This window comes from Eschscholzia californica, unplaced genomic scaffold (assembly GCF_041429995.1).
Source record: "Eschscholzia californica isolate CP2 unplaced genomic scaffold, dmEscCali1.0.p SCAF_7, whole genome shotgun sequence".
Taxonomy (NCBI): Eukaryota; Viridiplantae; Streptophyta; class Magnoliopsida; order Ranunculales; family Papaveraceae; genus Eschscholzia; species Eschscholzia californica.
In genome coordinates this window covers 389,673-451,136 of record NW_028238494.1, presented here as the reverse complement: position 1 = coordinate 451,136, position 61,464 = coordinate 389,673, and the positions used below count along the sequence as shown (strand labels likewise).

At 37.7% G+C, this 61,464-nt stretch overlaps 3 protein-coding genes, 2 long non-coding RNA genes and 1 pseudogene across 8 annotated transcripts; 2 read left to right on the top strand and 4 right to left on the bottom strand.

Annotated features, from left to right (window-relative positions):
* Positions 1-2,985: 2,985 nt before the first annotated feature.
* On the bottom strand, positions 2,986-7,106 carry LOC147530388 (uncharacterized). The gene is made up of 2 exons (XM_086651390.1): positions 6,667-7,106; positions 2,986-5,788 (listed from the first exon to the last, which is right to left on the bottom strand). Exon 2 carries the CDS (start codon positions 5,494-5,496, stop codon positions 4,174-4,176), a length of 1,323 nt encoding a protein of 440 aa, XP_086507516.1. The 5' UTR covers positions 5,497-5,788; positions 6,667-7,106; the 3' UTR covers positions 2,986-4,173.
* A 5,267-nt stretch (positions 7,107-12,373) lies between these two features.
* On the bottom strand, positions 12,374-20,619 carry LOC147530387 (derlin-2.2-like; annotated as a pseudogene).
* A 3,638-nt stretch (positions 20,620-24,257) lies between these two features.
* LOC147530386 (uncharacterized) lies at positions 24,258-27,707 on the bottom strand. Of its 4 annotated transcripts, XR_015229275.1 has the most exons (6): positions 27,142-27,707; positions 27,008-27,052; positions 26,703-26,771; positions 26,215-26,250; positions 25,345-25,826; positions 24,258-24,504 (listed from the first exon to the last, which is right to left on the bottom strand). It is a non-coding gene; the product is annotated as an uncharacterized LOC147530386 (long non-coding RNA). The 4 variants fall into 4 exon arrangements; XR_015229277.1 differs by lacking the exon at positions 26,703-26,771; XR_015229276.1 differs by lacking the exon at positions 27,008-27,052.
* A 13,648-nt stretch (positions 27,708-41,355) lies between these two features.
* On the top strand, positions 41,356-45,749 carry LOC147530385 (uncharacterized). Its single transcript, XM_086651381.1, has 2 exons — positions 41,356-41,835; positions 43,074-45,749. Exon 2 carries the CDS (start codon positions 43,385-43,387, stop codon positions 44,759-44,761), a length of 1,377 nt encoding a protein of 458 aa, XP_086507507.1. The 5' UTR covers positions 41,356-41,835; positions 43,074-43,384; the 3' UTR covers positions 44,762-45,749.
* Positions 45,750-47,268: 1,519 nt separating this feature from the next.
* LOC147530384 (uncharacterized) lies at positions 47,269-48,444 on the top strand. The gene is made up of 2 exons (XR_015229246.1): positions 47,269-47,874; positions 47,969-48,444. It is a non-coding gene; the product is annotated as an uncharacterized LOC147530384 (long non-coding RNA).
* A 673-nt stretch (positions 48,445-49,117) lies between these two features.
* On the bottom strand, positions 49,118-52,249 carry LOC147530383 (protein FAR1-RELATED SEQUENCE 5-like). Its single transcript, XM_086651389.1, has 4 exons — positions 51,874-52,249; positions 49,625-51,755; positions 49,470-49,532; positions 49,118-49,380 (listed from the first exon to the last, which is right to left on the bottom strand). The coding sequence occupies exons 1-2, from the start codon at positions 52,049-52,051 to the stop codon at positions 49,645-49,647; spliced, it is 2,289 nt and encodes a 762-aa protein (XP_086507515.1). The 5' UTR covers positions 52,052-52,249; the 3' UTR covers positions 49,118-49,380; positions 49,470-49,532; positions 49,625-49,644.
* Between the last annotated feature and the right edge of the window lie 9,215 nt (positions 52,250-61,464).

Below are 61,464 nucleotides of genomic sequence, written 5' to 3'. Positions count from 1 at the left end.
TTGATAGGCCTAAAAATAGGTCTAATCCCGCAAGTATACGGGGTCAAGTTATAGTATTGAAAATAAGATCGAGTATCATCCCAAGAGATAGGTAGGTAACTTCGGATATTGAATGCGGGTTTAACCCAATAATCAAGATGTCAATATCTAACTTAGACTAAAACACACACACACCCCTCATAAAATTGGTGATTGATATATAAGCAATAAGAAAACAAATGAAACTATCTAAACTATCTAAGAGAGGGGAGAAGATATCTAAGGTTATAAAATCCACCACATAATTTCACTTTATAAAACAAGCACTTAATTACTTAAATCTCTTTTGTATTTACTCGGGATCCAATATAATGAACTATTTGGATTCCGGATGATATTCTAGATAAAACAATTTTATAATTAAGAATGTATGATTGACTACCATATAAAACTAATTTCCTACACTATCATTCAAGATCTAAAAGGCATATCTCATCTAATAAATCAATAAAAGCATGAAATATCTAATTATAATACATGAATGATAATAAGGTTATAGAATCAACATGAAATGACAATCAATAGGCATTGAAGCACATCAAAGGATTTAATTAATCAAGAACAAGTATTATAAAGATCCAAAATGGGTTTCATTCACAACCTTAGATTGCTAAATTAACTATACATGGAATCTAGAATAACATTCACTGACATTGTAAAATAAATGAAAATACTAAGAAATTAATGGAAAGAAATCACCAAGAATGCTCAAATTCCACATCCCCATATATCTCCAATTTGTCCAAGATTTGCTCCATTTATGCTCAAGAATGTTACTCCAAGAAATCCAAGTAATAGCTATTTTATTGCCACCCAAATAAGAAAAAGAAGGAAAAGAAGGAAGAAATTAGATGTAGAAAGAAGTTAGAAAGAAGAGATGAAAGGGGATAAAGATGATGGAAGAATATGGAAGAAAGAAGGAGATGACAATTAAAGGTAGAAAGAATAGTGGTAGAGAAGAAAGTAGTAGTATTAGTAGAGAAGATAGAAAAAGAATGGGAAAGATAGATTTAGTAGTAGAAATGAGAAAGAAATAGGTGAGAAGAGGTATGAGAATGGAGAAGAGGGATCTAGAGAAGAGGGCTAAGGTAAGAAGAGGTATTAGAGAAGAAGGAGTATGAGAGGGTTTGCAAGTCTAGGTTCTAATGGAGGAGAAAGGGATTTATTTATAGGGTTAGGGTTTTGGTTGGGTTAAAGTGGTAAAAAAGATAAAAGGAAGGGTTAAAATTGGAAAAATGGGGGTTTAAAGGACAAAAGCTGGCGGCTAGGGTTTAAAGTTGGGAATTCGGTTTGATTTGGTGTGACCGGATGTAAGATAATAGAGTGAATCGAAGCAGCAGCCGTCGGATCTCACACGCACGGATCTGGAGTGATGATACAAGGCCACGTGTCCTGGAGTACCCGATTAAGCTGCTACGGGCAACACGGAAACACTAATAAAACACGGGATGCACAGGAGCCACACGATCGTGTAAACGCGGGAACGACCGGCTGATATTAAAACGTTAGATCCGGGAGTACGGAACTAAGTTGCAACGGGCTACACGGGAATGGAATCAAGGACGGACGCACATCAGCCGTAGATCTTGAAAACGCGGGAAGGTGCGGCTGCGATTAAAACGTTGGAGCGGGACTATGGAACTAAATTGCTACGCGCTACACTGGATCATGCGCTTAGGATGCACTTGGATGCTCAGCGTGAATACGGTAATTGGATGCACCAAGCTTCGTACCAAGACACGTGTCTAGAGCAATACCGTATGCCAGAACCGTGCCCGATAGTGTCCCACCAGTCAACATACTTTGACTCAACTTTGACCTTGATTTATTCCTTCGTCCGGACTCCGATTTGACTTCCGTTTTCTCCTACGGACTCGTCTCGACCTCTACTTTTCAACCAAGCACTGACCTTGGCCAAATTATGAGAATTTCCTTCACTCCAAATGACCAAAATATCCTTCATGCACCTTTTCCTCGTTTTTAACCGTTTTTCACACCTAACTCTCCAAAAGACACCTAATCAAGAAAACCAACCATTTTATTATAATAAAGACTCGAAACGAACTAACTCAACTAAATTAAACGACTCAGCTGGGACATTTTCATGACCCATCAAACATCCCCAAACTTAGATTTTGCTAGTCCTCGAGCAAAACAAAATAAAAGAAAAACCTAACCCACTTTCGGAGGAATCCCGGTTGCATTTAGCATATGCAACAAGCCGTTAAACCCCTAGGTTACCCTAGTGGACGAGTGTGGTCTCGTGAGGGTTTCCATAGATGACACCCACAAACATCATGGTTTCAAATACACAAGGGTCCAACATCCAAATCGTAGATAAGCATGTTCATATAGTGAAGGGTTTAAGCATGTCAAAACATAATGAATCAAGTAAACAAGTTCATGTGAAAGCTAAAGGCCCCTTCACTAATGATCTTACCCTAAAATGCAAGTGTCATACCATAATAAGCACATCTATGTTCCGAAGTCACAAAACCTTGATTCCCAAGTTAGTACATTTCGCCTCGACTTCGGCCTCACGGACATACACTCCAAAAATGAAATCACTCAAGAATGATTCGCTCGTATGTGTGAGTGTGATCACTTAACAAGGACTCAACACATAAAAAGGGGTGAGGACAACATTTTGGCACGAATGATCTTCGAAAAGGAATTAGCCACTAATAGAGTGGGGAAGCTCACTCACCCTTCTCAACCATTCTACCCTCTAAAAATGCCTTCTAAAGTTTAGCGGATACTAGAGATGGATGATGATGGTGGATTCCCGAGAATTTCGACCTCTTCATGATGGTAGAACCTCTTAAGCATCTCAACATTTGTTTCTTGCTTCGAATACTTATTCATGAACAAAAACACCAACACATATATACAATCACATCACTCACACAAAAGAGCTAACACATGCTCAAACATACACAAAAAATCACTTTTTCTTTCTTTTTTTTCATATCACTTTTTTTCATTTTTCATTCTTTTTTTTCTCTCTTTTTTTTTTTTTTTTTTTTTCTTTTCATAACACAAATAACAATCAACCAAAACAAAATACAACACACATAACTCTATTCTTGCAATCAACTTTTCATTTCAATACTTGCTTTTGACATTCTTCATTCTTTTATCTCATGTCTTCATTCTCGGGATATAAGATGATGGATGGTGATGGAGTATCCGCTTTCCTCTAGTTGGCATTCTCATTGGGTTTCATGGACTACAAGGGTAAGGTTAATTCGCTATCCTAATGTCACTCCTAGTGGCTAAGGAAATTGAGCACACGAGATCAAATGAGCTCTTTTATAAGTTACGAGGTTGAGTAGCTCTTCATTCTACTCGGAGTTAGCGCGGAAGAGTACACTCGAATGGCAATTTAGGCTTCGAGCTCTCACATGGGTTAAGTCTCCACTAATGACTACTTTAGGTCTCTTAGAAATGTTTCTTCTTCACTAAGATGTCACTCACATGGCACAACACAAACACTAAAAGACTCGACTTTCATGCAAAGGCCATTAGCAATCACAAAACTCATCAACTCGACACATATGCATCAAAATTCTTAAAACTATCACTAGAATCACATGCAAATCTACTTAAAATGTTCAAAATTTTCAAATTTTGGCTAATTTGAACCCTTTTGTCTTTGAAACCCATGGTCATGCATCGGTTATGGTCACATCCCGCATCCCCAAACTTAAAACTAACATTGTCCTCAATCTTCTAAGCATATACTTACCAAAAGATAAAGAGGCTCGTCAATCTAAAGAGAAGAGTGGAGAGATATTACCATAACCGAAGGAGATAAAAGATGATACTACCAAGGCTCATGTATAAAGAGGTTCCAAGTTGATGCCAAGCTCGCGCCATCCCCAACTTGGAACAAACCACGCCTTAGAAGTAAAACATATAAGAATTGCTCTTAAAATATCAACAAATATCATGAGAATGAATCACATAAAAGACATTACCACATATAAATCTACCACTAACGTGGGTATACACGATTGCATTGAGCTATGCAATTAGCCTTTAGTTCTCTTGATTTCACACAAGAACACGAGTTATGTCTCGTGGAGGGTTTCCAGAGATGATACCCACAAACATCAAGACCCATCAATCGGCCTAACGATCATAAAGCAAAAGACGAAAAATTTGGGGGTCAACCCAAAGAAAACTATATGCAGGTGCTAATCGTCTCAAAAAAAGATAAAGAATACGAAGTGCACATGAGACGATAAAAGAAAACAAGCCATCCCCAAACTTAGTGGGTGCACAGTCCACTAAGTAGGTATAAATAGAAGGAACGACAACAAAGAAATCATCAAAAGGATCGACATACATGTGAAGAGTCAAAATATCAGTCGAAGGCAAAAAATCATCTGGAAGCTTAGTGGACAGAATATCCACTATGTCCATAGACGTCTTTGGAAAGACGTCTGAAATGTCCAAAAATGGATCAACAACCGAGTTTGAGATCATGTGGAAAGTCGAACTAGACTCTAAGGGTAAGGCAGTATGCTCGGGGACCAAGTCAAGGTCCATGGTTTCCTTAGGTAAATAGTCTGACAAACTATCCAACATGTCTTTAACTACTACGTCATCAATATCCTCAAAGACATCTGGGGCCTCGCAGTCAGTTATAATATCAGGCCTTCCTAGCATTGCATCTAAGACTGACTCCTTACAAGTGTCAAAAATTGGATAGTTCGGAATCGTGTCATCCTCAAACTTGCTCGTAGAGCCATCACCCTGAACATCAACGTCTAATGTAGTCCTATCATGGTGAGACGACAAATGGTGAGGAAACGAGACAACAAGGTTATCAGTTTGTTCAAGCTCTTGGGTCCTCTCAGTTGATTCGTCGACATTTAACTTACTACTAGGGTTAGACGTATTACCCTCGCCATCAGACCTAGTACCCTCTTGAGTTTGGGGTGGTAAAACCCCTTCCTCGTCGGCCAATAACTGTGACATCATCATCTCTAATGGATGATTTAGAGACTCTAATTGATGATTTAGAGACTCAAACCTCTGATGTAACTCTTGTTGCATTTGAATCTGCGTCTGTTCAAATCGATTTTGTGTCTCTTCAAGTTGTAACATCATTTCAGTCAGACGACTAACAGACTCTAATTGAGATTTATCTTCAAGAGTCTCTTCATAATAAGGCTCACAAGCGTAACGAGATGAAGACTCTTGATAATAACTCCCACCGTATATACTAGGATCATACCTGCCTCTAAAATCATTGGTCTCAGAATAGTGTGGACTATAAGGTCTCTCATACATATTTACTGTCGGACCATATCCATCACTAATTTGACCATCTCTATATATATGTCGGTATTCTCCTAGGGTCATACGAGATCGGTCAGACTCAAATGGTCTATTCCCCTCACTAATCGAAACATCCCTACACATCCGTTGGTATTCACCTAAGGTCATATTAGGTCGGTTAGTGCGGGGAATCCTCGAAATAAGCTCATCATCATCATCAAATGGCCAACCGTTATAAGAACGGGCAATGATCTCACAATGCTCAAGGAACTAACAAACAAGCTATCAATGCAAATCAAAACTTATCCAACCAATCACACACAAGTAAGAAAGAAATAGATAGAATACGGTACTAGCGGATGCTCCTCTCGTTTCGTTCTTCCTTCCGATTCCTTTCTGATTCTTTTGTTCCCCTTCGCTCCTATGTTCCTGTTTTTTGGCTTTTCTCTTAAAGTGGTACCTGAAAAAAAAAAGATAAGAAACTACGAAAAATAAAGAAAGAAAACGTCTAAGTTAACAAATAACACTAAACTAATGAACAAAACAAGCAAACAATATCCTAACTACTAAACCTATCCCCGGCAGCGGCGCCAAAAACTTGATAATCCTAAAAATAGGTCTAATCCCGCAAGTATACGGGGTCAAGTTATAGTATTGAAAATAAGATCGAGTATCATCCCAAGAGATAGGTAGGTAACTTCGGATATTGAATGCGGGTTTAACCCAATAATCAAGATGTCAATATCTAACTTAGACTAAAACACACACACACACCCCTCATAAAATTGATGATTGATATATAAGCAATAAGAAAACAAATGAAACTATCTAAACTATCTAAGAGAGGGGAGAAGATATCTAAGGTTATAAAATCCACCACATAATTTCACTTTATAAAACAAGCACTGAATTACTTAAATCTCTTTTGTATTTACTCGGGATCCAATATAATGAACTATTTGGATTCCGGATGATATTCTAGATAAAACAATTTTATAATTAAGAATGTATGATTGACTACCATATAAAACTAATTTCCTACACTATCATTCAAGATCTAAAAGGCATATCTCATCTAATAAATCAATAAAAGCATGAAATATCTAATTATAATACATGAATGATAATAAGGTTATAGAATCAACATGAAATGACAATCAATAGGCATTGAAGCACATCAAAGGATTTAATTAATCAAGAACAAGTATTATAAAGATCCAAAATGGGTTTCATTCACAACCTTAGATTGCTAAATTAACTATACATGGAATCTAGAATAACATTCATTGACATTGTAAAATAAATGAAAATACTAAGAAATTAATGGAAAGAAATCACCAAGAATGCTCAAATTCCATATCCCCATATATCTCTAATTTGTCCAAGATTTGCTCCATTTATGCTCAAGAATGTTACTCCAAGAAATCCAAGTAATAGCTATTTTATTGCCCCCCAAATAAGAAAAAGAAGGAAAAGAAGGAAGAAATTAGATGTAGAAAGAAGTTAGAAAGAAGAGATGAAAGGGGATAAAGATGATGGAAGAATATGGAAGAAAGAAGGAGATGACTATTAATGGTAGAAAGAATAGTGGTAGAGAAGAAAGTAGTAGTATTAGTAGAGAAGATAGAAAAAGAATGGGAAAGATAGATTTAGTAGTAGAAAAGAGAGAAAGAAATAGGTGAGAAGAGGTATGAGAATGGAGAAGAGGGATCTAGAGAAGAGGGATAAGGTAGGAAGAGGTATTAGAGAAGAAGGAGTATGAGAGGGTTTGCAAGTCTAGGTTCTAATGGAGGAGAAAAGGATTTATTTATAGGGTTAGGGTTTTGGTTGGGTTAAAGTGGTAAAAAAGATAAAAGGAAGGGTTAAAATTGGAAAAATGGGGGTTTAAAGGACAAAAGCTGACGGCTAGGGTTTAAAGTTGGGAATTCGGTTTGATTTGGTGTGACCGGATGTAAGATAATAGAGTGAATCGAAGCAGCAGCCGTCGGATCTCACACGCACGGATCTGGAGTGATGATACAAGGCCACGTGTCCTGGAGTACCCGATTAAGCTGCTACGGGCAACACGGAAACACTAATAAAACACGGGATGCACAGGAGCCACACGATCGTGTAAACGCGGGAACGACCGGCTGATATTAAAACGTTAGATCCGGGAGTACGGAACTAAGTTGCAATGGGCTACACGGGAATGGAATCAAGGACGGACGCACATCAGCCGTAGATCTTGAAAACGCGGGAAGGTGCGGCTGCGATTAAAACGTTGGAGCGGGACTATGGAACTAAATTGCTACGCGCTACACTGGATCATGCGCTTAGGATGCACTTGGATGCTCAGCGTGAATACGGTAATTGGATGCACCAAGCTTCGTACCAAGACACGTGTCTAGAGCAATACCGTATGCCAGAACCGTGCCCGATAGTGTCCCACCAGTCAACATACTTTGACTCAACTTTGACCTTGATTTATTCCTTCGTCCGGACTCCGATTTGACTTCCGTTTTCTCCTACGGACTCGTCTCGACCTCTACTTTTCAACCAAGCACTGACCTTTGCCAAATTACCAGAATTTCCTTCACTCCAAATGACCAAAATATCCTTCATGCACCTTTTCCTCGTTTTTAACCGTTTTTCACACCTAACTCTCCAAAAGACACCTAATCAAGAAAACCAACCATTTTATTATAATAAAGACTCGAAACGAACTAACTCAACTAAATTAAACGACTCAGATGGGACATTTTCATGACCCATCAATCCTCCCTCAGTACACGCCGACTTTCGAACAACTCGCAGACATCTCTACGAAGCCACTTGGAGTTTAAGCCCTCCAGCGATTAACTGTCTAGTTGGGCCTCATTGCCATTCCTGCTCCAACTTGAGGGGGAGTATTAGGATAGGCGGGTTGCATATCCGACCCGACTGGGTCCACCGACCCGGTCGGTTAGAGTCCATGCTTTATGGTTATCATTATTAGGATAACCATCAAGCTAGTGTTTGTATTTATCAAAATAGTAATAGTGTGTGTATTAGGATTAGTCTCCCATTACTATAAATAGGGATGTAACCTCATTGTTAATGTGCAAGAAAATAATTTACCAAGTTCTCTCTCTCTGCCATCTCTCTCTCTCTCTCTCTCTCTCTCTCTCTCGACTGATTCTCTCTCTCGTCCATCTCTCTCTCACGGTATTTACTACGTCAGTGAGAATTTCACAGGAAGGCCAGGCCAATGTCTTGGTTTTTCCTAGCACATCTCACAAATCTGAACCTTTCGACAGTTATGTTCTATTACCAGACTGAGTTCCTGCACGTGTTGTCGGGTGGTTAGGTCTAATGTTCGGAACCTTCACATACAATCGTTATTTCAAGCAAATGAAGTTAAAAAGAATTCTCATGTAAGTAATCTACAAGCCTTTGCATTTTTCTATCTTGCCAATTGTAGTGGTTTTTGTTTCTCTTATTTGGCCTGCCTGAGTCTGACTTGCCTTGTCTGAGTCTGAATTGCCTTGGTCAAGGGGGCAACGATCATTTCAGAGTATTTTAGACAAGTGGCCCTTGGGTCCGACTTATTTTATGTTTGATTCGAATGGACGCAAAATTAGCCTGGAAAAGTCATTCGACGAGTCAAACAAAACATAATTAATGTGGAACCTGACTTGAGTAGTTTAGATCTTGTACCAGATTTCAGATCTGAATTTGAAAAAAATAACCATCTATATGTACTTCAAAGTCTGAATAATCTACCATGAGAGGTGCTGAAAACTATATTCTTGACTTCGGAAAACCAAAATGTAGGTGTGCACAAATTGGCCTTGCTAGTTCGACCCTCTTGGACATAATCTTGGTATCTCGAATGAATGTGGCATTCGGTATATCGGATAAACTTATGGTTCTTTCTGGATCTGCACTTACTGATGCCATTAATCAACTCAAGTAAGTTCATCGTGTTTCATTTGTATCCCTTCTCTATCTTTCCGTTTATATTGCTCCAACGGATCAAGAGTAACTTGACAACTGCAACATCTTCAGACCCATAATTGCCGTTTCTATTATGCAGGTTCATGCCATTCCCGATCCTTTCAGGGCAGCTCTGCCCACCTGGGATCGAAGGCACATTATTTGCTCTTTTCATGTCGATAAACAACCTCGGATCTGTTGTTCTCTGGTTATCAATCGAGAAGTCGATTTCTCTCTGTCTTGGCTTGATTTAGACAGAGTTTCCTTTCTCTAACTTATAGAGAGATAAACTAGTAAGGAATAATGATTAATCAATATTCCTTCTTTCGGGCTAACCGAGATAGGTGTTAATGTAGTCGAGGCAAGAATAAATTCTCTTTCCTTAAGACATTTTACACCCCCGTAACAGTACCAAACGTTAGGGTGAATGCCTTCGGGATACAACGACTAACCTTTCAGAATTTTAAGATGGTACTTCTATATTCTGAAAGCGGACGAACCTTTGTCAGTATTATGAGCTCTTTGACTAATGAGGATGATCTTCTAGATGCTTCGGAAATTCAGATTTCACTCGAGACTTCTTTCTTCCTTTTTTCCAGATATTCTAGTCTAACCAGAACCTCTAGAAAATACTTCTTTAATTAGATATTCTAGGCTAACCAGAACCTCTAACTGTTAGAAGGGAAGAGAAGAAGAGAATGAATTGAATTGATATTCTAGACGACCTAAGAAAAACTTCTTTCTTCCTTTTCTAGATATTCTAGTCTAACCAGAACTTCTAGAATTACTCCCTTAATTAGATATTCTAGGCAAACCAGAACTTCTAATTGTTAGGAGAGAAGAGAAGATAATGAATTGATGAAAAATGAAGTGGGTTTGGTTGGTTTATATAAGAGTTGAATGGGTGCATAGTGTCTGTTGGGTTAAAAGATGTATCCATTCGAAAGGAGGGACTAAACAGAAAGAATAACTGAATATTGGAGTCGGTTGGACCCTGGGACGTCGGATCTGGGTGAAAATCTCGGGTGGAACGCCCACCGTCAGATCAATACCGAAATGTGCCCACAGATTTGGATGCGCGTGGTATTCGCTCAAACGACCCCTGATCTAACTTGTCCCGTTTGACGTTTCAGACCCTGACTTAACCGTTTTTTCACCCAAACTTCAAACTCGAATTTCTCATTCATCCGGAATCGGATTCGAGTAATTCTTTGCTCTAAATTTAAGAGCTCGACGAGACGAACGCAATGGCGTGCTCGGTTTCTGAATTTGACGAGTCGGGTCGAGCCAAAATTGGCTCCGATTCCAACAGGATCCACATTGGGATCGTTCGTAGGTGCGGGTCTGGCTTCGGTGCTAAATATATCGTCAGGCTCATTCGATAATCTTCTATTGGGGATTACAATTCAAGTTATCTGCACTTTCATCCCAATTGGGTTCCTATTTTTGATACAAGGAAGTTACAGGAATAGCAACCTAGTTTATAAAAAATTTCTTCTCACACGACAAAATTAAGAACTATACTTATTTTTGAATCTTGAGAAGTCATTTTTCTGTATCAAACTTTCTGAAGTATCTCTTGGAGTATAAAATTTGAAATTTGAGTTACATCTCTTTAGTGGAAAGGTTCGTGAAAATCTATTATGTTTGAGATTTAATTTAAAGATATGAATTGACTCGATATTTGCTTTTGTTTAAGTTGTGATGTCTGACTCGTCTAAATGACTTATTTGAGTTGATCTTGACAACAATCTTTGTGACGTACCTTTAGTGAATGAATTTTATGTGAGAACTCCTGAACTAACCCATGAAACTTTAGTACTTGGAGAGATGAAGAACTATGTTATCTGATTGAGTAGATAAAAAAGAAGTCAGATGTTTGAACTTATGAGAAATAGAGTCGAAATCCAAATGAAAAAGAATTTAAAAATTAATACAAATCTTTTATCAGAAGCAGGTTTCGATCCTGCGACCTGTGGGTTATGGGCCCAACACGCTTCTGCTATGCCACTCTGATTCTTGTTGTTAAACAGTTAGACTCGAACCATATCATACAAATGAACCTGTGTTTTCTTCTGGATCGGCGGCTTGCACATGTCTAGATGTTTACAATGTTTTTGGTCGTATTATGTTAGTTTGATTGTTTCTTCAGATTTTTAAGGAGTGTTGTCTTGATTTTATAACTTATGAAGAAAGTAACTCGGTTCGTCGATTTTCATGGAGAACAAATTGTTTCTATGGATAGTTTGGTATCCAGTATTATCCAAACCGCTTATTGACGGTTTGATTCGTCATTGAACCCAACCATGAGCGGTTTGATAACGGTTCGAGAAATCACTAACCAAACTATGAGTGGTTTGGTGACGGATGACACTAAAATACGGATACCGAGCCAACGAACACAGAACACCCCTATTGAGAGGTCATGGTATAAAATAACTTCTAAACAGCTATTGTACTCCTGACAAAAACAAGTCAGATTCATACGACCAAGGTTCAAACAAGCTAGACTTAAGCGAGTCGGATTCAAACAATTAGAAAACAAGCGTCACACTCATCAGGTGGCATCGTGTGAGTCGAGCAGTCGGATCTACCGGGTTCATCCTCTCCGCTTTAACCTAATGATATATTCCATAGTTCTAACTTAGTGTTTCCCTCTTGCCTGTTGTTCTTTGATATTGCTCACTGGAGCTTGAATGGATTTGATTTTGAGTTATTTGAGCAGAACACGATAAATGAATCATTTCAACCATGAACTTCGAAACAGAGAAATAAAAGTAGAGATGATCTAAGAACTTCGAAATACATGATCAAGAAGTCAACCTTTGGACAAAAAATGCTTGTTCCATCAACGAAAGAAGTGTAATAAGAGTGTATATATAAAAGCATTTATTGTAACAAGTAGACTTAAGTTTTTAATTCAAACTTTTCTATTCACAAGATTATATAGATTGTTATCTATATTAAAACATTCACAAGACTAAATAGTGACATCTCATTGTCAGAAGGCTACTACTTTCTATACCGGCAGCAAAGATCAGCAACGAATATATCTCATATCCCATATTGTCGATCTAGATTCATGTTCTTAGTCTTGGTGGGCTTCTTCTACAGGTGGGGCGGCAAACCTCACATTCGCGGGAGTTGCAACCACAACTGGATCATCAGCAAAGAAAGACTTGATTAATGCAGGAGTTTTCAGTGGCGTCGGCCAGTCATCCTAGGATAGACATCTTCGAGGAAGAAATATGCATGACCTGCTAGGGGTGAACATTCTGTATCCAAACCGACCAATCCAAACCGATCCAAACGGTTTTGCCCGGTTCGGGCACCGATCTAAAAGTATTATGGATTGGCTCGGCTACTTAAAGCCCAAAACCGAAGGCTTCGGACGGTGTATGGATGAGGCCCCTGGACAACCGAGAGACTGAACCGACCCGTTACCAAGCAAATAAACAACCCAAAACCTAACCTACCTCCCAAATTTCATCCCAAACAGGCAAACACTCGAAGTTCCACCACCATCTCTCGAAATAGACTACCATCTCTTGAAATCAACCGCCAGACATCCGATCAAGCACTCGAAATCCACCACCGAACTCAAGCTACCATATCTCTTCCATTTGAAACAACCATCTCTAGTACTCTCTCTCTTTAGCTAAGGTAAATGACTAATGAACCAAAATTTTTTCTTAGGGTTTGTTTTTTCTTAGGGTTTGTTTAATCTTAGGGTTTGTTTTGTCTTAGGGTTTGTTTTTTCTTTTTTGAAGTTCTTAGATGATGATTGGTTGTAGTTGATTACTAAATCTAGGATTCATTTAAGTGTTTATTAGGGTTTTTTTCTTCTATTTCAGGTGATTAAACCTCTCTCTCTCTCTCCAAAATCAGAAGGTAACACAACTCTCTCTCTCTCTAGATGATGATTAGTTGATTACTAAATCTAGGGTTAATTTAAATTCAGTTCAAGTTCAAGCTTATTCTCAAAATTGAGTAATGACTACATTGAAAAGTTTATTTACTTAAATTGATTACCAAAATTTTCAGGATCACCAAACTTAAATTCAGTTCAAGGTTATTCTCACATGGGTTTCATCTAAAAACATCAACTAAAGCTATAACAAGGTTTGCTTTCTTCTCCTATTGTTTCTTTTTGTTTGAATTGATGATTTGGTATGAAGTATGATTCTCTGGGGTTTGATTCTTTTGTACATAGTGGCGTTTATAAGTAAATGATATAACAGCGAACAAGTTTCGGTACAACTTTAGTAAATGATATAGTGGGGTTTGTTTTCTTTTACACTAAAATTTTAATATCTTCATAACCCTTGGTAAAGAACATAGTCCAAGAGAGAAAAGAAAGTGAGTTTATAGAGAAAGATGAGAGGAAGTAATACTTTGATTGGTGTGATAAACTTTGTGACTTTCTTATTATCAATCCCAATATTATTATTAGGAGGTGGAATAGGTTAAGTAACCAAGCAAATAACATAGATTGTATGAAATTTTTACAGTGGCCATTAATCATATTTGCTTTTGCTGTCACTGCTAAAGGTTCATTTAGAACTGTCATGAACAAAGCTTATCTTGTTAAATTAAATTGATTTAGAATGTTTAGTTTCATTGATACTTAATACTTTGATTAGTTTTGATCCATGTAGCTTAATGAATGTGGAATGGAGATAACGTTCTTAGTACGAGGAACGGAAGAAGGAAAGGATTTGGAGGGATTTAGCAATCTACATTTTGAAGTTTGAACCTATGTTTATCATTTACTTTATCGCTTAATGAGTTAATGTTGAGAACCTATGTGACTTGATGATTGTGATTTAATGCTGAAAACTTTACGTTTGGAACTTGTAATTGCAGCAGGTTTATGTAGGTAGAAATTAGAAATTGCAGCAGGTTTATGTCGGAAAATGAAAATTTGGTGTATTAAAATTGCAGCAGGTGTATGCCAGAAAATGGAAATTAGGGTTTTTAAATTACATCAGGTGGTTCGGTTATCCAACCGAACCAAACCGCTCATATAGTGTTCGGTTGGATAACCGAACCGAACCACAACTGGATTGGCTCGGCCATCATTTTTCAGAAACCGCTACTTCCGGTTCGGTCTTTGGATGGCCTGAAAATTTTAGTTATCCAACCGATGAACAGCCCTATGACCTGCTATCATCCCCTGAACATTGAAATTATTGAGAGCTTAAAACGGAAGTAGAAATGGTTCGATTTTCTAACAGGAGGTGAAGTATGTGTTTCAATTGGAGAAAGTTTTTTAGTGTTTGATTCTTTCCTGTTTTAGCAGTTAAAAGCATATCTAAATTACCATCGCGATAATTTTGTCAGACTACGACAAAAGAGTTTCCGCTAACTGCGAGAAAAACTTACCAGTAGATCCCCCCAAGCACTGGTACCAACAAGTACAGAAAAACCAAGAAGCACCTGAAACAAAAGAAAATGACAACCAAGCCTCAGTTTTACGAGTCACAAACTCTAAAATCGATAAAAACTCATAGGGATGAATTTGTTTTGCTTGCTAATTACTTACCCATGGTAAATAAGCTGATGTGAAAGTAAAAAGACCCAAGAAACTCATAGGGATAAACGGGTTCTGCTTGCTCCACACGTAAACCTGTACAAAAACGTTGAATAATGGGACTTACCCGATTAAGAGATAACCAATTAAAAGGGTTAATTCCGTTTTGGCCCCCGATTTGTGACCAACTGGCCGTTTTGGCCCCTAATTGTGTCCGGCAGTTCGTTTTGGCCCCAAAGAATTCCTAAATGGTCCCAAATTTTTTCAACCTCCCAATTCTACCCCCATGGCATTTCTGTAATTATTTTTTTTTTCTTTTTCTTTGTCCACCTCATCTAACAATTGACACATCACTCTGTCCACCTCACCCTTCTTCTCCGGCGAAAGGTTGCCGGCCGGAATAAAAAATTCCGGCCGGCCACCTTTACCAAAATAAATTTTTTTTTTTTCATTTCTCTTCTTCTTCATCTCCTTCTTTCTCTCTCTTCTTCTTCTTTCTTTCTTCTTCTTTCTTGACCTCTCTCTCTCTAACCCCTCTCTCTCTCTATAACTCCGGCGAAGGGGCGGATCCCCTTCGCCGGAGAACCAGACCTTCAAGGTCTGGTGCGAAACCAGATTCGGTCTGGTTTCAAACCAGACCGAGATCTGGTTTCTACAACCAGATCCCGGTCTGGTTTGAAACCAGATCGGAATCTGGTTTCAACTAACCAGAACGGAATCTGGTTAGTTGAAACCAGATTCCGATCTGGTTTCAAACCAGACCGGGATCTGGTTGTAGAAACCAGATCTCGGTCTAGTTTGAAACCAGACCGGGATCTGGTTGTAGAAACCAGATCTCGGTCTGGTTTGAAACCAGATCTCGGTCTGGTTTGAAACCAGACCGAATCTGGTTTCCAACCAGACCTTCAAGGTCTGGTTCTCCGGCGAAGGGGCGGAGCCCCTTCGCCGGAGTTATAGAAAGAGAGAGAGAGAGAGAGAGAGGGGTTAGAGAGAGAGAGGTAAAGAAAGAAGAAGAGAGAAAGAAGGAGATGAAGAAGAGAGAGAAAAAAGGAGATGAAGAAGAAGAGAAATGAAAAAAAAAAAAAATTTATTTTGGTAAAGGTGGCCGGCCGGAATTTTTTATTCCGGCCGGCAACCTTTCGCCGGAGAAGAAGGGTGAGGTGGACAGAGTGATGTGTCAATTGTTAGATGAGGTGGACAAAGAAAAAGAAAAAAATATAATTACAGAAATGCCATGGGGGTAGAATTGGGAGGTTGAAAAAATTTGGGGCTATTTAGGAATTTTTTGGGGAAAACGAACTGCCGGACACAATTAGGGGCCAAAACGAACTGCCGGACACAATTAAGGGCCAAAACGGCCAGTTGGTCACAAATCGGGGGCCAAAACGGAATTAACCCCAATTAAAACCAAGCCGTGGGAATAAAATTACTAGTAATATACCATCATGAATGTTAACGAATTGCTGAGGAAGAAAATGTTTGCAAAAGATTCTGAAACATAAGGTTTTATTCCGCCAACAAGAACAGTCACGGTTTAAAACGGTAGCACCAAATAAGAGCATATAAAGAAAAGGGTTATTTCCCTAATGGCCCCCTACTTTGTGACCAGCTTCCCGCTTGGCCCCCTACTTTACAAGAAATACCCATATGGCCCCCTTCCGTTATAACACCGTTACTCTCTCTCTTCACAATCTTTTCTCTCTCCTCCAGCATGTTTTCTCTCTCTGCCACCTCGCTAAAACAAGCCACATCATCGTCTTCACCGACGGGTCGCCGGCCGGCCAAATTCCGGCCGGCGACCTTCAAACTTTTTTTTTTCTCTCTCTCTTCTCTCTCTCTCTAAAAAAAAAAAAAAAAAAAAAATTTTCTCTCTCTACTCTCTCTCTCTAAACTCCGGCGAAGGGGGTTTCCCTTCGCCGGAGTCGACCTTGAACAGATTGTTCAAGGTCGAACTGACCTTGAACAGATCTGTTCAAGGTCAGTTCGTGACCTTGAACAGATCTGTTCAAGGTCGCGAAATGACCTTGAACAGAGCTGTTCAAGGTCACGAACTGACCTTGAACAGATCTGTTCAAGGTCAGCTCGACCTTGAACAGCTCTGTTCAAGGTCAGTTCGACCTTGAACAGATCTGTTCAAGGTCAGCTCGACCTTGAACAGCTCTGTTCAAGGTCAGCTCGACCTTGAACAGCTCTGTTCAAGGTCGACTTCGACCTTGAACAGATCTGTTCAAGGTCGACTTCGACCTTGAACAGATCTGTTCAAGGTCAGTTGGACCTTGAACAGATCTGTTCAAGGTCGATTTCGACCTACTCCGGCGAAGGGAAACCCCCTTCGCCGGAGTTTAGAGAGAGAAAAAAAAAAAATTTTTTTTTTTTTTAGAGAGAGAAGAGAGAGAAAAAAAAAAAAAGTTTGAAGGTCGCCGGCCGGAATTTGGCCGGCCGGCGACCCGTCGGTGAAGACGATGATGTGGCTTGTTTTAGCGAGGTGGCAGAGAGAGAAAACATGCTGGAGGAGAGAGAAAAGATTGTGAAGAGAGAGAGTAACGGTGTTATAACGGAAGGGGGCCATATGGGTATTTCTCGTAAAGTAGGGGGCCAGGCGGGAAGCTGGTCACAAAGTAGGGGGCCAGGCGGGAAGCTGGTCACAAAGTAAGGGGCCATTAGGATAACCCTAAAGAAAATAAGCCGTTCTTCCTCTGAATGAGTTCTCTTCAAGAAGCTTGCAGTAACGACCAAGGAAGAACATGTGAAATAAGAAGTCCAAGTCTGTCAACATCCAAAATATACAAATTAAAGTTACACTTTTCTTGAGCATCCTGAGATAGTGAGATATAACCTTAAAAAACACCTAAAAGATGACAAACTAACAAGCACACGATAAAAAAAGTAGGGATCAATAAAGAGTGACTTCATAAGGTTTGCGCCTAAGGAGTAAGATAACAAACTGGAATTTGGTATATCAAGGAGACAAGGACGGTGGGGGTATTTCATAACTTTAAACTTACCATCCTTAATTACTTTGTCTGCCTCGTTTAAATATAAAATCCAAGATAACTATCGACAACGAGCCTTTGTTATTTTGCAAGGAACCGGAATGTTGGAAGCTAATTATAGCCTGGGTAAGCCGATATTTGGTTCCACCAATCGGGTATTGCCAGATACAAAGTTTTCTTGGGTTGGTCGAAACCCTTATAATCAAGTATAACAAAACCTTTCTATGGTAATGCAAACTAAAAATTTAGAGTGGTTAAAAGCAAGGAATCAAATGTCGACATATTTCGGTCGAAAAGACCGAAATTTTTCATTTTTTTAAGATACCGAAACGAAATCCCACTTACAAATGTTTTGTGTAAGATTTCGACATATTGCCCTCTAACTTATCTATTTTATTGCATATTAGGCCCCTAAGATATTAACCTTTCATACTAAACAAAAGAAAATAAAGATACTAATTTTTGACAGATTTGTAAGATATCCACACAACCGAAACGTTTCCACGAAACGTTTCCACTTTTGGACCGACCGAAATTTCCACCGAAACCGAAATTTCATTCCTTGGTTAAAAGTAAATCAGATGACTTCACTTTTTTACATGGAATAACATCTACAAGCGTGGGATGATCAGAGGTCTATCTGTCTATATTCTTCAATTCGTACTTCAGTACTTGTAACGTGCATTATCAGACTCGGACGTAAAGGGCCACTAAAGCATATTCGACAGAAATATTTCGCTTAGCGGCTTAGCTAAAAGACTGCTATATACTATGAATCTTTTAATCTCCTGAACACTGTATCTTTGGATCACCATAACGATTTTTCAGAACTAGGTTTTTAGTTTTGTTTTAGAAAACATTATGTTCCCTCGAAAGGAAACTAGCCCACATGAAACCGAAAATTGAAGAAGTACTGACACTAATATTCATATGTGATTCTTAAAATTCAACATAATATATAATTACCCATTTTACGAAAGTACAAGAAATTGGTGACGAGACGCCACAACTCATAATGTAGAATGATCGATCTAGGATTCAAATACAAATGATAAGGCGGGATTATCTGCAACAACGAAACGTTAAATCAGATAAACAGAAGAAATCATCGTAAACACCACTAAACCAAAAGGCAAAACGTCTAAGGTAGGTGCTGTTTGTTTTTTATTTATTTTCAGATCTGAAATCTGAATTGGGACCAATTCAGATTTCAGATGTTTGTTTTCTTATTTAGGAAAATCTGAAATATTAGCTGAATTCACTTAATGTCTGAATTGGCTGAAAAAATACCCACATTTTTCAGACTTCAAAACAAGTCTGAAACCAAAGTCAATATCTGAATTGTGTTGATTTACATTAATAACCCCATAGATTAAAAAAAATTCACCAGAACCACCACCACTACAAACCACCACCACCACCCCTACAAACCACCACCACCACCCCTACAAACCACTGCCACCACTACAAACCACCACCACCACCTGAAATACAAACCACCACTACAAAGCACCATCACCACTACAAAGCACCACTACAAACCACCGCCACCACTACAAAGCACCACTACAAAGCACCGCTACAAACCACCGCCACCACTACAAACCACCGCCACTACAAATCTTAACCATCACCACTACAAATCCTATCCGGTCGAATTACTGTTAGAGAAAGAGAGAGCAACCACCACCACCAGAAATACAAACCACCACCACTACAAACCCTAGCCGAATCTACTGTTATAGAAAGAGAAAGCAACCACTACCACCAGAAATACAAACCTCAACTACAAACCCTAGCCGGTCGAATCTACTGTTAGAGAAAGAGAGGGAGAAAGAGAGAGAGAGAAAGAGAGAGGGGAAGAGAGAGAGGAAGTTAACCCTACCATCGATTTGCTATTCTAGAGAGAGAAAGAGAGAGAGAGAGATATAGAGGAACGGGTGGGAGATGGCTGCCGAGAGATGGAGAAAGAGGGAGGGACTAAGGAACTTATTTAGGGTTTTCTATTGGGAGGAGCAAATTAGGTTTTGTTTGGCTGAAGTTTCCAAAAAGGGTATAAATGTCAAATTTTCAATTCAGACCCTATAATTCAGATTTGAAAAACAAACATCAATAATTCACCAATTCAGATGTAGCAAATTCAGACTTAGTAAATTCAGACTCAGAAAATTCAGATTCAGACATAAATAAAAAAACAAACAGCACCGTACTTTCATTTTTTTTGATAAGTCGTGTATGAAATTGACTTGAGGTCTAAATTGACTTGAGGTCGGAAATTGACTTGAGGTCAGAAATTGACTTGAGGTCTGAATTGACTCGAGTCCGTTATCCGAATGTCTATTTTTGTGTCTGATACCTCTGAATGGCTAATCCCGATTAATTTTGGGTCAATTTCATTCAAATGTTTCAGATTGAGGCGAGTCAGATTCAAAAAAATGAGTTAAAAAAAATGACACCACCTAATATGTACATCAATGAAAGGGTTCACAAGTTTATAATGATCTTTATTGTGCTTGGAAGTTGCAGTATTAGCCCTAATTACACCAACCCATGATTCCTAACTTAAAAGGATAAAATCCCATTTCTTCATAAATAAGGAACTAATAAAGTGAAGAATTAAACCCCAAACCCTAAAATTTCCTGAAGAAGTTATCTAAACAATACAAATAGAACCAATAATCAAAATACATGTGAAAGGGGGAAGAAATTAAACCTCAAGAGGGCATCCAATGGTGGTAATAATTGATGCAGTTAGGTATGAACGAGTAATTATAGGAACTTGTACCATTCTTCAACTGCTTGAGCCATTCTCAAAATTTTCCCCAATCCCTAACCTTTACCCTAATTTTCCCCTAAAATATACCAGCGTCGAGCTGAATCTTAGGGCAAGTCCAGATTCAAATTTTGGGAGCCCAGCCCCCAGCCCGACCCTCCCAACCCGGGAGCCCTGGGGCTGGGGGGCTCCCAGCCCCCAATTCTATCCGTTGGGAGTTCCGAACGGATAGATTTGGGTGGATCCCCCAAACTTGTTTTATTTTTTTTTTATTTTTTAAATTGTTTTTTTTTAATTTTCTTTATTTGTTTTGAATTCCTTTTTTTTGGGGGGAATGGATAAACCGTCCAAAATGAGGGAGGAAATAGGCTTCCCATCCTAGGTTTCCAATAAATGAAAGCCAGGTCCGAAGAGTCAGAGCACCACGCGAACGTACCGTAATGGCCTTATTTTTTCATCAAATTTACGGAAGCTGCTACTCAGAATTTACGAAATTGCCACTCTGAAAAATCACAGGATTCTTCACTCCGTGTTTTACTTTCTCTCTCTAATTCTCTTTCCAAATTTATTTCTCTTTATCTAATTAACCAAATCCTAATTTCTCTCCTAATTTCTTCACTCCGTGTTTTACATTCTCTCTCTAATTCTCTTTCCAAATTTATTTCTCTTTAACTATTTAACCAAATCCTAATTTCTCTCCTAATTTAACCAATTTCTAACTAATTTAGAATTTTTCTCTCTCCAATCTCAACAAATTTCTCTCTATTTGTATTTTTCTCTTCAATCTCAACAAATATTTCCAGATTGGTTCAAAATTGATTTTTTTTTTTTTTCAGATTTGTTTCTTATCTCAAATTTTGAATTTTTCCAGATTGGTTCAACTTTCGAATTTTTCTAGATTGGTTTAGATTTCAAATTTTGAAATTTGAATTTTATTTACTTGGAATTTTCTTGTGTACTAGACACTTTTGTACCGGGAATTTTCTTGCGTACCGGAAATTATTTTATTTACTAGGAATTTTTTTGTGTACTAGACATTTTTGTACTGAAAATGTTCTTGTTTACCGGGAATTTTTTTATTTACTGAGAATTGTATTGTGTACTACACACTTTTCGAACGAGGAATTAAATTATGTACCGGGAATTATTTTGTGTACTACCAATTGGGTTATGTACTAGAAATTTTTGTACTAGGAAATTTTCTTGTGTTCTGGAAATGTTATTGTTTACAGGGAATTATCTTGTGTACAGGGAATTTAGTTATGTAGTAAACACTAGATATGACCCGTGCCTCCGGCACGGATGTTTTCTTTTTTGAAGGAAAGAAAGGCAAAAACATGGAACGAATATAAGAAAGTTCATAGTTATAGTTTTGATTAAAAAAATCTGAATTACACTAATGTGGTTGAAACCAAATAAAAAGAGATACGAATTGTATATAAGTTTCATTGATTATTTATGGGTTAGAACTGTAACAGAACAAAGTAAACAAATGAAAAAAAATTGGTCTAGTGACGCACAAATGCACATCCATAACAGTATGTAGTATTTTTTTTTTGTTGAACTCATGCATATATTAAGCCATAAAGGTATTGTTACATTACATGGAAAGTAAAAAACAAGGTACATTATTCCATTCCTTAGATCTATTTTTCTTTCTTGTCCATTTAGCCAGTTTGTCTGCTTGTAGATTGAGCCTTCTATGCACATAGCTGAATTTGATGTTGTCAAGTCTCTTCTTTATTTCTCTGATTCGATGTATGTGAATCTTCGATTGCCATTGTATTATATGACTCGGGTTTGTCAGGTGGTGGATTAGATTTGAGTTGTCGCTTTCTATGATGATTGATCTGTGTTGGTTTTCCTCTGCCCATTTGATACCCTGGAGTATTGCTATTGCTTCACTCTCTTCACTGTTTCTTGCTCTGGAAGTTTCTGCTTTAACTACAATGAATTTACCTTGCTCATCATGGACAATTAAACTAATTCCCATTATATTATCAATTTTCAAGAACGATGCATCCACATTTATATTTTTGTAAGGGTAGCTTGGTTTTTGCCATTTTTCCATACCTTTTTTGCATAAGTTTATTGGATTTTTGCCTGGTTTAGGATATCCCAGTATCATATTTGTGACCGTTTGAGTGTTCACAATGGAATATTGATAAGTGTAGGTAGTATGTTTACCACTACAAGAAACTTTATTATAAATTAAACATTAACTTTATATCTTTAAGTATCCCACTATATCCAAGTAGCTTCTTCTTCTTTAATAAAAAAATTGCTTCACTATTCCAATACCAACAAATTTGAAACTAAACTTGCAGACCAAAACATAAGAACAAAAATAAATCTTCTTTAAAGTTTTTCTTGTTCTCTTATTAGTTTTTGGGTTTTAATGGAATCGCATTTTGCAGATTGCGCATACAATAACCTCACGCGAGATTGCCTTCGCTAGAGACACCCTGTCTGACTTCGTAACAGACCCAAATAATATTGATGTATTAAAAGCAAGGATTCTTGTAATGGAGGTACTTCATTAGCATTTCTTTTTCTTTCCCAATCTAAACCTAACATCCCTCATGTCTCTATAACCACAATGAACTGAGAAGGTAGTAGAAAGCTCCACAAATCACTGTCATCGATGTACCGTAAACTGAGAAGGTATAACCCGTGCCTCCGGCACGGTACAATTTATCTTTATTTTTAAGTACAATTTATCTAATGCCGTAAGAATGACACAATGTTACACTTCAACAGACAAATTGCTTTATTTCCCTTAAGCCCGCTGATTTATGCAAAAAAAAAAAAAAAAGACAAATTGCTTTATAAATTTTTGTTTGTTGGTCATAGTTTCATATTGCTTCCCCAAATACTTTAACTCTCGATAAATAGATAGGAAATTGTCGTAAAGAAGTAAGTGACAAACATTGACATGCAATTAATAAAATCAGACCAAGATTCAGAGTTTAAAGTATACTAGGGTATATCCCGTGCCCTAGGGCACGGACACTTGTATCAATCAAATGTTACGAAATTTATTTTATATTTTATTGAGAGAGAATTTTTTTTTATTAGTTATTATTTTTTGTTTCTTTTCTCTTAAATTAGTTATTATTTTATTGAGAGAGAGAGAGAGATTTTAATTAGTTATTATTTTATTGAGAAAGATAGATTTTTATTAGTTATTATTTTTTTGTTTATTTTCTCTTAAATTAATTATTATTTTATTGAGAGAGAGATTTTAATTTCTTTTTTTAACTTTGAAATTTATTTTGTTTCTGTTTTTCTTAAATTAGTTATTTTATTTCTAAGAAGGAAAAGATTGTTGTTTTCTAAATAGGTGACTTTATTTCTACGAAGGACTATATTTTAAATTTTGAGAAGGGCTTCAAGACAATATGCATAATTAAATAAGGATGTTTGTCCCAGTCATCGTTTTCCCTTCTGTTTTATATAATAGATTTTTCTTAAATTAGTTATTTTATTTCTAAGAAGGAAAAGATTGTTGTTTTCTAAATAGGTAACTTTATTTCTACGAAGGACTATATTTTAAATTTTGAGAAGGGCTTCTAGACAATATGCATAATTAAATAAGGATGTTTGTCCCAGTCATCGTTTTCCCTTCTGTTTTATATAATAGATTTGTATAGTACGTGACAATTAAAAAGCATTGTAGAACACTTACTGAAACACCTATATATCTGTATATGTTTGCCTCTCTTAAGTGTTATTCATACATTTTTTTTCCATTTAAGCGTAACTTCTCACTACAAATTACGGGATTCCCTGTATAGGTAGAGTAAATACTCCACTGTCGAATAATCTTTATCCATCTTCTCTACTAAGGGTTTATCGAAAATTGAACCCATTTGACCATAGGGTTGAGCAGCTATTTCTCGAAGATGTAAAATATAAACCTGCAAAATGAAAATTTAATTTTATTAAGTGTAATCTAATTAAAAGAAATAATGAATTCAACAACTGTCCATAAATATTCGAGAAGAAAAGAATATGTAGTAGTATCAGAGTACTTTCTCGTAGTTTTATTATGTTGGTTGATATTCAATTGTCAGCATATACTAATTAAGTATATTTGTCTACCTATTTTCTGAAGTGAAATGTTTGAGCTCACAAGTCTTAAAATCATTAACATCAGAAAATAGATGAAACAAAGTCGACTTTGATGGAAAGAAACAAAGATAATCATTAAACTACTTGCGGATTTGAAAGATGTTCTGACAAAGAAAATGGATCTTATTGCAGTTTATGTTGAAAGTTCAAAATAGGTTTTTATTTCTTGTGTAATTATATGGTTCTTGGTCTCTATTGTTAGTTGGGAGTACTATCTAATTTATCTTCATGTTATTTGTTTGTTTCAATGGATTGAGGAGTAATGTGTTTTGAGTATTTTGTTATTGCTACAGGGTTTATTTATTTCCCATTATTCCAATCTGACCTTGCTGAATCTCAATTGTTTGATCAACCCAAATTCAACCTAGATCAAATAAAGATTCTAAAATCAGATTCAAGTCTATTCAAATCTCAAGATTGCCAAAAATTGATAAAAATATGATTTTCTTCAGAGTTCTGCGCTTTATGCAAACAAAGAGGTTTTAATATTACAAGAGAATTATATACCCAAACAAACAATAAAACATAAATATAAATTGAGACACAAACACACACCACATACATAATTGCTCAAAATGATGTAGGCAAAGCCGCAATGAACCTAAGTAAAGGCCATGGGGTTGTACCTTCTGTATCGAGAGATAAAGTTTGAATTTAGGTGGGAGCTCATGTGAATAAAGGCTGTTGGAGAATTAGATCATTCTCAGACTGCAATTAGCATGAACCTGTACCATTGATGTCTCAATGTAGTTAAATTGAATTTGATTCCAACCTTAATGGTGGGGTTAATACTTAAGAAATATATTTGATAACCGAAAACAACACTTAGAAGGAAGCAACTATAGAATTTTCTTTTCAAATTAAAAATGTAAACTGAACTGTTGGTAAAACTTGTATACTTGCTCGGATGCGTCACCTGGCATTTTTATCACTCGAATCTCGAACATCAAATTGTTCTAAAATTCTTCACAATCGTCTCGAAGCTCTATGCCAATAAATGGAGCATGATCTGTTGGGCATGTGTATGTATATGAGTATGTTGATTCAACATTTCATCCAACCACTTCAATGACATTGGATTGAATGTCTTCATATTGTGACCCACCAACTGGAAAAGTAAAATATTACCATCAATACTTGAAACTTCCTAACAGTTTGACAAAATAAAACTATAGATTGAAAAATAGAACATGAAGCTGAACTGCTAAATCATGCAAGATTACGAGTATTTCAAAACATTAACCTAAATTAAGTTGAAAGCTTTGTGAAATTCATAAAGAATTTATGAATTTGAAAGCGGTCGGAACGTCTAGAATTTATGTGTAATAAATGATGCACTTAAAAATGTTAACCTAAATTGAGGTTCAAACCCAAATGATCACAAGAAACACATAAGCAAACCTGAATATACAGAACGGAAAATGTTGAAAAAAATGTGCAAGAGGATATAGTGCAAAAATTCACAAAAGAAAGAGAGCGAGGGGGTAGGAGCTTACCGCAGAACATATATGTGGTTCAGGTACATGAAAACCCTGACAAAAGGGAAAAAGAATCAAAAGAATAACAACGTAAACTAAACGAAAGTTCGAACTGACGCTGAAATCTAATTTTCCATATACTACTTCATTTGAATAAAGCGAAGATCGAAATATTATTTGGAGAATGACGATAATTACAAAAAGTGACCCAAAAACAAACTCAAATGTAACATGTAATAAATTGAACATCCCATTATAAGATCACGTAACAAATAGCGAGAGAGACCTCAAACATTTAACAACTTTGAAGTTTGAACATAAATCCAGTGAACTGAAAAAAGAAAATGAGATTTAAACTTATAATTTATGTCTCATAGATTAAAATTTTACTCTCTGAGCTCCCAATTAGGATCTTACTGAAATCGATCCACCTTCTTTCTCAACAAAAAAAATTCCTTTTATGTTTGATTCCAAATTCTTAATTTTCTAATGAGGAGACAATTTACCTGTACATGTAAAGACCCATAATCCTAATTGTCATTGTCTCCATCTTAGTGTTTTTTAGGTATGAAAATCTGTTCAAAAGAGGATAAAGAGCAAAACATGAAAAGAAGAGATGGAAAAGGTGCGATGAAGCCATGATGAATGTGCTTTTTGACAAAACATGATAAAAATATATTTTCTTGCTTGATTTTTTCCCTTTCTGAAATCAACTTTTCCAGGTGATTGTCATTGATGCAGGAATTTTTATTACTCTCAAACAGACGAACATAAACTACACATTTAAGAAAGAGAATTGTAGGTTCAATACCATACACTTCAAGGTCTCTGTTGGACATGGATAAGACACAAATATCTGCTCCAAATATAATGAAAGATACAATGATATCAATCAATTATAAACCCTAATACACATGAAATACGAAGAGGATAACGAAAACTTACATGATTAAGATTTAGGACACCTAAATCTATAAATCCCTCTTGTCAACCTAAAACGGCTGGCCTCTTGGGTGAGAGATTAGAGTGGGAAGGCAAGACAAAAGAAACCACAAATCAGTGAACATGAGACAAAATGTTCTCACCCCTTGATTTCATAGTTTGAAGAACCTGCCATTTTGCAATACTGTACCAATCCCAACTCACAAAATTATTCTGTCCAATTGAAGGAGAAGATGAATCAAGTAGAAGAAGAAGGAAACGTGAAGAGATTTAATACAGAAGTCCAAGAATTTACTTTTTAATCGATTGAGGAATTGATGAAAAAGATGAAAGGGGTAAATCTGCAGAAACTAATGAAATCCATAAAATTAGACAAAAAAATTTAAGTGTTATGGAGATTGACATGATTTGATGGGTTTCCAATGAAAAAGGAATTTGATTTTGTTTTGATGATTTTTTTCAATGGTTGATGCCTTGATGGTGTTTCTAGAGAGAAAAGTTTAGAGATCTATTTCCTAGGGGAGAAGAAGAAAGAGGTGAGGATTTCGAGAGGTAGGGCTTCAGTGGTAAAGTCGACTAAGGAAGGAAGAGAATACAAAGAGATAGTAACCTCGCCGATTTAATGTACCGTTTCATTGACGGATAGGATCCTACGGCTAGATTCAGGGGATGAGACTCAAAGGTCAAAATTGGAACACAACTCTGATCTTCTCCTAGTCACCTTACATTTAAACGACCAAGATTAAAAGATAAGAATTTTGGTTGTCTTATGTCTACGTCGCTGTCAAGTCAGCATCCAACTAAACATTAAGGAGCATTTATTTTGTCTCAGTCAGCACTAACCCACTCTGTTTTGTTATATAGATTTTGTACTGGATATTTTATTGTCATCTGGAAATTTTCTTGTTTACCGGGATTTATTCTGTGTATTTTAGAGAAAGTGTAAAATAAAATGAAAGTATTTGAGAAAATAAAATATTTGATTTAAAAAGGCAAAAACTATAGAGAGAATTATGATAAAGAGGGAAGGAAAATCTCGAGATAAATCAATTTTGGAAGATTTGTAAAGAGAGATAATGGAGGAGAAAAACTGAGAAGTTTTAGAGAGAGACTATTTGGAAGATTTGTATAGATAGGGCAATAAAATAATCAATTTTGGAAGATTTAAAAAGAGGGAGGAAGAATAAATAAGAACAGAAAACTTTTAGAGAAAGAAAGAAAAGAAAACTTTGATGTTTTAGAGAGAAAGAAAGAAGAAGGATGCAAGAATTTCAGCCAATATTTCAATAATCTGGGTGGGAGGCAAGAATTTCATCAAAAATTTCAAAAATCTGGGCGGGATGCTTGAATTTTCGACCACAATTTTAAATTTTGAAAGATATAGAGAGCAAGAAGTAGTTTTGTGAAGGTTTTAGAGAGAGAAAGAGACGGAGAAGAGAAAGATTCTCGAGAAATTTCAAAATCTGGCTCGGAAGGGGCAGTGTCAAGTCCAAGGGCAAGAAAGGAAGAAAAAAAATATATATAAACCCTGACATTTGGACCTGCACTCAATATTTTGACAAGTTTGGATTTTTTTTATTTTACCCCCCCAAAAATGGACCATTCACTCAAAAATCCTATCCTCCTTTTTTTTGTGTTTATCTTTTCGAAATTATCTCTCTCGAATAATATCACATTTTAATCTTGTACCTAAAATTAATAATTCTTAGTCGAAAACTGAAACCAAGATTTCGCACACGTACTCCGCACACGTACATTATTTTGATTTGGGAGCCCCGATTGGAAGCCCGACGTTGGAATTGAGACAAAGACCCGGGGGGCTCCCAAAATTGAGAACCCAAACCCACGTTGGACTTGCCCTTAGAAAGCAGGAGACTGACTGTCTATTTAATTTTTGTTGCTTTTTAATGATTTGCCCGTCACATAAACGTTAATCTGATGGTCATTACTTTAGACACCAATAATAGGGCAATCGTGTGTTAGGGATTTTACACCTATGATTTTAGGTTTACGTACAAATCTTTATGATTGTGTTCTATACCAAATAAAAATAGGAAAATCGTTCAAAAAAAAAAAGGAAAATAGTATTATCCCCGATCGACCAGTATCATCGCGACCGGAGTACTTGAACATACATGATCTAGTGATAGAAAGTCAAACCCTTAGTATTAATTAGTAATCGATTGATTGGTGCGAGATTATCAACAAATATGTCGCAAAAAAAATTTAAAAACGTCTGGTAATAGTGTTATTGCCATCTCACACACCCCTTTTGATTTGGTAAAATTAGTTTCAGAGTATTTGGTAACACACAGTCCAAAATTAATGAATGCAATTCCAAATTGTGTTATACAATTTGGGTTAAGGTTCGTTGAATTGAATTCCAATGTTCTACAGTTGATATCAGTGGATTTGAGCTGGAATTTACAAACTCGCTTAGAAATAACCGATTTGAGTTGTATTTAGTAGTGGCAGTAGGATACAAACACAAAATTGTATCTAACCCACCGAATTTGGAGTTAGTGGATTTGAACTGAAATTTTGTAAAAAGACTCGCCCCGAGTCCACCGATTTGAGATTCCTCTTGAGCATCTTCAATGCAAAATTCAAAAAAAAAAATCTGATTGCCTCAAATTGAGATTCTCTTTTTCTAGATGAACCCGAGCAAATGACAAATGAAGGCTCAGGTCGGAGTAAACCTAATATCAACTCCACCTTCGCGTGCCCTGAGGCAGCACGGGGCTCAAGGTACTGAGCTGATTTCAGCATGCCTCCATTGCTATTATAAAACCCATAACAGAACTCTTATCAAAGTTGACTTATTTCCGCTTGCGTCTAAGTTAGAGCAGGGTTTAAGGCAGTTGGGAGACATACTCTCGTCCAAATGACCATTTATACCCCTGTCAAAGTCTTGAATGCCACAGACACCCCCGTGCATGGCTCCAGGAAGCTTCTGGCCCTATCGACCCCGTGTTCGGCCCTCCGGCCTATGCGCTCATGCGTGCCATCCTAGCACTTCGTCACGCCATATGCATACTCCAAGAATATGGTCGGGACAGGCTCCGCCACTAGTTCTGTCGAATGCCCTCATCGACAAACTTCAGAGTACACCTTCAATCTTCTGCCACAACTCCGATGCTACCACTGCACCTTCATGTCTTCGGCATCGCACCTCCGTGCTTCTCAACTACGCAGTCTCGTCGCGCAGGTACCCTTAAGGGTTAACTCAATCTTCTGCATTACATCCTCTGATGCGTTAGGATAATGGTCCTCTCCACCATTCATCCATCCACGTTTTGCCCTTTGGCCACAAATGTCGGCTCCCCCATTGGTTCACCTCTCCATTGCAGCCTCTGCCGTTCCTTGAACTCAGGTACCTCACCTCCTCGGCTTCACCTTGAGTTGGCATCTTGATGGTCACCTTTCGCCTCTGCTATCGTGACCAATCTTATCATGCGCATCGCAGTAAACTGCGACACAACTCCTTCGGTACCTCGACATCCACTGCCTTCACCCCGAGTTAGCATCTCGATGCCACTGCGTCTTGCCATGTTCTTGCAATGTTGTCATCCCAAAGCAACTCGTCTCCAATGACACCTCCCCACTGGATCAGACCCTTGTACCTCCGTCCTCCACGTTCTGACTCCTTGGTAGCTTGTCCATTGAGACCCTCATTCGCCCTCCGACATATCACATCAAGTACACTCTAGTACCTGAGCATCCACTGCTTTCACCCTGAGTGTTGTATCACTTGAACTCATGCAATGTCGCCCCTTCTCTCGACGACCCTTGCCTCGGTTGCACCTCTATGCATACTCAAACGAGCCTCTGCTTGTGCGCCTCTGCGTTGCGCCTCGTGTACTTGGCATCATCTGTGTCGTCCCTACCTTGGGAAATCATCGTGTTGCCTCCGATGTCCACTATAGCGAGTATGGTAGCTTCTCCTCCCGAGTTACTACATGGTACCAAACCATCCACTCATGGCATACTCTTGGGAACGTCCTCAAACTACATCAAGACACACTTGCCATTCAATCATTAGCGATGCTCCTTAACCCGAGCATCTTGGTAGGTTTGTGTCCCTCTCGAACACATCACAACGTACCACCGCATAAGTTCCAACACATCTCATGCAACACCATACGACTTACTATTCAGTCTCAAACTCGACGTTGTCATATACCTCTGACGATATGAACTTGGTTCCAACTATCCCCAGAATTGGACGATGATTAATGTCACCACGACACACCCATCTTGAAATCCCATAACGTGAGTTGATCTCTTCTCAGTCACCACGTACTCGTTGCACATTGTAGGCTTGAACTTGGTTCCAACTTACCTCCAATGCATAAATCAAACATGGGCCGATCCACTTCAGATACAACGACCCTCATATTACCTGACGTCTTGAACTCGGTTCCAACTACCATCAGTTCTGTACTTGGTCTCGTGAATTTGTCTCTAGACTTCACACCACTATGTCCATAAGTTTTAATGTTGGCTACTATAGCGCTCATGCGACATACCAAACACCACCGTGCTAGCATATTCATGTCCCATCTCACGTGAAGTCCGTTCTCTTCGGACTCAAATGCACTTACACTATACTGTGCCGAACTCTATCGCGCACCATACCACATAAACACAACTGATCTAGCACCAACTTGCGCAACGATGTCTCATGTCCATCTATCTTACTCTTGACCCCCGTCTTCTGTAAGCAGCTTGAAACACAACATCACAAGTCACTCGATGCTACCTTCGGCTTAAGCATCATAGAATATCCTACAACACCTTGTTGCCATACCCTGCCGTCTTGAATGAGAGTAGCGCCTCCTAACAGATATACGGTGGGAGGTAAACTGAGGAGGTGAGGGCGGACCTCTTCATCTAGGGTTGGAAGTGTTTTCGTATTTTTGGTCAGCTGAGGAGGCGAGGGCGGACCTCTTCATTTAGGGCTGGAAGTGTTTCCGTACTTTGGCGTTGCTTCGGGTGCTTGAAGATTAATGGGTCGGACCCATTAGCCATTAATTTGTGGGCTCGGTCACCATGTAAGCCCATTAATCGTGGATTTCTGAGGGCGCTCCTGACAACGTATTTTGGCCCGATCATACCCCATTAGAGCTTGACAATTCAGAGATGGTTTCTCCTTTTCTGAAATTATTTTGGAGCTAGTAATAAACAAGTTAGACTTAATAACAAGCAAGTCAGTATTTGATAGTAAGCTAAAACTTGTGACGAGCTGATTGAAAACCAATGGCTCGAGGAAGTCAATCAAGTATGGCTTAAGCACAATGCCGACCTTTTCATCAGTTTGTTTTAGTACGAAGCTAACTTCGAATAAGCGTCGACAAGGTTAAACTAAATCCAATTCGTCTATGATTTTCGCAGAAGCATAAATCATAACCAAGTTGTATGGTTGACTACGGGTTAACGGGGCCATAAAGAAGTGAGTCAAAGGCGCTTTTATCCGCGAATTAACCTCCCTAAAAGGATCATATACGATACGTCAGTAATCAACGAAGGTCTAGCCGAGTTTGGCCATGTTTGACCCGGCGTCATAAAACTATAAGAGAATGGAAGGCAATTGTAATAGTTAGAGTAAGAGAACTTCCCAGTTGGTTCCACCGAAAGGCCTTAGCGATCGTCAAAGAAACAAAGACGGTGCAGTTGATCTCCCTTTACCAGACAATTGAGCTCCTCATATAGGTGGTTTATTATTTCCTTTTAACAAACAATATTTTCGGTGGCAGTGGTAGACGCTGCGTCGCTGCCCCTTAGCGAGAATTAGAGCATCTCCAATGCAAAACTCAAAAAAATCTCTGTTCGTCCTATTTGTCAAGTTCCAATTGAGATTCTCACTCCTAGGTGTCGAAAATAGAGATCCTCAATTCTTGTATGTCTCCAATGTAACACTCTAAACTCTTTTATTTTACTTATGTGTCATGGTTATTTTTGTAAAAAAATAATTAGTTATCTTGGAAATATGTTTAGACTTGATTTCTATTGGTTGAAATTTAAATATTGATGAGATGGACAATTAGAGATATCTCAAGATATCTCTATTCCACTCTCGACACATCTTCTTTGAGATCTTAGTTGAGTTTTGCATTGGAGATGATTTTTTTAAAAAAACTCAGAAAATCTTATGTGGCACTCCGAGTTTCTAAGATTGAGTTTTGCATTGGAGATGTTCTTAATTTCTATATGGCACCATAGTATCAAAGGGAGTTTCCTGTTAGTGGAGAACGCTTTCCCTTTAGACGGGTTCTTCTTCTTTCTTGGGATTCCATCGAACATAAAATTGCTGGATTAATTTTCCTTCTCTAATTTCCGTCCTTTCTTTCTAATGTTCTTGTTGGACAATTAAGTTCCATAGAGTTTGGATTTGTGATTCCAGATGAAGAATAACAAGCTGGACCAGACGATGGTTATGGAGTTGGTCGGAACTGTTTTAGTTGTCACTGAACTCGCATAGAAATTACCTTGTCTCCAGCTCTAATCAATCATGACATGAGAGGGTTTCATCATAACTGGGTTCTGAAACCTCTCTAGTCAACCTTCTATTGAAGAGCTGAATTTTTTCTTCTTTAATCTTCATCGTTAGTGAAGTTATTGAATCCGGACATTGAAAAATTTCATCATTGTTCTCCGAATCAATCCTCTGAACTTTGTAAGGAAGAATCTTAGTTTTATCTCTCTACTTATGTAACCCGAGCATGCCAAGAAACCCAAACTAAACCCATAAACCTTAGCCAATCATGCCAAACAACAAGGTTAGGAACAAAGAAATCTACCACATAATTTTAGAATCAGTCTTTCCAACTTCAGCCACCGTTGTTAAGTTTCTTGACTTGAGAAACGGAGCATCTAATTTTCTGCCGCTAATGGTGTGAGATGTTTTGTTATTGTCGGAAGATCCAAGGGACCAAACCTCACGACAAAGCTTGAGGGGAATCGCAGAGAACACAAGATCTGGAATCAATCCCAATACTTTCTCTCACTAGATAACAATTCCTTCTTTTCTTTTCTTTAACCTTCTCTCTCTTGAAACGAGATTGAAGCTCCTGTGATCACTTCGGAAGTCGGCCAAAAACCCTAGTTCTCATATCTTCTTTTCTTTTAGGGTTATTTCCCATATGGCCCCCTACTTTGTGACCAGCTTCCCGCCTGGCCCCCCATTTTACGAAAAATATCCAATATGGCCCCCTTCTGTTATAACACCGTCACTCTCTCTCCTCCATCTCTTTTTCTCTCTCTGCCATGTCACGCCACATCATCTGTTACGCCACCTCATCACCTTCTCCGGCAAAGGTCGCCGGCCGGCCAAATTTCCGGCCGGCGACCTTCAAACTAAATTTTTTTTTTTCTCTCTCTAAAATTTTTCTTTTTTTTTTTCCTTTCCCCTCTCTCTCTCTAGATCTAGAGAGAGAGGATTGATCCGTTCAAGGTCTGTTCGGACCTTGAACAGGTCCGTTCAAGGTCTGTTCGGACCTTGAACAGGTCCGTTCAAGGTCTGTTCGGACCTTGAACAGGTCCGTTCAAGGTCTGAACGACCTTGAACAGATCCGTTCAAGGTCTGTTCAGACCTTGAACGGATCAATCCTCTCTCTCTCTAGATCTAGAGAGAGAGAGGGGAAAGAAAAAAAAAATTTAGAGAGAGAGAGAGGAGAGAGAAAAAAAAACTTTTTTTTAGTTTGAAGGTCGTCAGCCGGAAATTTGACCGGCCGGCGACCTTTGCCGGAGAAGGTGATGAGGTGGCGTAACAGATGATGTGGCGTGACATGGCAGAGAGAGAAAAAGAGATGGAGGAGAGAGAGTGACGGTGTTATAACGGAAGGGGGCCATATGGGTATTTTTCGTAAAGTGGGGGGCCAGGCGGGAAGCTGGTCACAAAGTAGGGGGCCATTAGGGAAATAACCCTTTCTTTTACTGAAGCAATGTAAGGAGCGACTAGCCTCCACTTACTGGCGGCTACAGCCGTAAGAGAGAAAGTTTACCATCAACAGAACACTTTTTGAAGATAGAAAATAATGAGAAAGCCTTGATTTTTGGTGGTTAATTCCGGTAATGGAATTGAAGAACGAGATTCAAGAAGTTGAATCGTTTAAAGATTTCGCTGGAGTTCTGATGTAGATTGTTGCGGAAGCGTAAAAGTAATGGAAATATGGAATCCACCATTATAACAATGATAAAATACGTAAATAAACTGATAAAATAAAGAACAAAACGATAAACCTGATTAATAATAAACTCGATTAATAATAAACTCTCAAATCTAACCCTAATGGACTTAGGCGTGAGGCCCAATGACTTGAACGTGAGGCCCATGATGATGGCCTCCATCATACTCCCCGTCCGAGAACGAACTTGCCCTCAAGTGAGACTTAACAATGCGATCCTTAATTCCCTGCACGAAAGTTGGCGAAAATCTGAAGAAGACAATGATGGACCGAATCACTGACATAAATCTCATATTGCAAAGAATCTCGCAAAAACAAATGTAGGAAAGAAACTTCTAACAAATTGCGACATCTCCCATCGTCTTTTAGTTTGATGAAGATGACCACGAACACCACATAATTCAATATGGAAAAATTAACTATGAATTTCATCATCCACTTCATCACTTTCTTTCTATCGTCCTTGTCAATAATAACTTGAATTATCTTCCCTCGTTCATCTTCGTGAAGTTTATAAACTCTAAGAAACCTAATATCGAACAGGTGATGGGCATCAACTTCTACACCTATGTTCATTGTTTCTTTGAGAAAAGAGACTCCTACAAGAGGGAACATGAACTTCATGGTACTAATCTTAAGATGCAAAACATTATGTCGGTCAACGATCATGGCAGTGTTGAAAGCCCAATTAAAAGCAATTTTAGGTTTTGGAATGTGTTTCCATTCTTGTGTAGCTAACTTGCATACATAAGTTGACTGAATTTTGTGGGCGTAGCTAACATAACGACATAGATGGTGAGATGGCGATTTAATCTCGATTTGTCGGCCATGTACGAAATCATCATTTGCGTCCAATTTACGCTTCAAGCTCCTCCCATCTAATGAAACACGAACAAGTCTAAACAGATCATACTCTTTGATCCCATTATTTCCGACTTTCCCAACGCAAATCGACGTAAACGTATCAGTATGAGTTTCCATTGAATAAACAAGTTTACCACCATTAATTACATCCCAAAGCTTAACAGTCGTACCACCAGCAGTAGTTATTAATACATCAGAAGGCATAAAAATTACACCTTCAACATGATATCCATGAGTAATATTCAATATACTATTCATATAACAAAACCCTAGATTCCCATAACTTAATAGTATGATCATAAGAACCAGTAGCAAACACATCCGAACTAATAGGTGAAGGATACCCAGATCTTACATAATCTTTATGACCTGATTCTCCGCCGACGGCAAGATATTTTCTATCGGGACCAGAAGTGGTGGAGCAAGCAATATCGGAGAATGAGGAGATTTGAAGTTTTGAGGGTCTCTTTGACTTTGGTCGGAGTCTTGATTTTACGGGAAAGTCTGACATATCCGATTTTCCTCCATTGACAACGTATTGTAGAATAACAACGATAATTCTTCAAGTGAAGGAAGAGAATGATAATTCTTCTTGAAGCTACCAGTACTATTCGCCATTGCTAGGTTTTTGGTAGAGAACCATAATTCTTTTTCTTCTTTTTCTTCTAAGGAAGATTCATCATCTTATTTTTCTTCTTTTTGATTGAAAGACACAATATTAAGGTCGCCTTTTCTTATAAGAACTCGATCCGCACTGGTTGGAGGGTTTAACCAACGAGAGATGAAGAAAGCAGCTTCAATGAGTTCATCATTAGTATCCCAAACTCTAATAGAAACGTCTTGGGGTTCATTAACGATTTTCGAGGTTGTGAGAATAGGGAAATTAATCCTCTTTTTCGTCAATGTTTCCAAAGAACTTCGCAGATGGGGATTTGATAGAGAAATAGGTGATGTGGGACATAATTGATTCGGGAAAATTTTATGATTCGGGAAAATTTTATGATTCGAAACAAGGATATCTTCTCCCGAAATTGTATATGAATCGGATAATTGGTCCGAACATGGTTTCTTCATATCACGAATAGAATTTAGGTTTAATGAAGAAAATTTCCTTTTTTCTTCTTCCTCGGCCATTGAGAGAATTTTGTTACGTTTGTCAAGAACTTCTTCAATATCATCGATCCCGGTGACCAAAGTAATGTTGGAGAATTGTCTACTTGATTCAATCATTGTTTCAGCATATGACAAATATTCATCCAAGGGTATAAAAACATACCTGAAGATACTTTTCAATGTCGTCCAATCGTCTATAAAATTTTTTCCTTCGTCAATGAGTCTCCATTGCATTGCATTGAATTGTTTATAGATTCTTTCGGACATATGTTGTTCCATGACAAAAACCTTATCTTCGACATGTACATCTTGATTTATGAACCAATCCTCCATCTGTTGAATCCAAAACTCTATATGGTATTGACCGTTGAAGAGAGGAATTTTGGAAATGTTATTAATTTTTTCTTGATTTTTTCGATCAACGTAGAATTGTTTAGAATCTCGAAAGGGATCCCAACCTAAACGTGGAAAAAAATTCCAGCATTCAAGGAGAGATGTATCCATGAAAAAATATTCATCTTTCATTCCCAGATTCTTCAAGCTCTGAATACCAGCTGATGTAGATTGTTGCGGAAGCGTAAAAGTAATGGAATCCACCGTTGTAACAATGATAAAATACGTAAATAAACTGATAAAATAAAGAACAAAACGATAAACCTGATTAATAATAAACTCGATTGATAATATTCTCTGATCTGAATGACCAAAACAAAGTGGACTTCCTTTTATAGGAACTAAGACACTTCTAGATAGACTCAAACTAGGATTCCTAAATATCAAAGATACTCGAACATAGAAACTTCTAAACCTGAAACTCTAAAATCTAACCCTAATGGACTCGGTCGTGAGGCCCAATGACTTGAACGTGAGGCCCATGATGATGGCCTCCATCAAGTTCTGTCCTCCTTCTAGCGTCAATCGCTGATGTCAAAAAATGATCTTCCGTTATATGAGCAAGTAATCTTGACTTGATGCATGACAACGCCCATTATGATCGAATATTCCGCTTAGATAATCGATATTCCTTCCTTCAATTCCCGCTCATTGCTCTTAGAAACATGGGGGAAAAATCTGCAAAAAGAAACCGCTCCGACGCTCAAGACAGTCAAATTTCTCTTTGCAGTAAAAGAATGAATATTGATCAATCTTTTTGGAGGGTTGAGTGTGTTAGACTTACTCAGCTTACCTTGAAGAAGGTGATATGATGTCATTTTATAGGCGAATTAGGGTTTTCCCTTTAGGGTTTATCTCATATCTAGGATAAATAGAAGTTCATATGTTCAAGGATACTTCGTAAATATCTTGCTGAGGTGATAGATCTTCGGGAAGATATTTCCACCTTTAAGACTCTTGAAGCACAAGCTTGCCTAAACACTTAAAATCTTTAACCGACTAGGATCTTTTAGGGAGATCCCTGGATTGAGTCTGTAAGCCTACATCGCTTTCCTGCCTCCCCAGTTTAGGATGTGAGACAGAAGCCTAACTTACGTGGACCCCCTCATTCCTTTAGAGAATTCTAGGGTTGATCTGTTCGTGTGTCTGAGGCAAAACAGGGCTGGTTCCTCTTAGCTAGTCCTGGCCGACCTCCCAGTTAGGGGTGTAGGTGGCGGAGTGTCGAGGGTCAAGTAGTCTTACTGCCTTAAGTCGGGTTGACCATTGGACTTCTGGTCTTCTTTTGACTTCTTGATGTTAGTAAACGTCTGGACATTTTGTGCATCATCAATTCCAAAAATCGAATAATAACCCAAGATAAGCTAACAACAAAACTGGTAAGCATCATCATGCCGTTTCGAGTGTTCTGATTTTAGTAACCTTCTAGGATCGACCACAGTTCAAAATTGTTAATGGATAAAAATTCTAAAGTGACTAACAAACAAAACCTATCATTGTTATCGAGTTTCATAACCTACAACTCAAAGAAGATAAGCTAACAACAATAAAAAACATATCCAAATTTCAAAGAAGGAAATGACGACTTAACGTTGTTCAACGAGTTTATTGTTTGATCTGTTAAAAGATTTACTCCCATTGCTCGTCTTATACTGTTCTGTTTTAGTGTTTTCTTAAATTTTCGATGGAAAAAGTTATTATCGTTACATATATCTAATATTTTGATTTATGAGGCATATACCTCGAAACGGAACAACGTGCAGAAAAAATAGAGTCTTCGGGTGTGTTACGTCACAAGGCGATAATCAACTGAACTGCCTTGAACCATAAATCTAACTGATTATTAGAACATTTGGAAAATGCCATGGTTTTAGTCTTGGAGTTGATGCAACAAATCCAGAATCAAGATTCAAAGAAGTCACATTGAAATAACATTAAATTTTGGGGCGTTAATAACGTAATCAAAGTTCTAAGACATCATAAAAATTTAGTAATTCAAAGAACCTCTTTAGGTATTGAAAGGTACTACTTACCAGTCATTTCGACCGAAATTTTTTGATTTTTCAGATTATGTATACGGAACATTACTTATAGAATATTCGTGTCAGATATCCACCTAAATGATTCGAAATTTTGACTTTTTTGTATTCAATTTTCAAAAGAATTGAAATTGAGTGGAAATTTGACTTTTTTGTATACAATACTCTGCGAAAAAGTTAAAAGAATGGAATTAAATACTAAAAGTTAAGATTTTTGAATTATTATATTTGTGAAGCGGCTTCGACCAAATTGTAAATAATATAATGCAAGACCTTTTACCAGAAAGGCAAAACATACTGCAACACCATCAAACATACCTGCAAGGTGGTGAACTCAATATCTGTCAGAGAAGTTTCGAAGAGGCTTCCCCCCATATTACAATTTTTTGCCAGAAGTATCAAAAAAGTAAGGTAACAATATTTGCAACAAGGAAGTTTTTCAAGAAGCATCTAGATAAAAAAATTAAACTTCAGAAAAGAAAAAAAAAGTACCTCGTCTATTTTTTCTGGGTTATTCTCTGCTTTCGGAAAAGACATGTCATCATAATGTGGATTTTCATTGTCCTTGACCTGCGAGGGAGTGTAACCAGACCGTGAATCCATAGTATCAGCTCCTATGATACGTGAGGAGTCTTGTTCAATTTCCTCATGAAAGCCTACTCGGTCAGTCTTTAGAGACGATTGGTGGGCTCCATGGAGCTCTTCTCTATAATGTTAGTAAGCGAGGTTGAAAAATCGTAATCCTGGTCCATCAGAGAACCATCGAATCTAGCAAACTCACCCTGTGCCAATTTTGGAAGAATGGCCAATGTTTAGGTTCGGGGTTCTCCATATCCAAGCTCAATCCAGTTCCATCGTAGTAAAAAGGACTAATACCAGAAGAATCCTCAGCATTCCTGGCCTTGTAAAATACATCAGATACCCATGGCTAACAACAAAACAACCCCGTTCGAAAAGACCTTTGAACTTACAACAACTTCGATTCTTTCTTTTCTTTAGAACTTCGCTTTCTCCATGTTCCTTTGTATTGACACTAACAAATTGTTCTGCTTGAGAAACAAGTCTAGCTGAGCTCCCAGTCCAACCAACAGGATGCTTGTCTCCGACAACATTGTTAACTTCAAAAGGTTAAGCAGCCTTTAGAGGCTTAGAGGCGGTGAAAGTGTTACTTCTGATTGTTACACTTTCACCACCTTTTGAGCATTTGTTTAGCTGTTTATGTGTGTCTTTGTCAGCTAATTGAGTCGGAATCACATGCTTTAACTCCGGTCTCTGAGTCCGCGACCTGGGCTCAAACTGACTTGTTTGACTGATTGTACCAGCGAACTCTTTATGCTTTTCAAATTCCATTAATCCTTCTACAATGATTAGCGGATTTGCATGACATGTGGCTCGGTAAGGGCTTCCTGCTGCGCCAACCCAGAACGTGTTTGCGACATCAGAAATTGAGACCCAAAAGAATCATCTAATTTTGATAATTATGTAACTCCAACTCTGCCGGCTTGTCAAATTTTTTTTGAAACGTTTGTGATGTGGCGTTAAAATGCCACATTTGGATTGCTTAACTTCGATGAGTTAGCTCTTTTCGTGTTTTATTTCTAACTATTTATAAATTTTTCTTGGTAGGTACCTTATTTGGAGTTTGACCCTTCATTCGGAATAAAACGGAGCATTTATCACTTTTTTATCTTATGTGGAAGAGACCGGAAGGAAAGAGAGACCAGGGGTATTTTGGTAATTTTGGCAGAGATCAGAGGTTAAGTGGCAAGTGGAGTCGATGGTGAATCCGGCGGCGAAAACGGAAGTCGAATCGGAGTTCGGACGGAAAAGTTATGGAAGAAGGAAGTTGAGGGTCATTTTCGTCTTTCTGAAAATTAGAGGAAGTAGAGACAAGTTAAAGGCACCCCTTGGTTACTTAATGGAGCCCAAAATCCAAGGCCCAAAAGCCCAAGGAAGAAGACCAAAGGAGAAGTTTATGGGCACCCCTCTTTATAAGCCCTAAGTCAAAGATTGTTTTACCAAGTCAAGGGTTGGTAGTTGGGGGTCTAGGAGGAAAGAAAGAAGTCTGATTAGGGGACTTCATCTTCTTCAATGAGAAAGTTAGGGTTGAAGAAATAGGGTGCAGAGAGAGAAAGGGAGAGAAGAGGCGGGACTAGTTCCGGCCATCTCTTGGCCGGCACACCAAAACGCCGGAAAGAGAACCGAGAAGAGACGGCGAAACGGCAAGAACGCAAGGCAGCAGCTCGGGTTTGTATAACATCACCATTGGATTCGATTTGGAGGTTGGCTGAAGCTACCATTACACGGGCGACCTACAGTACTCGAGGGAAGGTTTTGCTCGAGTGAAACAGTTAACAACTCGGCGGGAACGGGATTTTGGCATCTACTCGGAACGGCACCCTTCTTCACCGGAAATTCCAACCCTAGTCGGACTCGATTGGAGCTTTCCAGCCACCTTTATGACCGAAAGGTTTAGGGTTTTGATGAGGGGATCTTTGCCTTGATTACCCTTGTGTTTGATTGGGTTTTGGTGTTCAAAATTCTAGTGAGAGAAAGCTTGATCAAGCTTTCATGGTGGATTTGGTTTGAGAGGAAGAAGATGACACTCTGTTAAGGGGAGGTCAAGTTCTGCTGAGAGGACACCTATTATACACTGTTAAGGGGACCCCTGCATTCTGTTACAGGGAGATCGACAGCACTTGAACACTTATATTTCCCGTCGATCTTAGTCTCGCGCCTCATCGGAATAGGGAGATTCTCACCTTAACTCATGTCTTTCTTTATTTTCTTCCCATTTATTATTTGTATCGCTATGTCTAGCTAACTTTTGTATTCGGATACTCGTGATACATGTTTTGATGTGACAAATGAGTTTTAATGATGAAATCTTCCGGGTTTTTAGACCGTTCATGGACTAGAATCTGAGTTATACAAAGAGTTCGTTGACCAATCCAAGTAAATGGGTGAAGTTAACTAACTTTTCATGCTTATTGATTATTAGTAATAGTCACTATCGACTTTGTGGATCGAAGTATCCCTCTCATTCGATTCTTGCTCGACTCTTCCCGAATCTCTCACCTTTAGTTTAGTTAGTCTTAATTGTTTATTTATTTGAAATCAATCCAAAAACCCAACTTATTATCTTTTCGTTTTTAGTCTGAGTTAGTGACTGACACTTAAACCGGTGGGTTAGACTTTCTCGATATTCGTATTACCTTCCTATCTTCGTGGATCGATCCCGGTCTTACCGGGTTATTACTTGACGCCCGTATACTTGCGGGTGGAGACCTTTTAGGGTAACCTTTTAGGCCCATCAAGTTTTTGGCGCCGCTGCCGGGGATAGGTTTAGTAGTTTGGATATTGTTTGCTTGTTTTGTTCATTAGTTTAGTGTTATTCGTTAACTTAGACGTTTTTGTTTATTTTCATAGTTCTGACTCTTTCTTGTTTTCAGGAACTACTTTAAGAGAAAAAAAAAAGCCAAAAAGAGAAATAGGAGCGAAGGAAAAGAAAGAAATCGAAGGAAAAACGAAACGAGAGGAGCATCCGCTAGTATCGTATTCTATCTCTTTCTTTCTTACTTGTGTGTGATTGGTTGGATAAGTTTTGATTTGCATTGATAGCTTGTTTGTTAGTTCCTTGAGCATTGTGAGATCATGGCACGTTATTCTAACGGTTGGCCATTCCATGTTGATGATGACCTTGATCTGAGGAGTTCCATCACTGGCCGACCTGGTATGACCTTAGGGGAATACCAACAGATGAGTAGAAACGAGTCTGACCAACCTGGTATGACATTTGGGGATTATCAACGAATGTCTAGAAACGGTCCGATTAGTGAGTGGAGTAGACCAGAACCTGATCGATCTCGTATGACATTAGGAGAATACCGACAAATGTACAGAGATGGTCAAATTAGTGATGGATATGGTCTGACACCAAATATGCATGAGAGACCTTGTAGTCCACACTATTTAGAGACCAATGATTTTAGAGGCAGGTATTATCCTAATATGTACGATGAGAGTTATGATCAAGAGTCTTCATTGAACTACACTAGTGAGCCTTATTATGAGGAGACTCTTGAAGAGTCCACGAGTCGTCTTAGAGAGATAATGTCACAATTTCGGACTCAAACGACGCAGGAGATTGAGTCATTGACTCAACAGGTAAAGACGCTTAAGTCACAGTTATTCGTCGACGAGGAAGGGGTTTCACCACCCCAAACTCAAGAGGGTACTAGGTACGATGACGAGGGTAATACGTCTAACCCTAGTACTAAGTTAAATGTCGATGAATTTACTGATAGTACCTTAGAGCCTGAACGGTCTGATGACCTTGTCGTCTTGTTTCCTCCACCAGTGTCGTCTCACCATGATAGGACTACATTAGACGTTGATGTTCAGGGTGATGGCTCTACGAGCAAGTTTGAGGATGACATGATTATGAACTATCCGATTTTTGACACTTGTAAGGAGTTAGTGTTAGATGCAATTCTAGGAAGGCCTGCTAATATAACTGACTGCGAGGCTCCAGATGTCTTTAAGGATATTGATGACGTAGTAGTTAGAGACATGTTGGATAGTTCGTCAGACTATTTACCTAAGGAAACCATGGACTTTGACTTGGTCCCCGAGCATATTGCCTTACCCTTAGAGTCTAGTTCGACTTTCCACATGATCTCAAACTCGGTTGTTGATCCCTTTTGGGACATTTCAGACGTCTTTCCAAAGACGTCTATGGACATAGTGGATATTCTGTCCACTAAGCTTCCAGATGATTTTTTGCCTTCGACTGATATTTTGACCCTTCACGTGTACGTCGATCCTTTTGATGATTTCTTTGTTGTCGTTCCTTCTATTTATGCCTACTTAGTGGACTGTGCACCCACTAAGTTTGGGGATGGCTTGCTTTCTTTTATTGTCTCATGTGCACTTCATATCCTTTATCTTTATGTGAGACGATTAGCACCGGCATATAGCTTTCTTTGGGTTGACCCCCAAAATTTCCGTCTCTTATTGTATGATCTTTGACTGATTGAGATGGGTCTTGATGTTTGTGGGTATCATCTCTGGAAACCCTCCACGAGACAGAACTCGTGCTCTTGCGAAAGCAAGAGAATCAACGGCTAATTGCATAGCTCAATGCAATCGTGTGTACCCGCGTTAGTGGTCATTTTTATGGTCATGATCTTATGTACTTCATTCTCATATTTCTTGTTGATCATAGGAGCATTTCTTACTTGTTTTGCTTCTGAGGCATGGTTTGTTCCAAGTTTGGGGATGGCGACGAGCTCGACATCAACTTGGAACCTGTTCATACACGAGTCTCGGTAGTAGTATCTCTTATCTCCTCCGGCTATGGTAATATCTTTTCATTCTTCTCTTTAAATTAATATGTCTTATCTTTTGGTGAGTATATGGTTGAAACATTGAGGACAATGTTAGTTTTAAGTTTGGGGATGGGGTATGACTTTTAGCCATGACCATGGGGTTTCAAAAGACAAGAGGGTTCAATAATTCGACCAAATTTGAAAATTTTTGGGTAGATTTGATATGACTTTAGTGGTATGCTTAAGTATGTTGATGCATGTGTTTCAGTTTTGGTGAATGTTATGCATGTTCTTAGTCTTTTTCATGAATGTCGAGTCCTTTAGCGTTTGTTGTCTGATCATATGAGTAGCATCCTAAGGAAGAATAAACATTTCTGAGGGACCTATACTTGTCATTAGTGGAGACTTAAACCCATGTGAGATATCTGAGCCTTTATATTGTTTTCGAGTGTACTCTTCTGCGCTAACTCCGAGTAGAATGAAGAGCTACTCAACCTCGCAACTTTTCAAAAGAGCTTAGACGATCTCATGAGCTCAACTTTCTTAGCCACTAGGAGTGACATCAGGATAGCGACCTTACCCTTGTAGTCCATGAAACCCGACAATAGTGTCAACTTTAGGGAAACGGACACTCCACCACCCATTCACATACTACTCCCGAGAATGAAGACTTGGAAAGTATAGAAAAAGAATGTGAAACAAAGTGAGAATGAGTTGTTTGTTGAGAATACTAGTGTTCCTGTTTTGTTATGAAAAAAAAAGTTAAAAAAAAAAAAAAAAAAAAAAAAGAATGAAAAAAAAGGAAAAGAAAAAAAAAAAAAAGATTGAGTTTATTTGTTATTTTGTTTGTGTTGTGAATAATAAAGTGTTCAAAGCAAAAGCTAAATTTAGTAGTTGTTTGAGCGTTCTTTTTATTGAAGACGTCGACATTCTCGGGATTTCACTACTTTCATCTCATTACTTGTATCCGTTGACCTTTAGGAAACATTGTTAGAGGGTATAGTGGGTGAGAAGGGTGAGTGAACTTCCCCATTCCATTTTAGTGGTTATTTCCATTCTTTAGAGATCATTTCACTTTAAAGCTTGTTATCCTCATTTGTTTTGTATGTGTTGAGTTTCACTTTATTCCATGCTCACACATTAGAGTGAACCATTATTATATATTCTTGAGTGATTTCATGTTTTTGAGTGTATAACCGTGAGGCTAAAGTCGAGGCGAAATGTACTAAGATAGGAATCGAGGTTTTGTAACTTTGGACTTAGATGATGCTCATTATGATTGGACGCTAACATTTTCGGATGAGACTATTAGTGAGGAGACTTTTAGCATTTATATACGTTTATCGATTTTGATTCGCTTGTTTAGCATGCTTGAGTGTGTCATTAGTTGTCATTATCTTATTTACATCGATGTTGAAATCTTTTATCTCTTTGAAACTGGAATTTTGTGGGTATATTCACTGGAAACCCTCACGAGACGACACTCGTCCACTAGGGGTAACCTAGGGGTTTAACGGCTTGTTGCATACGCTAAATGCAACCGGGATTCCTCCGAAAGTGAGTTAGGATTTTACTTTATTGTTTTGTTTATTTGCTCGAGGACTAGCAAATTCTAAGTTTGGGGATGTTTGATGTGGCGTTAAAATGCCACATTTGGATTGCTTAACTTCGATGAGTTAGCTCTTTTCGTGTTTTATTTCTAACTATTTATAAATTTTTCTTGGTAGGTACCTTATTTGGAGTTTGACCCTTCATTCGGAATAAAACGGAGCATTTATCACTTTTTTATCTTATGTGGAAGAGACCGGAAGGAAAGAGAGACCAGGGGTATTTTGGTAATTTTGGCAGAGATCAGAGGTTAAGTGGCAAGTGGAGTCGATGGTGAATCCGGCGGCGAAAACGGAAGTCGAATCGGAGTTCGGACGGAAAAGTTATGGAAGAAGGAAGTTGAGGGTCATTTTCGTCTTTCTGAAAATTAGAGGAAGTAGAGACAAGTTAAAGGCACCCCTTGGTTACTTAATGGAGCCCAAAATCCAAGGCCCAAAAGCCCAAGGAAGAAGACCAAAGGAGAAGTTTATGGGCACCCCTATTTATAAGCCCTAAGTCAAAGATTGTTTTACCAAGTCAAGGGTTGGTAGTTGGGGGTCTAGGAGGAAAGAAAGAAGTCTGATTAGGGGACTTCATCTTCTTCAATGAGAAAGTTAGGGTTGAAGAAATAGGGTGCAGAGAGAGAAAGGGAGAGAAGAGGCGGGACTAGTTCCGGCCATCTCTTGGCCGGCACACCAAAACGCCGGAAAGAGAACCGAGAAGAGACGGCGAAACGGCAAGAACGCAAGGCAGCAGCTCGGGTTTGTATAACATCACCATTGGATTCGATTTGGAGGTTGGCTGAAGCTACCATTACACGGGCGACCTACAGTACTCGAGGGAAGGTTTTGCTCGAGTGAAACAGTTAACAACTCGGCGGGAACGGGATTTTGGCATCTACTCGGAACGGCACCCTTCTTCACCGGAAATTCCAACCCTAGTCGGACTCGATTGGAGCTTTCCAGCCACCTTTATGACCGAAAGGTTTAGGGTTTTGATGAGGGGATCTTTGCCTTGATTACCCTTGTGTTTGATTGTGTAGCTATTACATTTCAAGTGTCCAGTAGGTACCGAAAGAGCCTAGAAGATGGGAAGAACATGTTGAAGAAGCTCATGGCGATATCTGCCCGTGATCTTAGTAATGGCGGTAGTCATAAAATTTCTCTCGCTCTGATCATTGACGGTACTAGCCTTGTCTATATTCTCGAGTCTGAGTTGGAAGAAGAGGTAAATCTTTATAAACTTTCGAATCGTAATTCTTTGACTCCAATTTTTTCCCGCTTAAGTCTGATCCGAATTTGCTGTTCGTTTGATACTGCAGCTGTTCCAGTTAGCCACAGAATGTACAGTATCGTTCTGATCCAAACTACCAATAAAAAGATGCTGATTTGCACATTCAATTTTCTTCCTTGCAGGGCTATCTTTCACGCAGCAAGTACTGCATCGTTTTGGTTTTGCCTATTTTCCATCCTAATCGCAGCATTAGTTCCTCGTTTCGTTATAACGGCTATCAATCAATATGTATTTCCGTCTGATATTCAAACCGCAAGAGAAGCTGAAAAGTATAACCGTCAAAGAGAATCTACACAAGTAGAAGTAGAAATGAATCAAATCTCTGACCCTCCACGATAGAAGAAGATAAAGTGTTTTTGTTTCTTTACAAGTTTGAAAAATTCTTTTGTTCTTTGTTAGATAATGTGTGTATAAAAATTCTTTTGTTCTTTGAAGATAAAGTCTTTTATTCTTTTGTTGTAAATTCAATGATAATCAGCAATATTTATACCATTTGGAAGCAGAGATACAGAATTGTTGCATGGTTATGTATTAGATATTACAATTTCTCACCGCTATTCTTTGTTCTCATTTCAAGGAACCTTCAACTCGGAAAAAGTTATGGAGTCTATGAAAAGAGTAATGGGTTTTTTCGTTGCTCAAATAAATCTAAGTTACTCTGGAAATCATGAACACTAGAAACAAATTCGGGTGAACATTCTTATGTGATGCTTAATATATTGAAATAGGTTGTGATGCTTAATATATTGAAATACCCAGTTCTTATGTGTATGAGTGAACATTCTATTTCACCTAAACCTGAGTCATTTGTTGTTCTAATTCCTGATTAGAACTTTCGGTACCGAAAGCGAATAAAATACGACTGCATAAACATCAGGCATCAGCCCAACTGCGACATGCTTTGGTATCACAACCAAATATATAGCACGATCCTTCTCCTTCCAATTCTCAGCTGCTTTGGTATCACAACCAAGTATATAGCACGATCCTTCTCCTTCCAATTCTCAGCTGGATTAGAAGCAAATGCAGCCAACATATTTTTTATCTGCTCAACCATGGAAGTAACCTCGGTTTTGTAATTCAAATGCAGCCAACATATTTCAACATGATCCATATCAAATAGCTCCAAAATAATTGATAAACACGTTGATAAACACATTCAAGCTTTGACAATTGATAAACACATTGATAAACACATTGATCGAATCATTGAAATGCTCAAGACAATTGATAAACACATTCAAGCTTTGACAAAATTCGACGGATACAGATCTGTTTTCAACACAAATCAATCTCAAAATGCCAAGTTTTAAAGATAAGTAATTGATGTATAAAAGATATAACTAAATAACTTCTGTTCAGCTAAATAACTTTTGTTCAGCTTTGCAAAATTCGTTTTCCTCTTTCTTTCCGTTATAGACCCCCATGAATAACTTAGTCCTGCATTAGTATATGAAAGAACTAAGAAATTTTGTAACAAGTTCAAATAATACAAGTTGAAATGAAAGTGAAAGAGTGAGGAAGTTTACATAGTCCTCAAGTTTCTGTGATATTTTTTCATCTCCTTGACTCATCTTGCTTCGAAGATTCACCTGGCACATAGAAAATCATAGACTTAGTTTCATAAACAAAAAAAAATTGTCCAAGTTCAAATATACTAAGACAATCACAAACAACAACTTACAAATATTCTTGTCCACCGGATCATTGGGTATTTGGGAGAGTGTCGCCCTTTGCTGTTTTCCTACTCGTCCTCTTTATCGGTTTTAATCTTTTTTCTCGTGGACGTCCTTTGCGAGTAGTAACTACTGGATCATGGATATTAATGTTTCCGTTACTTTCTTCAAATGGCTCATCTATCTTCTCATTCACACTTGAAGCAATTGGTTGACTCGTCTTATACATCTCCAACGCATTATCAACCCATTCCGAAAGACTCAAGAAATGGTCTTCATGCTCAGAAGCAAAGTCTGCAAGTTCATTTAGTTTGCGACACAATATATTGTATCGCAATTCCTCTACAGTCCCCTTTTGACCATCCACTTCAATCACCATCTTTGTGTGAGACCTACGTACATCTTTTCTCCATCGTCTAACAATATAAATTTCGGGTAATAAAGAGATTCGGTTTTGTTGTAACACTAGAAGGGCATGCCTACATACTATCCCCTTGAACTCGAACAAATGACAAGAACACCGAACTTCAGTAGTAGGTTTCATGAAGAGCACAATAAATGTCACATTCTTTGAATAACCGCCCGCCGAAATTTCCTCTCCTATCTTATGCTCTACCCCTATGTGCGTCTCACGGGTTGAAATCGAATAACAATATATCTTTCCAGTAATTTCTGACTGAAACTCTTGAAATTTTGCTATAGTATATACATTTTGAATTTGTTCCTCCATTGGTAATGTAGTCAAACATGGAACCATTTGCGAGAAAGACTTGAAGTCAGCAAATTTCTCATTTTCAATTTTTTTCTTGGAAGCATAAACACATTGTTCCACAAATTGTTTTAGTGTCGTCTTTGAGTTTAGATAGCCATCAAAAAAAGCATTAATTCCCTCACTTCTCTGAGTGCTAGACATACCTGCCCAAAAATATGGTTTCAGAAAGCACGGAACCCATCTTCGTCTCTCTCCGTATAATCCTTGTAACCATTCATTATTATGCAACTGAAAGGTATTGATCATCTCATACCATTTTTTCTCAAACTCTTCTACTATTTGGATGTCAAATACCAATCTTTTTAAAGCTGTAGTTATTGCCTCGTAATTGGTGTAACTACCAAACTTGTTAGGCAATTTTTTCATTATATGCCACGGACACCATCTATGTCTAGTATTGGGAAATACTTTCTCAATTGCGAGTTTCATAGCTGCATCCTGATCAGTAATGATACCTTTAGGGGCAACATTATCCATACACTCAAGCCAAGCAGTAAAGAGCCAAACAAATGATTCAGTATCTTCTTTTGTGATTAAGCCAAAACCAAAAAGGATCGATTGCCCATGGTGATTAACCCCTACAAATGGCGCAAATGGCATCTCATATCTATTTGTCTTGTAGGTGGTGTCAAATGTGATAACATCACCAAATTCCTTATATGCTTCTCTACTTCGCCCATCCGTCCAAAACACATTTTTTAGCCGACCATCTTCATCCAAATCAGTTTGGAAGAAGAACCCATTTCTTTGTTCAACCATTTTTAAGAAAAAATTGTTTAATGATTCTGCATCACCTTTACCAAATCGTTCCCTTCTTTTTTCATCTAAGTAATTTCGAACATCTTTTTCTGTAAATGGGACATTATCGTACCCACCAGCTTCAACAACAAGTCGATGAAAATTTTTATTCGCTGTGATGCCTGCTTTATCACACAACTCAAGTTGTCTTTTCACGGGATTACTAATAGTTCTATTACATTTGAAGTACCGAGATGATGTAGGAGTAATGTCGTGGTTGTGGTCTAGCTGAACTTTTGAAATCTTCCAAAATCCGTTTAATTCAAATTTTGCACATATCTTAACTTGACAACCTAATCGACAACTTGGCCTAGGATTCAATGACTTGGTAGTCTTAGCATTTTTGCTGCCTTCTCTACAACACGAAATTGTTATATAAGTGGCATGCCCATCGAGGTTTTTCACTTTTGATCTCTTCTTAATTGAAAATCCTTTTATCTTAGCATATTTTTTGAAAAACTCGAACACCTCATCTTCAGTACTGAATTTCATTCCAATTTCAGGTGGAACTATTGGTTCTTTGTCTGTGGCTTGTTCAACATGTTGATCAGTGTGAAACTCTTCTTCAACTACAGTAATTTATTATTAAATCAAGTCAAATAAAATCTTAAACAAAATAACTATAACATATATATATATATATCAAAAAGTAAGGGATGAATAAGAAAAATAATGATGTTTACTGACCTTCAAATTCAGAGTTAGGTGTTTGAGTTTCACAACCCAAATTCGAAAAATCTTTTTGATATTCACTTCCACTATTTGAAAACCTTTCATCTTCAAAATCCGATAAATATCTATGAGATTCACCTCCAAATAATAGAGATTCCCTTTGATTTTCAAGTTCAAAGTCAGAAGTTGTCATCTAGGGTTTTTTATTTTGAATTTGAGTTGAGAACAATACATCAAAGTTTGTGTAAGAAAATTCAAAATAGAGAGAGAGATAGGAGAGATGAGTAAGTTTTTGAGGTTAGGGTTCGAATTTGTTGAGAGATTGAGAGGGAGGAGGAGACGAGAGGGAGGAGGAGACGAGAGGGAGGGAGAGATGACAGGCAGCCCGAGTTTTTAATTTGGGGGGGGTTTTGGATTTTTTTTTTTTTTAAAATCCTGGCCGTTCAATCTTGAACGGCCAAGATCTAGGTCAACAAATTCAACTACTGTGCCACGTCAGCAGGGTGACTGGACTGGGCAATTTACTGGTCACCCAGCTGGGCACAGTAGCATTACCGTATTTTCAATAGACTGCCTCAATTTGACTTTCTATTAAAGGGTTTTACTTCGGTCGCTAAAACTTCAGAATCATGTACTCAGAGGCCACCATAGGCAAGATTTTGCACAAATCAGAATACCCTAAGTGCACAACTAATTAAACAGAAAAGAACTATCAATACTTTGAACACGGAGAAACCCGTTGGAGTTTCAAACTAAACCAACATCTTTAAATTTCATAACACCTAAGCGAAAATAAAAACACAGGTCTTATTATAACTATTCTCTTAGGGGGTGTGTGTGTGTGTGTGTGTGTGTGTGTGTGTGTGTGGAAGACCAGAAACGAAGTGGTCTTCAGAGATAAAGAGTGGTCGGCAGGTCGGCAGACAAGGTTTTCTTCTCAGTTAAATGCCTCATTTATCATTGGAGTAGAAATCTAGCTTGGGCCAAATCCATCTCGTTCGTTAATTTGGTCGAAGGGTAGGAGGCGTTTATGTTCTCTTTGTAATGCTCTTTTCGTGTTTTCTCTTTTCCTTTGTGTTTAGTTTTGTTTTTTCCTTATTTTTTGGCCTATTGTATGTCGTTTCTTTCCTTGTAATCTTTTACCCTCTATGTATTCAATCAAGTTATTTAAAAAAAAAAAGGGTATTTTGTATATTATAAAAGAAATAAGTAAACGGAAATGCAAAAAATCACAAACCTCAGAATAATGAATAATTTACAGGAAATAAGTAAACGGACACTGCATGGTAAATATATCTTATCCACATATAAATATCGAGCACATCTAAAATGAAGCGCATAAGACAGGAAAAAAGAGTATGGTATAATGCAGGTAATGGAAACTATAAATGTTAACTTCGCTCGTCTGGGAAAAGACACACACAGGAATGAAGTCCTCTGACATGTCCATTGCATCTCCATTATCATTTCTAGGCAATTCCAGCCTGAACTAATATTCATTAATCAAACACAAAGTAGTAAGACTACCGTTCAAATTTCTAAACCGTTAACAACTCACACCCAAAAGAAGGAAAATACGAAACTGATCTGCATTACAATTTCTAAGCAAGACAAAACTATTTCAGTTTGACATTGACATTTAATCAAACACTTTCTAAGCAAGAGAAAAATCAGGATGAAACTTTCTAAGCAAAGCTTAAAGTCCTTAAACTATTTAACAGTGAAATTGGAGGGAAACTCTATAAGTAATAAACATTGAAAAGTAGACGATTAAAGATTAAAAAGAAAAAATGAATGTACCTTCGAGATGGCAACCTAACTGGTGAGACTAAAAATAAGTCGAATGATGATATATCTGCAGCCAATAAAAGAAGGTTAATAGCAAGTTGAAATAGAGTTCTAAAAATTTACAATCTTAATCGAAGTAGAGTAAATCTTAAGTACCAACAGTAAAACAGGTGTGTAGATGATCACCCAAAATCTAAACACAAAATCAAAATTATAAAACCTTTCTTTGCTGATTTGTAAGTACAAACAGGTGAAGCTACAACAACTTGCATGAATCAAACAAATGATTCCGAAGACCAAATGATAACCCGAAGTACAAATAAAACCGTAAGTGATAAAATAGAAAACATAGACTGATAATTTATAGGCATCATCATGCCGTTCCGACTTCCGAGGGTTATGAGTTTGGTAACCTTCTAGGAACGACCACAATTCATAATTGGGAATGGATATAAATTCCATACCTTTAATGGAGAGGGAGAGAAACTAACAGAAGATGATGAGAATGAGGGGTGAGAAGAAACCTTTGGAAAACAAAAAAGTTAGTTACATTTCAAATCCACATACAACCAAACAATATTTAACACCATAAACTACAAAACTAAAAGAGATAATACCATTACCCATGGGTAGTCATGAAGAACATTTCTGTTTTTAAACAGTGGTAATAACTAATAGGTATAAGATGCAGAAATCATTAAGGAAAACCGAAGTTAACAGAAAAAAGAAAAGAAAAATTAGATAGTTAGACAAATTTATTGGAAAAGAAGAATGAGACAAATTTACCTGTGAATCAGTGTCCATGAATGCAAAGAGATATTTAAACAAAATTAGTCTGAAACTAACAAAATTATTTGAAACTAACAAAACAAAACTCCCCTCAAAGACATATCGTTGCACACCTTATTTGCAGAAGTTGAAAACTAAACAAATTGTAAAAGTGAATATTTGAAAATCTATCAATGGATGAAATGACTAACATCAAAAGCCTCAAACACAGTAGCTTCACTATTGGTAAAAGGGAAAACAAAGAGATAGTAGATTGACTTTGAGAGAAAGAGAGATTCGGTTTGAGAGAGACGGTTTTTAGAGGGAGAAAAAGAGAGACGGTTTTCGAGAGAGAAAAAGAGAGATGGGTTTTAAAGGGAGAAAAAGAGAGATGGTTTTCAGAGGGAGAGAAAGGAAGTATACGCCGGTGAGGAGATGTGTCTGCTTGTCCGGTGAAGTGAAAAGATGTGTCGTTGAGAAAACGGGAAATGAGCGTGGAGAAGGGAGAGGAAGAAATAATTTTGGCTACAGGCACCCGGTTGCTCAAACTGACGGTCTAGACCAATGCTCATATGGGTCGGACGGCTATGTTTATCCAGGAGTTTGTCCCAGTCAGCACCCATCAACCAGTTTTATTATATAGACTACGTATAATTCGTGTCTCTGACACGGGGACTTAAATTGAACACTTTACACGTTTGCGGGTGATGAAATTAAAAGAAAAATACATGAAAGAAAAACACATGAGTTGATGTCGTAAAAGAAAAATGAAAGATAATACACCGCTTATTTGTTCAATAGTTAGTTCATAAATGACGGAAGAACTCATTTGCTAACAATAAATCTTCGTGTAACTTGTGTGACTTTCTATTCTATAAGTACCTTCATACGTTGAATCAATCTTTGAGCGTATCACCACTACATCAATTATAATAAGGGAAACATACATGAAAAATCTAGCTTTTTGAAGAACTGAAAAAGCACTTTTTGATCTTCAACAGTAGCACACGATTTTCCACTCTTCGAAAACAGTTGGATGATCATACCGCATACCACATACATAAGCAACGAATTTAGCTCAAAGCAAGTATTAACTGCACCCTATCTATGAAAAATACAAACATGATTATCAATATAAGTCCTGTTTGTAGACAATCTACACTTCTTATATTCAATAAATCATAAGTGATGCAATTCGAAAAAAAAAAGATCATAAGTGATGCATTTAAAATATAGGAAATATTCTTATCGTAATATACACAATTTGCATCTATTTCTAAGATATATAAACAACATATGCAAAATATAAGAACTACACAGCTGAACTTAGACGTCGCTTCCTTGAAATAGTAACGTCCTACAATAGTTTATGCAATATCATAATAACAGAACTAACAAAGAAATTTGACAAAACTATTAATTCATTCAGCATATAATTCAGCACCATCTCTAAAAAGTTTGATATCGTTTTGGTTCATCTTACTTGCCTATATAAATATATGAAGTCGACGATTTAGTGACAGTATATAAAAGTACTTCGCAAATTCTACTATTGCTACGAGTTTAGTAGCTGGGAGTATAGAATGCATGAGTTTACCTTGATAAGGCACTCTACCATTGTGAGGAGAGTAATGCAACTATTCAGCTTAACGGAAACTTGGTCAAATCAAGGTTACCTGGAACGTGGTACGGGTACGTGGTACGCTAGGTTGAGAGTATTCGGTACGTTGGGGTATACATTTTTGGTACGCTATTTCGATACGCAATTCGTTAGGGTACGTTATTTCGGTACACTATGTCGGTACGCTTAGTAGTTCAAATATATATATAATATATATATATTCACATCTATAATGAAGCTAAATTTCACTATAGATGGAATAAAAATATTATTGTTGGAATAAAAATCTGATTAATTGGGAAGTTTCTTAATACAATAAAGTTGCTCACTTTTCGTTATTCACTAATTTTGGAGAAACTTCACCATAGATGGAATCAAAATATTATTGTTGGAATAAAAGAATTCTAATTTGATAGCTCTTATTGATCCGACGGTCGGAACCTAATCTAACGGCTCTTACAATCCTCAGGTGGCAAAAAGAAAGTCCATATTTATAAAACTAAACCCTAAAGCTTGCTATTCATCTTTGTATGAAACCAGAAAAACCCTAATCTAAGAGAGCCGACTTTACCGTCTTCTGCCTCCTTAACTTTCTCTCTCTATTCATCTTGCTATGAAACAAAAAAAACCTTGACCAAACTGTAAATAGGTTAGATCTGTGAAGAGAATCAAGGGTGCGACTCTAAAAGACGAAGGTTCAAAAGAAAATACAAGTTTTCAATATTTTTTTCCAATGAAATCTAGTTTTTTGTATTTTTTCATCTTCTTCTTGAACCTTGACTAGGGTTCGCTCCTACTGGCAATCTGGTACGTGAACGCACCCTAAAAGGGTACGCGCGAACCAGATCACGGTACGCCACTTGAAGGAGCGCATCTGGTAACCTTGGGTCAAATTGAAAACTATATTGACAAAAATCAAGTTGAGTAATAGAGAAAAATCCAAAATTAAAATAACACCACCTTTTCCTCCGTAGATAAGGCACTTTACGGATCTGGGGAAAACCTAATGGAACACTTCATATATCTCCAAGTTGGAGAAACCTTATAAACACATTATGTAACAATGTCGGGTTTTAGCGAAATTTAATCAATTTTACATGAAAACCAATATATAGAAATTAAATTGTTAGATCTTAAAGAACTGATGATAATGAATATCGGAATTATGGAAGTGTAGATAATTAAAACATACAGACCGACTGCTTGCCAGTTTTAAAGGTTGAAAGATGGTCATTTTACTGTTACAAACTATAATGGTTCATCAGAATCATCCCACTACATATTGCTTGTCCAGCATTACTTTTTACACATTGGATCTTTAGAAAATGAAAAATAGTGATGATAACAAAATGTTAGAGTAATCCTAAATTAATTTAAGAATACGATTTCGTCATTGTAAGGAGAGTAATGCAACTATTCAGAAATTAGAGTGATATTTCTAGGAGATCCAACGGTGATAAAAATGGTCAACCCACTTAAAGTTTTACTATTAGTCTCTTAGAACTCTCTTAAACATCTCAACAAGCACCTAATCAGCAGCACAATACGGGAAGAATTCATCTAACAACTTAAAGGAACCTAGTAAACAATTTCTTACCCAAGCAGCCACATCACTGACTGAAATGTGCTTTTTCCTTTGAAATAGATTTAAGAACGATTTCGGGTGTCTCATTTTATTATGAGAAATCCAAAATTCCACAAATTCTCAACACATTCCGCTCTATTCTTTTATTAAAGAGTTAAGGGTTTGGATAATCTTGGGTTACCTTAAATCTAGGAGATGAAGGAAAATGCTTGAAATAAGAAAATTTAGAGAAACCCATACTCTATTGAAGTCACCATTATTAGAGGATCCCAAATTACTGGAACTGATAGTTGAAGAGATCATTGTTGTGGTTTGAAGAAATGGGAGATTGAATGCTCTGAACTGTTCCATTAAGCTCGGTAATTTAGTTATAAAAACTAACTTTAACTGTTACTTCGTCAACACGTTCCTTCTTCTCTTTTTCCGCTACTTTCTTGTGCCATTGATCGATCATCCAGAACCACAAGCCAAACCCTAATCCTAAATCAAGAAGAATACCACAATAATGAAGTGCACCTTCAAAGTTATGTGGTTAAGGAAGAGGAAGACTTGAAGAAAGGCTGCTAATATTTACAAAAAAAAAAAAAGATGTGTGGTGATTGTGAACCGAGAAGATGTGGTCGTTGAGAGGAGAGAGGGGGGCTATAGGCGCCCGCCTGCCCACTTAAGAGATGAAATTACCGAGGTTGATCCCACGGTAGGGGTGGGAATCGGTTCGGACGGGCGGGCGGGAAACGGACACTAAGTCAACCGGTCCGGGCGGAATGGCATAAGTCTTAAGTGTCCATTCGGACATCCGGACAAAATGGGCGGGCATTTCGGATTTTTCTCTGACAAAGTGCCCGTCTGTGACCGTTTTGATAGTCGGGCAACCCGGGTATCGGTCGGTCGGGCACCAGTTACTAATGAACAAATAACAAAAAATTATCCGAAATAAAAAATGTTTAGTAACTAAATACAACTTTCTAAATTCCCACTTTACAATTCCAAAAAGTATATGAATACAAAATTAAAAGATAATCATTGAGATTTCTCATGGATTACGATCGGTTGTATTCTTCTTCACATGGATTACGATCGGTGCATTGTGGGTTCTACGGTGTATTGTGGGTTCAAGGGTTACTGATGAGACATTGAGATTTTGGAGGAGAGAGAGACTAGAGAAGTAGAAAGGTGAAGATAAGATTAAGAAAAGTGAGTTCTAGGGTTATATATTTTTATTCTTGAAATCTAACGGTTGTAGCTAATCCTACAAATCCAAAGGCTTAAAATCAATCATATAGGCGGTCGAGTATAACGGGTAGGATAAGCGAACGGGTATGGACGGATTTGGTCGGACCACCGGGTAAAGACCTATGCCCGCGTCCGTCCGCTTAAGCTCTTTCGGTCGGGCGGGTACAGACCGATTCGGGCAACGGACGGTCACAGACGCTTCGGACTCGGGCGGTCGTGGGCGGATTCCGAGTTTCCGGACCAAAATCCCGCCCCTATCCCACGGTGGCTACCAATGCTGATTTGAGTCGAACGACTGGATTTATTCATGAGTTTGTCCCAGTCAGCATTTCACCTGTTTTGTTATATAAAATAGACGTACAAGACGTGGTAGCCATGTCATTTCCCTGGTACACGAACTTAGTTTGGACTAGAAATTTAACTTTTATGGATTTGGTGCCGATTGAGAGGCTATCAAGATGTAACATTAGGCGGCACTGGTCTTTAGCCTTCCTTTTTTGTTTTTCTTTTCTCACGTACACTCCCACTATATTTTCAATATCAATTCAAAGTTAAAAAAAAATCATTATCACATTAATTCAAAGTTCTTAAAGAAAAAAACAATTAAGTACATAACTATTTTTTTTTTATGAGAAAATTAAGTACATAACTAGGTCTCAACAAAAAAACAAAAGTATATAACTAGGATCTCAACTTCAAATAAGAACCTTATTCATCTCCGAAAGTAATTTTTCATCAAGAAAAACGCCATGATCTTGCATGAGAATGTGAAAAATCTTTACCTCATTGACTACATCCCTTCTCTTCAAACACCTTTTTATCAATCTATTCATCACAGCGATATAATCCTTGAAAGAAACTTCGAATCCCATCTCTATCATCTTTAGGAAGAAATCGATTGCTCTAGAGGGATCACCCCTCACACAATGCCCTTTAACAATTGTAGTGTAAGCCACCTTTGTCAATCTAATATTATATCTATCAAGCATATCATCAATATCCTCCAACTTACCATAAACACATATGCTATTAATGAGTGTATTACATGCAACCTCGTCAGGGGTAAGACCATTTTCACACATACAATCGAAGCAGAATTTTATTTCTTTAAATCTTTGTTGCTTACACAATCCTTTAATAAGTATAGTATAAGTAACGACAGTTGGAGCCAAATTTTGATCTTTCATCTCTTGTAGCAGTTTAAGAGCATTATCAATTTTTCCATCATCACAATATGCATCAATTAGAATAGAGTAAGACCGAGTAGTTAGTACCACACCACGAGCTAAAAGGGTTTGTAACAACATTTTAGCTCTATTCAAGTCTTTTCTCCTGCAAAATGCATAAATTAACGAATTATAAGTGACAATATTTGGTGTCATGCCATCTATGGATATTTTCTTGTATATTTGAATTGCTTCACTATAACAACTATTTTTCGAACACCCATCAATCATAATGTTATACAAACTGAGGTCAAGCGGACTGATATTTCTTAAAGCATTGAAGAACGCTATCGCTTCTGATATCATTCCCTTCTTGCACAAAAGTGAGAGAATAGGTGCTTGCATGAATGATTTCGGGATTACTCTCATCGAGAGAGTCTCACTGTACATCTGAATTGTCTTCTCTGTCTCCCCTTTGTTGCAAAAATCATTAATGAGAATGGAGTATGCAATAAGATCATGATCTAAGCCAATAGCTCCCATATCAGAAATCAAACACATGTCTCGCCCAATTTGTCCACTTTTATATAGATTGCTCAATAACACAGAGTAGGAGACAATACCCAATTGCAAACCCTCAGAAATCATATGCTTTCGTAATTCTAAACCTCCTTCTATATCTCCTTTCTGGCAAAGGTCAAAGATCAGTATCGTGTATGTAAAAACATCTGGATTCAAACCTTGCAACGTCATCTTTTTTATGAATCCCGAAGTCCCATTTTTTATCCCAATTGCGCGCAGCCCACCAAGAATGAGTTTGTACGATATCAGATCAGGCTCAACTGAATGGTTCTTCATATCTTCAAAGATATCCAAAGCTTCTTCGGGAGTACCCAGTCTACATAGCCCGTAAATGAGAGTATTATAACTATAGGCATCTGGCAGTAAGCCATACTTGAGCATCAAACACAACAAAGATTTTGCACCCATTACAGAACCTTTATTACAAAAGCCTGAGATGAGAGCATTGAACGATACAAGACAAGGTTTAAACCCCTTTCTCAACTGTTCCCGAAAAAATGTCAGTGCATCTTGTAACTTCAACTGCTTGCATAGGCCGTCGATTAAGATGCTATTAGTGTATTTGTTTAGTGGTACCCCACTAGAGACAATGCCATCATAGATGCACCGTAGCATGTTTGTGTTCCTCTGGCTGTATAACAACTTGTTGTAGGTTGAAATCGAAGGTTGAAGATTCAAATCCATCATTTTCTCAAGAACAATGAGTGCATCACAAACCATTCCTGATCTTAAATAAGCATTAGCTAACACATCCCATTTTGTAGAACCATTCCTGATCTGTAAAGAGTCTAAAGACAAGAGCTTGCTTTACTAAAACTTAAAATGTTATATAGTTAACCTATGCACAATGATGCTTCTATAGA

Excerpts from the sequence above, each read along its gene's own strand:
- LOC147530388 (XM_086651390.1), bottom strand. The coding sequence starts at position 5,496 with ATGACCTTAGGTGAATACCAACGGATGTGTAGGGATGTTTCGATTAGT.
- LOC147530385 (XM_086651381.1), top strand. The coding sequence starts at position 43,385 with ATGGCACGTTATTCTAACGGTTGGCCATTCCATGTTGATGATGACCTT.
- LOC147530383 (XM_086651389.1), bottom strand. The coding sequence starts at position 52,051 with ATGACAACTTCTGACTTTGAACTTGAAAATCAAAGGGAATCTCTATTA. Across the intron at positions 51,756-51,873 it reads ACCTAACTCTGAATTTGAAG|TTGAAGAAGAGTTTCACACT; the intron begins GTCAGTAAACAT and ends AAATTACTGTAG.